The sequence below is a fragment of the Bombina bombina genome, chromosome 4, assembly GCF_027579735.1.
Source record: "Bombina bombina isolate aBomBom1 chromosome 4, aBomBom1.pri, whole genome shotgun sequence".
NCBI lineage: Eukaryota > Metazoa > Chordata > Amphibia > Anura > Bombinatoridae > Bombina > Bombina bombina.
In genome coordinates, this window is record NC_069502.1 from 226,761,090 (window position 1) to 226,833,178 (window position 72,089).

General features: G+C 37.4%; 2 protein-coding genes across 4 annotated transcripts; one reads left to right on the forward strand and one right to left on the reverse strand.

Annotated features, from left to right (window-relative positions):
• Positions 1 to 7,924: 7,924 nt before the first annotated feature.
• Positions 7,925 to 25,358, reverse strand: WDR53 (WD repeat domain 53). 2 transcript variants are annotated; one of them, XM_053708963.1, is made up of 3 exons: positions 25,141 to 25,358; positions 10,642 to 11,133; positions 7,925 to 8,733 (listed from the first exon to the last, which is right to left on the reverse strand). In XM_053708963.1, exons 2-3 carry the CDS (start codon positions 11,119 to 11,121, stop codon positions 8,137 to 8,139), a joined length of 1,077 nt encoding a protein of 358 aa, XP_053564938.1. In that variant the 5' UTR covers positions 11,122 to 11,133; positions 25,141 to 25,358; the 3' UTR covers positions 7,925 to 8,136. The 2 variants fall into 2 exon arrangements, with proteins under 2 accessions (XP_053564938.1, XP_053564939.1); XM_053708964.1 differs by lacking the exon at positions 25,141 to 25,358 and adding an exon at positions 14,158 to 14,305.
• Positions 25,359 to 25,487: 129 nt separating this feature from the next.
• Positions 25,488 to 46,223, forward strand: FBXO45 (F-box protein 45). Of its 2 annotated transcripts, none has more exons than XM_053709802.1 (3): positions 25,488 to 25,873; positions 29,082 to 29,438; positions 35,624 to 35,806. In XM_053709802.1, the coding sequence occupies exons 1-3, from the start codon at positions 25,592 to 25,594 to the stop codon at positions 35,696 to 35,698; spliced, it is 714 nt and encodes a 237-aa protein (XP_053565777.1). In that variant the 5' UTR covers positions 25,488 to 25,591; the 3' UTR covers positions 35,699 to 35,806. The 2 variants fall into 2 exon arrangements, with proteins under 2 accessions (XP_053565777.1, XP_053565776.1); XM_053709801.1 differs by lacking the exon at positions 35,624 to 35,806 and adding an exon at positions 38,943 to 46,223 and having other exon boundaries at positions 25,489 to 25,873.
• Positions 46,224 to 72,089: the final 25,866 nt, after the last annotated feature.

Sequence of the window (72,089 nt, forward strand, 5' to 3'; positions counted from 1 at the left end):
CAACCATATAGTGAAAATTAAATTCAAATTAATGCTTGATACATATGTATTCATGAGCACAGAACAGTTCCTTGTTACATATTGCAAATGCATTTGATAACATTTAAAAGGGACATTAATGTTTCTTTGTTGCTAGATGAAAAATTAAAATGTATTACTTTTTTGTGTAATACGGTTACTCCTGTACTAAGAAAATAAAATTGTAATTGCTCACATATAGAGTTGTGGAAGTTTTGCTCATAAACCATTAAGATTCTATTCCATGGACAAGTACTGGACAAATATGCACTTTCCCAAGTATTAATAGTTACAGCAAAGTCAAAATTTTTACTTTCATGGTTCAGATAGAACATACAATTTTTAAGAGGCTTTTTCAACCGACTTATTACCAAATTGACTTTGTTTTTCTTGATATCCTGTAAAGAAAAGCATACCTTGCACATTACCTGTTACTCCCAGGCACCTCATTTCTCTCTTATATGAAATATCAATCAGTTACAGATAATTTATCCCTTTCCATCATATTCACGTATGGCATAAAGACCTTGGGTTAGAGATAGAGCTTTTAAATTAACAAACGCTCTTCAGTTTCTGCGATTATACAGGAGATTCATATCAAGTTCCTGAGTAGGGTGGCATCTTACTCCTTCAAGACTTCACAGGATATTCCCCTCTTTGAGTGGTACCTGCTGGAGAGGAAGGGAACTCTTCTTATATTTGGGTGCTCTTGCCCAAAAAGGCAAAGCTTTTGGATGGATATTTTATACTGATCCCCAATAAACCAGAATGCCTTCTTTTTTGCTCCTTACCCAAAAATAAGGGGAAAATACCAGATTAGCGTTTCTTCTTATAATGCTAACAGGAGCTAAAAAACTAATTCCAAAAAAATGGAAGACACAAAAGATTCCATATGTGCAGGAGTGGAGACAACAAGTCTCTGATCTCCTCACCCTAGAAAGATATCCATTACCTTAAATATACATAAACTTGAAACCATGAATTAATGCTGGCAATGTGGAATAAAACAAACAATCTAAATCACTCGCCCACCCCCTCTCCCTCGTCTTCTTCTGTTCTTCTTTCTTCAATACCAATTGTCTTATTAAACAGATATGTACTGTTTTATACCAGGACTATATTATCACTTGTCCGATAAAGAAAACTTTAAAAAAAACATAATTTATGCTTACCTGATAAATTCCTTTCTTCTGTAGTGTGATCAGTCCACGGGTCATCATTACTTCTGGGATATTACTCCTCCCCAACAGGAAGTGCAAGAGGATTCACCCAGCAGAGCTGCATATAGCTCCTCCCCTCTACGTCACTCCCAGTCATTCGACCAAGGACCAACGAGAAAGGAAAAGCCAAGGGTGAAGTGGTGACTGGAGGTATAAATTAAAAAATATTTACCTGCCTTAAAAACAGGGCGGGGCCGTGGACTGATCACACTACAGAAGAAAGGAATTTATCAGGTAAGCATAAATTATGTTTTCTTTGTTAAGTGTGATCAGTCCACGGGTCATCATTACTTCTGGGATACCAATACCAAAGCAAAAGTACACGGATGACGGGGAGGGGATAGGCAGGCTCTTTATACAGAAGGAACCACTGCCTGAAGAACCTTTCTCCCCAAAAATAGCCTCCGATGAAGCAAAAGTGTCAAATTTGTAAAATTTGGAAAAAGTATGAAGCGAAGACCAAGTTGCAGCCTTGCAAATCTGTTCAATCAGAGGCCTCATTCTTGAAGGCCCAAGTGGAAGCCACAGCTCTAGTAGAATGAGCTGTAATTCTTTCAGGAGGCTGCTGTCCAGCAGTCTCATAAGCTAAACGAATTATGCTACGAAGCCAAAAAGAAAGAGAGGTAGCGAAGCTTTTTGACCTCTCCTCTGCCCAGAGTAAATGACAAACAGAGAAGACGTTTGTCGAAATTCCTTAGTTGCCTGTAAGTAAAATTTTAGAGCACTGGACTACATCCAGGTTGTGCAGTAGACGTTCCTTCTTTGAAGAAGGATTTGGGCATAAAGAAGGAACAACAATCTCTTGATTGATATTCCTGTTAGTAACTACCTTAGGTAAGAACCCAGGTTTAGTACGCAGGACTACCTTATCCGAATGAAAAATCAAATAAGGAGAATCACAATGTAAGGCTGATAATTCAGAGACTCTTCGAGCCGAGGAAATAGCCATTAAAAAATAGAACTTTCCAAGATAACAACTTTATATCAATGGAATGAAGGGGGTTCAAACGGAACGCCCTGTAAAACATTAAGAACAAGGTTTAAACTCCATGGTGGAGCAACAGTTTTAAACACAGGCTTAATTCTGGCCAAAGCCTGACAAAAAGCCTGGACGTCAGGAACTTCTGACAGACGTTTGTGTAACAGAATGGACAGAGCTGAGATCTGTCCCTTTAATGAACTAGCAGATAAACCCTTTTCTAAACCTTCTTGTAGAAAAGACAATATCCTAGGGAATCCTAACCTTACTCCAAGAGTAACCTTTGGATTCACACCAATATAGGTATTTACGCCATATCTTATGGTAAATCTTTCTGGTAACAGGTTTCCTAGCCTGTATTAAGGTATCAATAACTGACTCAGAAAATCCACGTCTTGATAAAATCAAGCGTTCAATTTCCAAGCATCAGCTTCAGAGAAGTTAGATTTTGATGTTTGAAGGGACCCTGTATCAGAAGGTCCTGTTTCAGAGGTAGAGACCAAGGTGGACAGGATGACATGTCCACCAGGTCTGCATACCAAGTCCTGCGTGGCCACGCAGGTGCTATTAGAATCACTGATGCTCTCTCTTGTTTGATTCTGGCAATCAATCGAGGAAGCAACGGGAAGGGTGGAAACACGTAAGCCATCCTGAAGTCCCAAGGTGCTGTCAGAGCATCTATCAGGACTGCTCCTGGATCCCTGGATCTGGACCCGTAAGCGAGGAAGCTTGGCGTTCTGTCGAGACGCCATGAGATCTATCTCTGGTTTGCCCCAACGTCGAAGTATTTGGGCAAAGACCTCCGGATGAAGTTCCCACTCCCCCGGATGAAAAGTCTGACGACTTAAGAAATCCGCCTCCCAGTTCTCCACTCCCCGGGATGTGGATTGCTGACAGGTGGCAAGAGTGAGACTCTGCCCAGCAAATTATCTTTGATACTTCCATCATAGCTAGGGAGCTTCTTGTCCCTCCCTGATGGTTGATGTAAGCTACAGTCGTGATGTTGTCCGACTGAAACCTGATGAACCCCCGAGTTGTCAACTGGGGCCAAGCCAGGAGGGGCATTGAGAACTGCTCTCAATTCCAGAATGTTTATTGGCAGGAGACTCTCCTCCTGACTCCATTGTCCCTGAGCCTTCAGAGAATTCCAGACGGCACCCCAACCTAGAAGGCTGGCGTCTGTTGTTACAATTGTCCAGTCTGGTCTGCTGAATGGCATCCCCCTGGACAGATGTGGCCGAGAAAGCCACCATAGAAGAGAATTTCTGGTCTCTTGATCCAGATTCAGAGAAGGGGGATAAGTCTGAGTAATCCCCATTCCACTGACTTAGCATGCACAGTTGCAGTGGTCTGAGGTGTAAGCGTGCAAAGGGTACTATGTCCATTGCCGCTACCATTAAGGCCGATTACCTCCATGCATTGAGCCACTGATGGGTGTTGAATGGAATGAAGGGGGTGCGGCAAGCACTTTGAAGTCTTGTTAGCCTGTCCTCTGTCAGGTAAATCTTCATTTCTACAGAATCTATAAGAGTCCCCAGGAAGGGAACTCTTGTGAGTGGAACGAGTGAACTTTTCTTTTCGTTCACCTTCCATCCATGTGACCTTAGAAAATGCCAGCACTAACTCTGTATGAGACTTGGCAGTTTGAAAGCTTGAAGCTTGTATCAGAATGTCGTCTAGGTATGGAGCTACCGAGATTCCCCGCGGTCTTAGTACCAGCCAGAAGAGCACCCAGAACCTTTGTGAAGATTCTTGGAGCTGTAGCCAATCCGAATGGAAGAGCCACAAACTGGTAATGCCTGTCTAGGAAGGCAAACCTTAGGTACCGATAATGATCTTTGTGAATCGGTATGTGAAGGTAAGCATCTTTTAAATCTACAGTGGTCATGTATTGACCCTCTTGGATCATAGGTAAAATTGTCCGAATAGTCTCCATCTTGAACGATGGAACTCTTAGGAATTTGTTTAGGATCTTTAAGTCCAGGATTGGTCTGAAAGTTCCCTCTTTTTGGGAACCACAAACAGATTTGAGTAAAACCCCTGTCCCTGTTCCGATCGTGGAACTGGATGGATTACTCCCATTAACAAGAGCTCTTGTACGCAGCGTAGAAACGCCTCTTTCTTTGTCTGGATTGTTGACAATCTTGACAGATGAAATCTCTCTCTTGGAGGAGAGTATTTGAAGTCCAGAAGGTATCCCTGAGATATTATCTCTAGCGCCCAGGGATCCTGAACATCTCTTGCCCAAGCCTGGGCGAAGAGAGAAAGTCTGGCCCCCCACTAGATCCGATCCCGGATCGGGGGCCCTCAATTCATGCTGTTTTAGGGGCAGCAGCAGGTTTCCTAGTCTGCTTGCCCTTGTTCCAGGACTGGTTAGGTTTCCAGCCTTGTCTGTAGCGAGCAACAGCTCCTTCCTGTTTTGGTGCAGAGGAAGTTGATGCTGCTCCTGCTTTGAAATTACGAAAGGAACGAAAATTAGACTGTCTAGTCTTGGCTTTGTCCTGAGGCAGGGCATGGCCTTTACCTCCTGTAATGTCAGCGATAATCTCTTTCAACCCGGGCCCGAATAAGGTCTGCCCTTTGAAAGGGTATATTAAGCAATTTAGACTTAGAAGTAACATCAGCTGACCAGGGATTTTAGCCACAGCGCCCTGCGTGCCTGAATGGCGAATCCTGAATTCTTCGCCGTAAGTTTAGTAAGATGTACTACGGCCTCCGAAATGAATGAATTAGCTAGTTTAAGGACTCTAAGCCTGTCCGTAATGTCGTCCAGAGTAGCTGAACCAATGTTCTCTTCCAGAGACTCAATCCAGAATGCCGCTGCAGCCGTGATCGGCGCAATGCATGCAAGGGGTTGCAATATAAAACCTTGTTGAACAAACATTTTCTTAAGGTAACCCTCTAACTTTTTATCCATTGGGATCTGAAAAAGCACAGCTATCCTCCACCGGGATAGTGGTACGCTTAGCTAAGGTAGAAACTGCTCCCTCCACCTTAGGGACCGTTTGCCATAAGTCCCTTGTGGTGGCGTCTATTGGAAACATTTTTCTAAATATCGGAGGGGGTGAGAACGGCACACCGGGTCTATCCCACTCCTTAGTAACAATTTCAGTAAGTCTCTTAGGTATAGGAAAAACCTCAGTACTCGTCGGTACCCGCAAAATATTTATCCAACCTACACATTTTCTCTGGTATTGCAACTGTGTTACAATCATTCAGAGCCGCTAACACCTCCCCTAGTAATACACGGAGGTTTTCCAGTTTAAATTTAAAATTTGAAATATCTGAATCCAGTCTGTTTGGATCAGAAACCGTCACCCACAGAATGAAGTTCTCCGTCCTCATGTTCTGCCACCTGTGACGCAGTGTCTGACATGGCCCTAATATTATCAGCGCACTCTGTTCTCAACCCCAGAGTGATCACGCTTACCTCTTAGTTCTGGTAATTTAGCCAAAACCTCAGTCATAACAGTAGCCATATCCTGTAATGTGATTTGTAATGGCCGCCCAGATGTACTCGGCGCTACAATATCACGCACCTCCCTCTGAGCGGGAGATGTAGGTACTGACACGTGAGGCGAGTTAGTCGGCATAACTCTCCCCTCGTTGTTTGGTGAAATTTGTTCAATTTGTACAGATTGACTTTATTTAAAGTAGCATCAATACAGTTAGTACATAAATTTCTATTGGGGCTCCACTTTGGCATTGCAACAAATGACACAGGTATCATCCTCTGAATCAGACATGTTTAACACACTAGCAAATAAACTTGCAACTTGGAAATACAATTCAATTAGAATAATATTAAAACGTACTGTGCCTTTAAGAAGCACAGGAAGATCTATGACAGTTGAAAATTAATAAATTGAAACAGTTATAGCCTCAATCCTTGTAAAACAACACAACTTTAGCAAAGGTTTAATCCCATTAGCAAAGATAACAAATTCTGAAAGCAGGAAACAAATTACAGAATAAACGTTTTTTATCTCAGTCAAACTATAATTCTCACAGCTCTGCTGAGAGAAATTACCTCCCTCAAAATAAGTTTTGAAGACCCCTGAGCTCTGTAGAGATGAACCGGATCATGCAGGGAATACAATGAGTTGCTGACTGAAATATTTGATGCATAGTAAAAGCGCCAAAAAAACGGCCCCTCCCCCTCACACACAGCAGTGAGGGAGAACAGAAACTGTCAGAAAAACAGATTAAGCAACTGCCAAGTGGAAAAATAGTGCCCAAACATTTATTCACACAGTACCTCAGCAAATGAAAACGATTTTACATTCCAGCAAAAACGTTAAACATAATCTCTAGTTATTAAACAGCTTTATGTATTTCTTACAGTGTAATTCTAGTGAAGTACCATTCCCCAGAATACTGAAGTGTAAAGTATACATACATGACATTATATCGGTATGGCAGGATTTTCTCATCAATTCCATTGTCAGAAAATAAAAACTGCTACATACCTCTATGCAGATTCATCTGCCCGCTGTCCCCTGATCTGAAGTTTACCTCACTCCTCAGATGGCCGAGAACAGCAATATGATCTTAACTACTCCGGCTAAAATCATAGCAAAACTCTGGTAGATTCTTCTTCAAACTCTGCCAGAGAGGTAATAACACACTCCGGTGCTATTTTAAAATAACAAACTTTTGATTGAAGATATAAAACTAAGTATAATCACCATAGTCCCTCTCACACATCCTATCTAGTCGTTGGGTGCAAGAGAATGACTGGGAGTGACGTAGAGGGGAGGAGCTATATGCAGCTCTGCTGGGTGAATCCTCTTGCACTTCCTGTTGGGGAGGAGTAATATCCCAGAAGTAATGATGACCCGTGGACTGATCACACTTAACAGAAGAAACATAATTTTTGGAAACAAGCTTTATATGGGAACGTTGAAGGAACCTTGCATCTCTCAATTGGAGAATTACCAATTCCCGAACTCCTGTTACTTAAAGCGACTTTGTAAAAACCATCTTGAATTTCATAATGTAACGCTGCACCTTCTATATGTAAATGTGATTTATAATCTATTTACGTTGTTACCAATATGACTGTCACCTGTGCTGAACAATTTAATAAAGCTTGTTTGAAACAAAAAAAAGAAGCATCCCTTGGTGCGAGCTAGTTGGTGATAAGTGGCTACAGACACAAGTCTGTTGTCATTGGCCCACAAGATACATTCAGCTAGGTCCAAGTAGTGCATTGCTGCACTGCAGCCGACTAACTTTTTAGTCCCTAAAAAAACAAAACTTTCCCATTGACTTCTGTTATCAAATATGCTTCAGGGTCTCTTGGTATCCTTAGTTGAAGGAGTAAACCTTCATAGGGTCATAGGACCTCAGGAGCGTGCATGTGTCTTTATGACAGGAATTTAGCAACAGAGTTTTGTAGCTATGTTATACACTGTTGCAAACAGAACTGAAGCAAATTTAATAATAGAAATAATAGTGTTTTGTTTTTTTAAATGGGTGGCATTTTCTATCTGGATCTTGAAAAGCTTAATTTGACTTTATTGTGTCTTAATACTTATGGAAAGTCCATAGAATAATGGCTTAATGGGTTGTGTGAGCAACACTTCCATAACCTATATATGTGAACAATGACAATTTTATTTACACAAAACCTAAAAGTATAAGTAAAAAGTAATACATTTTCACGCAAAAAAAAAAAGTCTTCTTCCACATGCAAGGGTTATAATTTTTCAATGTTCTTTTAAGGGTTACAGAAAGGATGCAGAGATATTTTCTTACACAGTGGCTTGTGGATCACTCATCCCACACTTGACTTCACAATTTTCACAGTGCTGCTAAGTGCACTTTTGCTTCCATCTATTTAACAAGTGGGAAATTGATTTCAGCTTTACATAAAAAGCTGCCGCATTTCAGGACGTTCGGTCCCTAGCAGTTTAGCTATATTTCCCCTAGCTGATAAACAGATATTGTGATGCTTGGATCTGCAATTAGAACCACTTGAGACCCCTGAAGCTCAGCTCCTACAATCCAGTTCACCTTTTCCCCGTGTTCAATAGAAAGCCTAGCTGTAACTCTTGAAGACGTGTCTTTTGTTTGATGGACTGCATTTTTGGTTTTGGAGTGAACATGCCCATTCTTCCTCACATGTTTTGGAGGTTGTGGTTTCTGTTGCGGTGCAGTTTCTTTCCCAATATCCCAAAGACACACCTTGCCATCATTCCCAGCAGAGATTAACCAAGGGAGTCCATCATTCTGATCTATAAAACTAACTTGAGACACTCCTTGAGTATGACCTTTAAAACACAAGTCAGACTCAAAACGTGAGCCTGTTACCCGGAAGATTCTGATTTTACCATCCTCTGCACCACAAGAGAAGATATTCCCGCAGGGAGCAACAGCAACTGAATGAGCCAAAGGAGGATTGAAGAGCTGTCCCGGGGACTTATGGTGATTCACATCATTTTCCTCTTCTGCTAACTGCTGAAGATTCGTGATCCACAAAGGTCGAGTTTTATGCATATTCCAGAGCATGACCTGACAAACAAAGTTTTTAAATTTGAGTTATTCATATATTAAGAAGCAGGTTGTAAAAAGTAGTCAAGACTGAGAAAATAAGTATAAAGTACAAAATACAAAAAAGGTCTAAGTGGTGGAACAAAAGTCATCGCTGTCTCTAATGTGTATCTCAAACAATCCAAACCACATAACACATTACTGCACAAAAAAATAATAATATCTTAAGAACCAAATTGAATACATCATCTTTAAAAATACATCAACCTAAAACCAGAAAGGTCATATGCATGGATAAATGCAATCATATAAATAACAGTCTCTACATACAATGTGCAGAAAAAAAAAAAAAAAAGTACTTTTCTGTCCTCAGCTGAAATGGACTGATTTGCTGCAAATTAGCAGCACTTGTAGGAACAAGCAATATAGACCTTGAATCCAAACATTCATTCTGCAAGTTTTTTAAGCACTTGAAAACTGTGGTTAACATGGAACAATCAGAAAAATAAATAGTAGTTTTAAAAAACAAGAAAAATATCGAATGTTGATGTGTTTCAAATATACAAAACATTAAAGGGACAGTCTACGCCTTGGTCATCTTAAAGGGACATTAAACACTTTGAAATCGTAATATAAAGTGATAAATTGTATATAATAAAACAACTCTGCAATATACTTTTATTATTTATTTTGTCCTCTTTACCAGTAATTCCATTCTGAAATTGTGAGCTTTTCAGTTCCTGTTAAAAATAAAAGTGCAGAACACTGTTAAATCCAGCACAACCATTGGCTGCACACTCTAGTGACCTATTTATAACTGACCCTAATTGGCCACAGCATAGAAGGTAACACAAGTTACAACATGGCAGCTCCCAGTGTTTTATAGACACTAAAACTTTACACTTATTTTGGCACTTTTTAAACAACTAATGAAACTTTAAAAAATACATCTACATGTTAGTCATGGACTAATCTTTTCTTTGAATGCATCATTCTATCTAGCATTTATTTAGTGTTTAATGTCCCTTTAAAGTCTTACCTAAGATTAAGCTGCAAACAGCCTCCTTCACCTTTTCTATATCATGCAGCAGGAATGGTAAAAAAGTTATTTGAAAATGAATGTTGTTTCTGGCCACTTAGAAATGGCTGCCAAACTCAGCCCACTAATGACATCATAATCTGGGCTGCACATGGCATCCAATCACAAAAGGCTCACTAGTTATATTCAACAGACTGTCAATGCTATTTAGCAGAGTACAAGATGCAGCCCAGATCGTGATGTCAGCAGTGGGCTAAGCTTGGCAGCCATTTCAAAGTGACCAGAAACAATAGTCATATTAAAATAACGTTTTACTGTTCCTGCTGCATGATATAGAAAGGGTGCAGAAGGCTATTTGCAGCTTAAGCTATAGTAAGACTTTAAGATGACCAAGGTCTAGACTGTCCCTTTAATGTACAGCACATTTGCATATTTCTCCACAGAAAATCTCCACTATCAGAATTTCCACAGAAGCAATAAATTCTTAGACAGGATACACAAATGATCTTCACAGCGCCTCACCTTATGGCTTTGAGTGTCTATTTTAAACACTGGTTCCTTCATGCTACTGCAGCGCTACTCTAAGCAGCTTTAAATAATAGCAGATTTCTGCTTGCTTCAAAAGAAGCGATTTATTTGTTAACTATAGATTAGATGATTCAAACTTTTTTTTTATGAGACATCAATGACAGAAAGATTTTATTAATGAAGTGAATACCATTCTTTAGAGACGATACTCAAATGACAAAATTAGTAGGAACCATAGGAAACTAGCGATTGTGGCAAGTAATTGGTGTAAGAAACATTACTATATTATGGTCATTTTAATTAAGCACAAGGAAAGTGAAAAGTAATGATGGTTGTCAATGCATATAGAAATACATACTCACCTGCATGTCAAGTCCACATGACACAAGACTCTGGGGCCGATGGGGCCGAAATGAAACTGCTGAACAGATATTAGTATGCCTCTGTAGTGTCCTGCAGACTTTCTTATTTTCCAGATCCAAGACTTTGATTGCTCCAGAGTCATCTGCTGCAGCAAGAAGATTGCCTGTTTCGTTGACCGAAATACAGTTGATTTCCTCTTTGTTGACACTGAAATTTTCAACTGGGTCTTTAAACGATCTAGTGTCAAGGACACTCAGAGTTTCTCCGTGTGAAACATATAATCTGGTAGAACAAACTGGGGAAAAGGTAATTCCAGTGACATCACCACCGCCATCAAGATGCAACGTATCCAAGTGAAGTCCTTGATAATTCCAAATAGCGAGCTCTCCAGCCTCTGCTCCAGATGCCACTACTTTGTCTGTGCTCACTGCCAAACTCAGCACACTGTTTGTATGACCACAAGACCACTGTGCAGCCATTTTAACACCAGTCTAAAAAAAAATTAAAATAAACAGTCATTTATTTATTGTTCTGTCCTTGTAAATCTGTTGCCTCCTAAACCCCACACCTACAACATTTTTAGCTCACTGTGGAAGATGAAGACAAACAGAAGCGTCACATGGCCTAGTATTGCACATATGTGTTGCTGTTTTTATTAATGTAAGCTTTGATCTTATCACTTGCTGCCAAACAATTATTTGCCTACTCTCCAGTACCTTCAATGGTTAAACATACGTTTTGGATACGTTTATCTGGATCCACCTCACTGCGGTTGGATTTTGCGGGAGGCCAGTCTACTGGATGACTCTGATTCTAGTCTGCCATACTTGCACCAAGAGGAGTGCTTTCTCACATGTGAGTGAAATACTTTTTGCACTTTACCACAAGAGTACATGCTATACTAGGCCATGTGGCGCATCTGTTTTTCTTCATCTTCCACCGATTACTGATTTTAGGATTCTGACCTACGATCCCCTCACAGATAGCAGCCTGGACCTGGACTGTTCCATTTGATTTTGTTGTTTTGGAACCCACCCTATATTGTCATATGGGACTTTATTTGCCATCATACATATTTATCAAATGTCTTGTTTTCACCTATATAGGGTTACACGATCCCCTACTGTTCATTGATATCAATTGTCTATACGTCATTTTCTATATTTATAGATTTTTTTATAATTGACTTAGGGCGCCCCCTATATTTTTAGCTCACATTTGCCTTATATATTTTTAAAAAAATGGACAACATGAAAGGGGTCATGCTCCTCCACCGGTGATTTCACGATTGGTAATAAAAAAAAACTATTTTAATTAAAACTATTTTAATTAAAGTTAAAATTAAACTTAAATGTATTTGTTAACTCATGAAGTTTTAAACAATTTTTAATTTACTATTATCAATTTTGCATAGTTCTCTTGCTGGGTGGATTTGATTTAAATCACTAATCAGTAAAAGTGATTTTAAATCTATTTAAATCATGGTTTTAATTTTTAGAATAACTTTCCAGATTATGTTCCAGTTATATCAAACCATTACGGATATATATCAATCGATATGCATAGATGGATTATTGAAATTAAGCTATCTCCAGTTTAATAGGTTAATCATTTATATTTTATCAACTTTTCAGCTGTACTTTATTGGAAGGAGAAACATAATGATTACCTTAATTAACAATTTAAATAGTTTTATTTAACTAATCTTATCACTCAAATGCTTCCCTTTCTTGTATAGGTTTCTATATAATCTAAATAATACTTAGAAAGAAAAAAAATGTAAATAAACATTTTAGAACTTGATCTCTCCCACTTTCCACTGGGAATGTAATTTCTTCTGCTGGCTGTATTTACATAGCTTGTCAATAGTCCATTTTACCTGCTGGAGTGTATTTATTTGTTTACAAGTAGCGCCTTTACCCCTATTTTGGCATTTGAAATAGCTGATTTAGCCTGTGGTATCCCCACCTATAGTAAAAGTTTGTATACTAGAGTCTCAGTTATTAAATAGCCTAAGTAAACACAGCCAGCAGAAGAAATTGCACTCTCAATGGGGTGCAGGATAGTCAAAGGGACAGTCTACACCAGAATTATTATTGTTTAAAAAGATAGATAACACCTTTACTACCCCAGCTTTGCACAACCAACATTGTTAGATTAATATACTTTTTATTTAAACCTCTTAATTTCTGCCTGTTTTTAAGCCACTAAATACAGCCTCTTATCACATGCTTTTTACAACAGGGGAGTGCTAGTTCATGTGAGCCATATAGATAACATTGTGCTAACGCCCGTGGCAGACAATGCACTAATTGGATACATAGATAATAAAAGTCATGTGATCAGGGGGCTGTCAGAAGATGCTTAGATACAAGGTAATCACAGAGGTAAAAAGTGTATTAATATAACTGTGTTGGTTATGCAAAACTGGGGAATGAAGCCATTACCTATCTTTTTAAACAACATTTTGGAGTAGACTGTTCCTTTAAGTAATAAAATTATAATTTTCCATTGTTCAGCCTAAGTATTGAGCTTTGGGTTTCCAGACAAATATAAGACAAGGAAGCAAGTGTGTGTACACAAAGTGATAACATAATGAGATATGATATTACCTGAAATTCAATCCATTGTAATAGGCTGTGGTTTAAAAGCACAAAACCAGCTACTTCAGATACACAAATAAAGCTGAAAATGCAATTTCTCCTACATTGTATTTTCTGTAGCTGGTATAACAAGTAATTGAAAATACATTAATATAAAAATACATTTTACAGTGTACTGTCCCTTTAAGTATTGAAACTTTCAGTACAAGTAGGGATACCACAGGCAAAATCTGCTATCTCAAAGGTGGATGTAAAGACAAATTAGATATTTGATAATACACTGTATGATTGGGAACAAATTAAAGGGGAGAACACTTTAGGGTAAACTGTTTTTTAAGGTTGATACGTTATGTGACACAGCCCTCTCGTGGTTCTCTTCCTACCTGTCAAACCATACCGTTAGTGTAGCCTTCTCTGGGTATCCTCTGCCCCGTCACCACTTTCAGTCGGGGTACTGCAAGGCTCTGTCCCCTTCTCAATCTACACGTCATCACTAGGTTCCCTAATTAAGTCCCATGGTTTCCAATATCATTTGTATGCCGACGACACCCAAATTTACTTCTCTGCACCAGACCTATCTGCTTCCTTGCTAACCCATGTCACTAACTGTCTTTCCCACATCTCTTCCTAAAAGTCCTCTAACTACCTCAAGCTACATCTCTCCAAAAGTGAGCTCCTTATTTTCCCCCTTCTTCCAAAATCTCCACCCCAATCTCTCTATAACTGTTGAGAACTCCATCATTACCCCTACCCGGCATGCCCAATGTTTTGAGGTCACATTTGACTCAGATCCTCACATTCAGTCCTTGGCTAAAGCTTGCCGCTTCCACCTTAAAAACCATCTCTAAAATAAGACAATTCCTTACACAAGACACAACTAAGATTTTAATCCACTCTCGCATGCTTTCCCACCTCGATTACTGCAACTGTGTCCTCTCTGGTCTCCCCAGCTGCCGCCTAGCTCCTTTACAATCTATAATGAATGCCTCTGCCAGGCTCAACTTCCTTACTTGTCGCTCTTCATCTGCTGCACCTCTCTGCCAATCTCTTCACTGGCTTCCTCTTGCCTCTAGGATTAAACACAAAATTCTCACTCTGACATACAAAGCCCTCAACTGCACTGTTCCACCTATATCTCAGACCTTGTCTCCAGATAGTCTCCCTTCCGTCCCCTTCGCTCTGCTCATAACCTCCTACTCTCCTCCTCTATTGTTACATCATCACACTCCCGTTTACAGGACTTCTCCAAACTGGCTCCCATCTTGTGGAACTCTCTACCTCACTCTACAAGACTCTCCCCTAGTTTTGAAAGCTTCAAGCGCTCCGTAAAGACTCTACTATTCAGGGATGCATAAAAACTACACTAACCTTTCTTTATACCAGTTCCTCTCCTCCATTGCAATCCCATGAACCACCTTAGCATGTAAGCCTAAGAGTCCAGCTGTTTGTAGATCACCTTCTTAAAGGACCAGTCAACACAGTAGATTTGCATAATCAACAAATGCAAGATAATAAGACAATACAATAGCATTTACTCTGAAATTCAAATAAGTAGTAGATTTTTTTCCTAACAAATTTCAAAGTTATTTATATTTACACTCCCCCTGTACCATGTGATAACAATCAGCCAATCACAAATGCATATACGTATAGTCAGTGAATTCTTGCACATGCTCAGTAGGAGCTGGTGACTCAAAAAGTGTACATTTTTTTAATTAAAGTAAATTGGAAAGTTGTTTAAAATTACATGATGTATCTGAGTGTCTCTTTAAGAGTTGACTACAACAGTGCGACTCTTACCCGTTTGATCCCTATAAATGTTTTGTTGTACTCCGCATTTGTTTATAGCGCTTCGGAAACTGTTGGCACTCTACAAATAACCAATAATAATAATAATAATAATGGCAGTTATTAAAGTGCCAGTAAACGTAAAAAAAAAAAAAAAAAAAAAGGGTTTTCAAGACCTGCCCTCTGTGCTCTACTGAGCGGGTCTGGTTTTCCCTCAGAGCGCATCGGGCCAGCTGTTTAGTCACAGCCCGGCCCTACTGCGCCATTACATTCAATGCAACTCGCTCCTGCTCTGTCTGACAGCGGAAACGAGCTGCACTGAGTGTAATGGCGCGGTCGGGCCGGGCTGTGATTTAACAGCTGGCCAGATGCGCTCTGAGGGAAAACCAGACCCGGTCAGTAGAGCACAGAGGGTCTGGAAAACCCTCTTATTTTTATAAAAAAATCACTGGAGATATTGTATAATAAAAAAATAGCACTAATTTAATGTTATATAATTCTGCACTATGTGCAGAATTATATAACATTATTTTTTACGCTTACTGGCCCTTTAAGGTTGTTTATTTTTAATTAGAAAAATTGTATTTTAAAGTTGTTGATTGTTTTTGTGTTTGCAAGATGGTGATGGTTTTTTTGAAGGGATAAATTTTGTGTTGGGCAGCACTGTGTCAAACACCAAGCCTGCTCAGAAGTAGGAAGAGGTTTGTATGATGGTAACTGAATCATCATGGACAAAGACATAACTGTTGTCTCTACGAGCAGGTCCAGTGTTTAAATGAGGGTGCACGAGCAGTAAATTTAAGTGTTCCCCCCAAGACATTTTTTATCAGGTACGCCACCCAGCTGATTTTACTGACCACAGGCTCACATTTTAGCCAATATTAAGCTAAAATTAGCTAATATTAAAAATGTTCAATTTATTTTGCAAAGATTATTATTTAATATGTCTATGTTAAATTATGTAATTATTGGGTGCTTTACATAGGAGAAAATAATTTGATATTAGAAAATATTACACTGCCCCCACTCAGCTTGCAACATTTTCTGTGGAGAACACAGAATGTGAATATGCCACTGAAACAGAAATAACTTACAAATTGAAATTTGTTCATCCATGCTTTAAATTGTGCTTATTTTGTCCCTTTAAGTTGAAGATAACATATTAGAATCACTTTTGATGTAAAAAGCTTGGCTCAAGCTAAATTTCTCTCTACGATATACAGGGGCACAAAGAGAAGTTACATGGTTTTAAGTCAAAGTGATATTGATACTTGAAACATGGTTACTGATTCAGAATTCTTCTAATGAAATGTAGCTCAGGCTAAGGGAAAGATTTATCAAAGTGAGAATAAGAAAATTCTCACATTTGTAGTAAAAAAAAAAAACACTCACAAATGATATCACCATATTTATAAAAGGTTATGCGCCAATAAAGTGGCAACTTTCCATATGTGCGAACAAATTGATTCATGACCATTCGCAAGTCTTAAATATATGCGAATGAGTTGTCTGGAAATGCCTAATTCTTGTATTAATCTCTATTGGCATTTTAAAATGCCCGTATATATTTGCAGTTCTCATATATTTATGAAAAGTGGTGCATGCAATATTCACTGTTTTTAATCTCGCCAATTTGTAGGCTGCGAGGAGTTAAAAATAAAGAGCAATCTTGTGGTTTGTCTGGAGGGAAAATGGAAATGGGTCTTTTTCTTGCTGTATCTAGGGTTAGAAATTGCCCACAACAAGGCGCAGAACCTGAATAATATTAATAATTAAATAACAAAAAAGGTATACACAAATTTATAAAAAAAGTAAAATAATTGGCTCCTAGAATTTTACCCCTGGCTCCTAACTTTTTGGGTTATTATCCATATATCTATATACAAATCCAACTGTCTGGCTCCTAAAAATATGCCTGGCTCCTAAATATTCTTTCTGGCTCCTAATTTTTGAACATATTTGTCAACCACTGCCTTAATGTGTTTTCAATTACTTTTATTTTTACCAGCTGCAGAGTATAAAATGTATGAGATTTGCTTTTTTAAGGGTTATTTGTGTAAATAAATTAGCTGATTTTGTGTTTTGAAGCCACAACCTAATAAAATGGGTTGAGCTTGTAGATATAATCAGATCTCATTACTTTATCACATTGTGTACATATACATGTATCGTTATCTTATATCTGTCTGTAAACCAATCACCAATACTTAGAGTACCAATACTTGTAGTCTATGACTACAGCCTGTTTGGCTGAAACCGGTCACACCTATTTTTGATACTTCCAACTGTTTTGTAAGGAGTCTGCCTATTTTTGTATGTGTTTTAACTTGTCCTAATAAAGTCTGCTTTTATTTACATAGCACTCTTGTTTCTCTGCTGGAACTATTTTGGATATTTTTTAATACTTAGAGAGAACAATGAAAAATTAACATTTTATTACCTTATCTCTTCTATAGCCCACTGGGAGTGTAATTTCTTGTACTGGCTGTGTTAACACAGCTTGGCCTCGAGGCCAAAAACTTTCAGGATGGGTGGGGATACCACAGGTTAAATAAACTAATTCAAATGCCAATATAAGAGTAATGGAAATACTTGTAAATAATATAATACACTCCAGCAGGTAAAGTGGATCATTGGGAAAAAATTAAAGGGGAAAACTGTCCCTTTAAAAGGTGACACATTTAACTCAGAAATGAGGGCTTTGTTTTGAATATATGGACCGGAGTTAAAATCAGGAATATCCAAATAAAGGGAAACTAAGAATAAATTTAAAATTGACTAAGAAGCTAAATTCTATATGAAATAAGCAGGTGACCCAAATAATTAGGCAAGCTAACTTCAGCATCAGTGTGTCACAGAATGAGGCTGGTCTCTCTGCCATGTTTACAGAATACTACGTCTCCTTTGTATTATCTATCCTGCATACATTGTGGTATTGTATTTATTTATTGTACCTGCAAATATGTCCCTTACTATATTCCTTATTATGTTACCAAAAGTGACAAATGTAAATATATCTATAATACTCAAATGTATATTGGTGTTGTCTCAGGTTTGACACATATATGACTTCTAGCAGGCAGTGAAACTGGTAATTTTGCCAATTGAAATTGAGGGCGTTATTTATTCTATTGTTTAGCCAATTAGACATAACTATAGGGCTTTTAAACGTCACTCCCACAACTACTCCTCATGCTATGACTACGGCCTGAGGGTCGAAACTTGTTAGCACTGGAGTAACGCTCCTGTTTCACCTATGGGGTGTTTTCCTGCTCGTTTTTATATTTTTCAAATAAAGCATTGGATTTTTTATATTTTTACTAAATTTCTTCATTTTCTGCATTGTTCTATGCCAGTCACGGATACCACTCTTCAACTCTGGACAACTGCAGCACCAGGCAGTGTCTTTAACCCCCACCATCACGTCATGTGTGACGTCACTGACATTGTCTAATTTCAGCAACTAGGACCCGGAAGCAAGTGGAGCAGCCCACGCTTGGGGAAATTGATGGTAATATACACTGAGTCATTTCTCAGTCCGTTAGGGAAACGGAACCATCCCCTTTGGCATACAGCAGCAATTTGGTAAGGCTATGGGAGTCCAGCTGATCAACACAGCTCATAAGTGAGCACAGGTACTCTTTCTCTAATAGGGGACATTTATTTACGGTACTTGCATGTGACACTACAGATGGATAACGGATAAGTGGGGGTTAAGGAGGCACGCACATAAGTCCTGGGGATATATATATATATATATATATATATATTAGCTCTGATTGGGTTTATTTAGCCATTTATTGCTATATATTGTACATATTGTGCACAGCTATACTACCGCATCATATTGTACCCACTTCCTTTTCTACTTTCTCTATTTGGATATCTACTGGCGATATCTGTACAACATTGCACGGTGATCTGCACTTTGTCTGGGACATTGCATCAATCATGGAAACTCCCATACCTCGGTTCTTTTCACTCAGGCCTGAGGCACGCACCAACCCTGGCTTTGACTGTGTTAAAATCTTTTCAGATGACAAAGGTCAATACTTTGTTTGACAGCATGGAGACTCTGCTATTCTAAGAGAACAAAGCGCAATGGGACATTTGATAGCTATATTAAAGCCAAGATGATCCCCACGGGACTAAGAATATACAAATTCCCTACTTTTGAGGTTGATCATAATGACCAGGAGTTTATTAACTCCTGGAATGAAGAGTTATCTGAATGTTCCTCTAACCTTATGTTGTTGCTTATACAATATAGAACGCAAGATCTTAACAAAATTAAATTAGAAATTGCATCTTTACAACTTGAATTAAATAAACACAGCCAAGAAGCGGACTTTGCCAAGTTTGATGCTATTCGCCATGATTCAGTAGTTTCTGGTAAGACTAAGCAGTATATCATGGAGAATAAACATCATACATTTATGAGAGACAAGACTGACTATCATTAAAACTCTGTTTATATATGGAATAGAAAGCAAAGGAACGACTAGACATAGTTTACCTAACAACAATAACAACAATAATAAAAAGAATAAAAAAGGGCAACCGTAATCGTAGACGCAGAAACAGACAGTCCAAATTGGTTTCCTTTTCTGAAAGGGACACTGACTGGTCTTCGGACGAAAGACAAATCAGATATAGAGAGTAATATGACTGGCAATGCAATTGTGAGAACTAACCCACCTGTCCAACAATAACCAGGGACACTTAAACAAACCCATATGAACATAGGTACAGGTGCTAGACCCAAGGAAAAACCCATTAACTATGAAGGGAATAAAATATCTAAATATTGTCCCATTAAAATGAATGGCACCCCCTTAGGGGGTAATGCTTTTGCTTTAAAAAATAATCAAAGTGTATTAGAACAGATTTTTCCCTTGGGCCAGGACCCTCCGGAGGGTGGGGGGAGCGGGTCAGCAAGTGATCAATCAAGAAAGATATCTGTTGAGGGGCAACTGCATACACACCAAATACAAAAACATAATGTTATAAATATATCCTCTACCCCACTCACAAAAGGCACAGATAGGAGGTATTAAGCTTTGGTCTAGGGTTTGCACCTACTACAAGCTTTGATTTGTTTCAAACTATGATCAATCTATACAGATTGGTAAGAAATATTACCCTTAAAAAACATTTCTCAAGTAGCACAGATAGTCCCACAGAATTTAGTACCAGTGCCTTAGCTGCCCCACAAGAATTCCATACTTTTGTGACATAAGTCTACAGCTTTTATCCGCAGAAACTGAGCCTCTTTCTGGTACAGTCAATACTGCGCAGAGATTAAAAGACAAGTCAAGTTTCTATCCCATACATAGGGGCCCCATTGATGAGACATTTTATAATCGAGTTGAAAAAGATCTTCAAGCTCTGAGAGACAATTTAAGTCCAGTGAAACACAATCTTACTAAAAATCAAAAGGTCAATCTCAAGTCCCTCCAAGACGATAAGTCTATAGTCATACGCCCTGAAGATAAGAGCGGGTCTATTGTGTTCATGAATAGATCAGACTATATCTCTGAAGCCCTGCACCAACTTGAGAACACACATGACTACCAAATTCTCACTCATAATCCCACTAATCAATACAAGAGGGAACTTGTGGACATCTTGGATGATGGTTTGGAACATGGGTTCCTGGACGAATCTACTGTCCAGTATCTAGATGCTACTTTTCCTAGAGTGTCAATGTTCCACCAACTTCCTAAAGTCCATAAGTCTCTGAGTGACATAAAAAGGAGACCGATCGTCAGTGGTATTGACTCTCTTCTAGAGCGCCTGTCCGAGTGGTTGGATGCCATACTCCAACCCCTGGTATTACCCTGCAATCATATACCAGAGATTATAAGCATAATCTGAAACTAGTTAACCAGGTGAAATGGCAAACACCCTTTTCATGGTTAACTATAGATGCAGTCTCTCTATACTACTTGATTCCCCATCACAAGGGTATAGAAGCCATACAGTTCTTTCTGGAGTATTATACCGAATATACTACTGAATTTCAAAATGTTGTTATTCGTAAACTTACTTTTTTACTTACACAATTTTTTTTCAATTTTGAAGGAATTTATTATCTCCAAAGATGTGGTACCGCCATGGGTGAAAAATTTGCACCCTATTATGCCAATTTATAGCTAGGGTGGTGGAAATTCAACCACATCTTTGGAGATAATAAACCATACAGGTCCCAAATATGTTTTAAGCAATTCATCAATGACCTGATGCTAATCTGGTCAGGACCCCCACAAGATATAGCTAATTTTGTGGATTATCTAAATGTAAAGGGTTGAGCTTCACTTTTGAATGTAATTCCACTTCCATTAACTTCTTTGACCGGTGTCTTGTAGTGGACCCAGATGGCAGGATGCACGTACAAAAAATGCTGCACTCTCGGCTCTATTCTTTCTCCCACCCAATTAAGTCAAACAAATAGAGTGGACAACTCATGGCTTGCTCACACGGGTATGCTCAGATGTGGACATAAGAAATGCAAATCATGTGATTATGTGTAGTTCACCAGAAATTTTACATCATCTGTCATTGGGAAAACCTATGACATAAAATCATGTCTAAGCTGTACATACGTGATATATTTGATCACTTGTGTTAGGTACAACATTCAATATGTTGGACTTACCTCAAGAGACATAAATGTACGTATGAAAGAACATATCTCCACTATTACCAAGGGTAGATCAACCACCCCCTTAGTACAGCACTTTGCTATCCATCACGACAGTAAACTAAACACTTTTAGATGGGTTGCTATTGAAAAGATAACTGTGCCTAAAAGGGGAGGGGATATAAATAGACTTCTTGCTAAACGTGAGGTGTTCTAGATTTTTCCTTTAAGAACCAGGACACCCCAAGGCTTAAATTCCCGATACGACCTCATTAATTACTGGGAATAAGTATTTCATGCTATATGATTTTCATTGTATAAATATATATACACCATTATATGCTTTATGTAAAGTTTTTTGGTATAGCTCTAAACGTTTGGCTTGCATTTATATGTCAACAAAATTAATATTTCCAGCCATTCTCTTACAGTCTATAAATATAGTAGCACCCTGATTTAGCAGTACTATCAGTAATTTATTCTTTGTGTGATTATACATGGTATTATCAATGTTATAAACATATGTTAACTGTGGTAATCATGGTTGTTCCATATATTCTAACTAGATGCTAAACAAGACTTAATGCAGCGAGTCTCCTTTGTATTATCTATCCTGCATACATTGTGGTATTGTATTTATTTCTTGTACCTGCAAATATGTCCCTTACTATATTCCTTATTATGTTACCAAAAGTGACAAATGTAAATGTATCTTTAATACTCAAATGTATATTGGTGTTGTCTCAGGTTTGACACATGTATGACTTCTATCAGGCAGTGAAACAGTTAATTTTGCCAATTTATATTGAGGGCGTTATTTATTCTATTGTTTAGCCAATTAGACATAACTATAGGGGTTTTAAACTTCACTCCCAAAACTACTCCTCATGCTATGACTACGGCCTGAGGGTCGAAACTTGTTAGCACTGGAGTAACGCTCCTGTTTCACCTATGGGGTGTTTTCCTGCTCGTTTTATATTTTTCAAATAAAGCATTTGATTTTTTATATTTTTACTACAGTGGTTCCATTTCTTAATTTTCTACATTACATAGCTACACACGACAAGGAAGTTGCTTTCTTATTCAAGCTGTTTCTTATTCGTGAAATTCTGTTTCTTATTCATGGAAGTTGGTTTCTTATTCATTTTTTTGTGAGACTGCTTTAAATTGACTTTAAAATAAAAATATAGGTTTTATTTATATAATAATATGATTCATATAATGTAGTTACACAGAGGTGGAATCCCTTTATACAACAATTGAATATACAAACTTGAAAAAAGAGCATACGTTGGCACCAATACAAATATTACTATCTTGAATAAGTAACAGATATTTTCAAAGGGTTATTAACCATTGGGCCACTGATTTCACTAAGAATATATACAGGGTAGATCCCCCTCCATGACATGCAATTGTTTTTAGCCTGGCCCAATGGTGTTTACACATGTTATTTTAATAATGGCCACTAGATGGCAATATTGTGCAAACAGGTATAAAAGACAAACCTGTATATATGATTAAGAACCAGTAAGTGGTTTGAAACGTTATTTGTTTATGGACCCTGCGAAAGAAAAATAAAAAGGTCTTTTTATTATACCCTAGAGGCTGGAATCCATTTTGTTCAAGAGTACACTGGGACCTGGCTAGTCCTTTTCCTTGCCACAGGACAGAAAAAACAAACATAGGTGCTGTTTCCCATACCTATAATTGTTAATAACCATTGGGCCACTGATTTCACTATGTATATATACAGGGAAGATACCCCTCCATGCCATGCAATTGTTTTTAGCCTGGCCCAATGGTGTTTTTGGCACATACATTGATGCCAACCCTGGCATAGGTGACATAATTTATCATTTTTGAACTAGTAGCAGATATTTTCAAAGGGTTAATAACCATTGGGCCACTGATTTCACTATAAGAATATTCAGGGTAGATCCCCCTCCATGCCATGCAATTGTTTTTAGACTGGCCCAATGGTGTTTTGGGCACAGAAATTGTTGCCAACACTGGCATGGGTGACATAATTCTCATTTTTGAATAAGTAACATATTTTCAAAGGGTTAATAAGCATTGGACCACTGATTTCACTATGAATATATACAGGGCAGATCCCCCTCTATGACATGCAATTTTTTTAGCCTGGCCCAATGGTGTTTTGGGCACAGAAATTGTTGCCAACACTGGCATAGGTGACATAATTCTCATTTTTTAATAAGTAACAGATATTTTCAAAGGGTTAATAACCATTGGGCCACTGATTTCACTATGAATATATACAGGGTAGATCCCCCTCCATGCCATGCAATTGTTTTTAGCCTGGCCCAATGGTGTTTTTGGCACAGAAATTGTTGCCAACCCTGGCATAGGTGACATAATGCTCATTTTTGAATAAGTAACAGATATTTTCAAAGGGTTAATAACCATTGGGACACTGATTTCACTATGAATAAATACCCTGTATATATTCATAGTGAAATCAGTGTCCCAATGGTTATTAACCCTTTGAAAATATCTGTTACTTATTCAAAAATGAGAATTAGAGCACTTATGCCAGGGTTGTCATCAATCTCTGTTCAAATAACAGCATTGGGCCAGGCTAAAAACAATTGCATGTCATGGAGGGGGATCTACCCTGTATATATTCATAGTGAAATCAGTGGCCCAATGGTTAATAACCCTTTGAAAATATCTGTTACTTATTCAAGATAGTAATATTTGCATTGGTGCCAACGTATGCTCTTTTTTCAAGTTTGTATATCAAAAATTGTTGTATAAAGGGATTCCACCTCTGTGAAACTACATTATATGAATCATATTATTATATAAATAAAACCTATATTTTTATTTTAAAGTCAATTTAAAGAAGTCTGGCAAAAAAAAAAATGTATAAGAAACCAACTTCCATGAATAAGAAACAGAATTTCACGAATAAGAAACAGCTTGAATAAGAAACCAACTTCCTTGTCGTTAACTACACACCAGGATTATTTTGATAGAAAAAAAAAACAACGTCCTTTTCCGGTATTTCTCATTGTATTACAATAAGGTTAATAACTTAGTTTAGTTTAAACGTACTTGTCTCATATAAAGTGTGGCCTGGAGTATACCAAACAAGTAAGACATGGTGGCCAATGTGATTTTATATTGGAAAACAAAATTCCCATTTCTTCTATTTTGAGTTAAAGGTGACACATTTAACTCAGAAATGAGGGCTTTGTTTTGAATATATGGACCCGAGTTAAAATCAGGGATATCCAAATAGAAGGAAATTAAGAATACATTTAAAATTGACTAAGAAGACAAATTCTATAGGAAATAAGCAGGTGACCCAAATAACAAGCTAACTTCAGCATCAGTGCGTCACAGAATGGGGCTGATCTCTCTGCAATGTTTACAGAATACTATTTCACGACCTCACTATGAGGCCATTTTATCACCAATAATAATTAAAACTTTACCTGTCTATAGCCAGTTTAACACGAGATGCTTTACTCATCGACAGGTCTGAATCCACCTTGGAGTTAGAATGTGCGTATTTACCACATTTACTATCCTACGTGTGATTTACTAGGAAGTTGCTCTCACATTACTGTCCATTAAACACAGATTAGTTGACATAGAACTTTCACATATCTAATGCGCTGACGCGGAAGTAAGCTAGACATCCTTTAGGTCAACAGAGAGTTATCTCTATTGTGATTGGCCAGAATGTCAGCCTCTACGTGAGGTCGTATTGAACGCACGCATGAGCAAGCTTCAGTGAACGCAAAGAGTGATTGGCCATGTTTTGGCTTTACGCCTTTTATTTGATTGGCCGGTTGTCATCTGATGTAGTAAGGTGATGGTTGCCCCCAGGTTGTGATGGTTTTGGTGGGTGTTTGAGGTGCCGGTATCGGGAACACGGAGGGAATGGCGGCCGCTGCTGCCGCCGTTCTCCCTCCGGCGGGTCCCGCTGCTCCCCCACCTCCGCCGCCGGGTTCGGGGAGGCTTCCTAGCAGGGTTTTGGAGCTGGTGTTCTCTTATCTGGGGCTATCGGACCTGCGCAGCTGTGGCCTTGTGTGTAAGCATTGGCACCGCTGTCTACACGGAGATGAAAACAGTGACGTATGGCGAAGCCTGTGTTGCCGAATCGTCAGCGAAGAGGCTCTCCGGACCGACATACTGTGTAACCTGCCTAGTTATAAAGCTAAGGTGAGGCGGTGGCCCCGAGCACAGATTAAGATAGCAGCACCTGGGAGGGGTACACGACTATACACAAGCTTCAGCAGAGAATCCATTCTGTTGACTAAATAAAAAAATATTTTGCAAAGAATAAAGCTGCATATTTATTTACTACTTGCAGGGTGAATACAACAACGCTTTATCTTTTAAACCCTGAGGTAGCAATAGGGGGTTATGACCAACATCCCAAAGTAACCTCTGTAAATGAAAATAAAGGAACTCTATTGTATGTTCAATATAAATGCTACATTCAACAACATGGAAAAAGAGTCTAAGCAGAGCACTGTCAGTCAGACGTGTTCCATATCTCTTAGGCACTTGCTGGACTATATTAAATCGTTTACAAATAGCTACTTTACCTATATATCATTTGAAATAGCTGATTTTGTCTGTGCTATCCCTACCTATACTGAAAGCTTCTATACGTAAAGTTGAATGAATGAGTGCCCGGTTTTTAAAAATACTATTAAAAACAGGGTCACTTTCATTCATGAAACTTTACATTGCAGCATTTTTTAATTTTTTTTTTTTTTTTTAAATAACTTACCTTTTTATTTAGCAAACCCAGACTGGCAATCCTCCGCCTGCAGCTCTTCTGTACCTAGCACTTCAATGATGAAACTGTCTTCCTCGTGGCCTCACGAGATGGACATTCTGAGGTGCACGCCATGATTGGAGGAAACTGGTTTTGTCATTGATGAGGTAAGTACACAGGAGCGGCAGGCAAGGGAAGTCCGGTCCGGGTTGGCTAAAGAAAAGGTAAGTATTTAAAGTGAAGGTCATTTTTGATGCTAAAGTGCCCGGTTTTTAAAAATTCGATTAAAAACACGGGCACTTTAATTCATCAAAATTTACATTTCACTCCTGTTGAGACAAAAAACATACCTTTTAATCTTCACAGCAGCTCCAGCTTCCTCCGGTCGTTGCAAGCCATTTCTGACGTCAGAAATGGATAGGTCATCCTCCAATCATGGCTTCCCCCGGGGGAATCAGTGTCTGATTCAACGCTGTGATTGGAGGAAGCCGGATTCCTCATTTTAGACCCAGGAAGCTGCTGTGAATATTAAAAGGTAAGTTTTTTTTTTGTTTTTTCTCAACAGGAGTGAAATGTAAATTTTGATGAATTAAAGTGCCCCTGTTTTCAATCAAATTTTTAAAAACCGGGCACTTTAGCATCAAAATTGACATTCACTTTACATTGCAGAATTTTTTATTTTTTTTAAAGTGAATGTCAATTTCGATGCTAAAGTGCCCTGTTTTTAAAAATTTGATTGAAAACAGGGGCGCTTTTATTCTTGAAACTTTACATTGCAGCATTTTTTTTTATTTTTTTTTTAAAGTTTCATGAATAAAAGTGCCACTGTTTTTAATAGTATTTTAAAAAACCGGGCAGTCATTCATTCAACTTTACATTCACGTTAAGTATAGGCTATTGACAAGCTATGTAAACACAGTTAGCAGAAGGAATTACATTCCCAGTGGGGTGTGACAGAGATAAAGGAATAACATATTCATTTTCTATTGTTCTTTCTAAGTATTGTATAGAGACAGGGATATAAATTAAAAAAAAGGAAGAAAAAAAGAAACCTAATGGGGCCATTTCTCATACATTTTTTTTACTTTGCAGCTGGTATAACAAGTCATTGGGAACACATTAAGGGGAAATCAATTTCAATGGCATATAAACACAGCTTATCAAACCTTCCTTTAATATATATATATATACCCATTAATCATTTAACCATACATCACTTCCACTGACTTTCAGTGCTACAATACTTCATAATATACAAATGTACATTCTTTTCTTTAATGTGTTAGGCTGTCTAGTACATAATCAAAAAGCCAAAATACTTCTCTAAGACCCATCAGGGACTCTCTGTTGCCTCTTTTGAGGGGTCTTTTCACATGGTCAATCCCTTGAAATTTAACTCTTTACTTTCTTATTATGGAACTCACTAAAATATTTAGCTACAGTTGTAGTGATCTCATGATTTCATTTCTTAAGAGGTCTTATTGTATGCCTTACAAACTCAATGTCTCACTGGGTGCATGTATTTGAGTAGCTGTTAGCCCCCCCCCCTTATCAATGGGTGTTTATAATTGATAGTGAAGTTGGAAGTCGCTGTATGCATGCTCAATGGTGTTCTTGTTGTGTTCTTGTTGTTGTGATCATGCACATACCCGGTGCAATCATTTACTAACGTCCCTTTGTGTATGATCACAAACTTGGACAATACTTGAGCATGCACAAGAGAACGCAGTGCACACTTTATAAGCTGATGCTTCAATGATCCCCTAGACATGAGTAGTTGGACCTTAGAAGTAACATGCCACTACCTACAGGAAAAAGGTAAATCAGAATCCCAATATATTGTAACATATTGGCGTGTTGTCCTAATACCTGATGCGCACTATTCGGTATCTGCAGAACTGTTTTCTACCAAATAGAAAATAATGCCTGACGCTTCCTTATAAGGAAAACGGTGTGGGTGGGGGTTAGTAACAACTCCACATGAAAATTGAAAGGGTATAATAAAACCTGATGACACGCACTGCAGGTACTCTACTTTTAAGATAAATTGCTTTATTCTATGTAAAACTGAAGTTTATGTCCCTTTTAATGGTATCACATAATATCCCCTTTATTCTAATCTCTCCACTAAGCATTCACTTGTTGCTTTGTACAATTTTACTTAATCCATAAGTTTACTTTTAGGTGTACTTTTAATCATATGTTTACAGTTGCAAGATGTTGCTCTAAAAATATTATCTCTTGCTGTTGGCTTACAAAAATTAGCTACATAGTGATAGGCACTCTCAATTTAAGGGATAATTTGCCAGGGTGTCCAGCTTAGTGTAAATATATAACTGATACTGCACTATCACAACAATGAAAAGTGGAAAGTGGCGCTCACTAGTCTTTCCAATATATGGCTGCAGGCCGTGGCACTTGTCTTTTTCCCGGATATATCGGTGTGAGTGCAGCACAAAAAGATCTGGTTTTGCACATTAAAGCTTTAGGGTTATATATCACGGTCCTTTTTAGTACTATTTAGTTTCTTTTATTTATACATTTACAATTGCACGCTTTCATTAGATTTTTTTTTAAATTTAAGTATATTTATGCTTTATTAAATCAGGGTTTACATTTTTTTGTATTTTTCTTGTATTCTAGGTTCGAGCCTTCCAGCATGGCTTTAGTTCCAATGACTGCTCTCGGAATGTCTACATTAAAAAGAATGGCTTCACACTTCATAGAAATCCAATAGCACAGAGCACTGATGGAGCTCGTACAAAAGTTGGCTTTAGTGAGGGGCGTCATGCATGGGAGGTTTGGTGGGAGGGCCCATTAGGCACTGTAGCAGTTATTGGAATTGCTACAAAACGGGCTCCTATGCAGTGCCAAGGTTATGTGGCTCTTTTGGGCAGTGACGATCAAAGCTGGGGCTGGAATCTGGTGGATAATAATCTTCTACATAATGGTGAAGTCAATGGGAGTTTCCCACAGTGCAACAATGCCCCCAAATACCAGGTGAGTGTTGGTTAAAGGGACACTGAACCCAAATTTTTTTTCTTTCGTGATTCAGATAGAGCATGCAATTTTAAGCAACTTTCTAATTTACTCCTATTATCAAATTGTCTTCATTCTCTTGGTATGTTTATTTGAGAAGCAAGAATGTAAGTTTAGATGCCGGCCCATTTTCCGTGAACCACCTGGGTTGTCCTTGCTGATTGGACAGCACCAATAAACAAGTGCTTTCCATGATTCTGAACCAAAAATATGCTTGCTCCTTAGCTTAGATGCCTTCTTTTTCAAATAAAGATAGCAAGGGAACAAAGAAAAATTGATAACAGAAGTAAATAAGAAAGTTGCTTAAAATTGCATTCTCTATCTGAATCATGAAATAAACATTTGGGTTCAGTGTCCCTTTAATGTCTCAGAATGGTTTTTTTTTTTTTTTTTTTTAAATTAGATGACAAAATGATATAGTTTAAGCAATCATAAGACTACAGAACACTATGTATAGATATAGCTGTTCTTAAAACTGTAAAACATATTTTAGAAAACCTAAACTAGCAACTCAAAATGCAGACTTAAAGGGCCAGTATACACACAAAAATTTGGGCTAATTTAATAAAACTCTTGATGTATACAAAGTTTGCAATTGACATGCATTATTTTTTTTACTTCTAAAGAGTTAAAATAGGGAAGAAACTTGCAGTGTTTTTACTGCATATGGAGACAATCATCCTACACACTATTTAGAGAGAGAGAGTTTTTACCTCAGTCCCTAACTAGTGTGTTTACTGACAGCCCTCCTGCTGGAGCTATCTGTGTAATGATTTATACACCCTTTCTTTACATACTTCCTAGGATTTCATTTTACAGTCTCATTCAGAAAAAATCCCTGAAAATGTTAATATTCATAATTCAGCCCACAGTTCTTTTCTAAATAAATCAATATTTATGTATAATATATGTAACCACTGTCCCATCAGACAATGTGCATTCGCTACTGTAAAACATTGTGATAGGTAGATGTTTTCCTGTCATCCTTGTGTATATTGAATATGGTGTAACACATATTGGTTTTCAGTTTTATATTCTAAATAATATACTGGATCATTTTACAGCATATAAGATGCAAGTGTCCATAAGATGCAGCTTTGATTGATAGAATATAGGGTATGGCTACCTGACCATCTTGATTTGGAATATCCAAAAGATTGTGTTGTCCACAGCACAAATATATTTTCAATATGCTTTATTCAGACATTAAAACAGCAACGTTTCGTGACCATATGTCACTTAATCATGCTATACTTAGCTTAACAGAAGACTATTTTTAAACATTCATTTTCGCGCCAGTCTCTCTGTGATTGTACTCTGGCACCATCTTGTGGTTCTCTTGAGGAATAACAGGACAATCTGTGAAGCAAGTAACAATTTAAAAACAATAATGTAGTAATAATGACTGACAGTACAAAAGGATTCCACCTATCCTATTTAGTTAAACAAAATCATTTACTATATACAACTGGACTTTAAACTATGTATTTTGTACACTATCATGTAATCTAGAAAATTGTATAGATTTATCAGAAATAGCAAGATAAATCATAATCCCTATTTAAACCTTTAGGAGCCAAAGTTTCCAGCTTGTGGATCCACCACATCTCCCTCCTTTTTTAGTAGAGTCTCTCTGTCCATGCCGTTCCTGGGCACTTTAATCTGTTCGATTACCTGCCATCTTAGCTGGCTAATCCCATGTCCTTTTTCCAGGAAGTGCCTGGACAGAGGGGCTTCCATGTTCTTTCGCCTAATGTTGGATCTATGTTGTGTCATACGATCTCTCACTTTCTGAGTAGTCTCGCCTAAATAGATAAGAGAACATGGACACTTGATTAGGTATATGACATGTGTTGTTTCACAGGTGTAATAACCATTAATGTCAAATTTTCTCCCACTATGTGGGTGAAAAAAATTTGGGCCTTTGATTATAGAATTACAACTCATGCAATTTAAACAAGGAAAACTCCCCTTCTGTTTAGTACCTATTAGTGTTTGTCTCCACATCTTTTCTAGTCCTATGTCTGTCCTAACTAGCTGATCTTTTATGTTCCTCACCCTCCTATAGGCCATAAGTGGTGGTTCATTGAAGTGAGGGATATGCTGGTTACATTCCCTTAACACATGCCAATCTTTGCGTATTATTTTTGACACTTCTCCACTCAGGGGGCTGTATTGAGACACAAACATTATTTTGTGGTCCTGATTTACTTTTTTCCTAATAGGTTTGGGATTTCTTATTTCTTCAATTTTTTGTTTAATTAGATTGGGGGGGTACCGCCTATCCAAAAACGTTTTGGCCATTTCCTTCATCCTAATCTCACTATCCTCTTCTCTACTTACGATTCTCTTAACCCTAAGAAGCTGACTTTTGGGGAGGGAATTAATCAGATTTTTTGGATGAAAGCTATTGTACTGTAATAACGTGTTCTTGTCAGTATCTTTAGTGTACAGGTCAAAGCGTAAGGTATTGCCATCTTTATGGACTCTGGTGTCCAGAAAAGTTACTGTTTCTTCGCTATAGGTCACGGTGAACTGTAAACCCCTTACCATGGAATTCAAATCATTCACAAAACTGATAAGGGTTCCAATGCTGCCCCACCACACGCCAAACACGTCATCAATGTAGCGCCACCACACCGATCCGTGTTGTTTAAATGTCTCATGTTCATATATATTCTTCTCTTCAAATTCATTCATGAACAAATTGGCGTATGATGGGGCAACATTGGAACCCATCGCAGTACCTTTTACCTGCACAAACCATTCATCTTGGAATAAAAAATAATTCCAGTACAATATCAACCTGAGTAACTGTTCAATAAACTCACTTTCTCTGTCAGTGTACCCACTGTTCACCATGAGCGTCTTTTTTATAATAGCTATTCCTGTCTCATGCTTAATAGATGTATAGAGACTTTTGACGTCCATGGTGAACAGTAGGTACCTGTCAGAATGCAACTCCAACTCTCTTGCTTTACTTAAGAAATGATTTGTATCTTTCAAATAGCTGGACATTCGGACTACCTCTGGTTGCAAGATTTTATCTATAAATTTAGAGATATTCGTGTATGCAGACTCCACACTGGAGACAATGGGTCTCCCTGGTGGTTTACCCAGATCTTTATGGACCTTAGGGACCGTATAAAATATTGGATTACGTGGTGAGTCTACATATAGGTAATCTGCCAACTTTTTATCAATAATTTCCATATCCATAGCCCTTTTCAATATGGATTGTATTTCTTTCTGTATTTTAGCCAGAGGATTGGCATTAATTTTAATGTAGGTCTCCTGATCACTCAGTTGTGTCTTAATTTCATCTACATAGTATGATTTATCCATAATGATGGTAGCCCCTCCCTTGTCCGCTCCTTTAACCCCTTAATGACAACTGACGTACCAGGTACGTCATGCATTAACAAGCAGTTAATGACAATAGACGTACCTGGTACGTCAGTTGTCTAACAGAGTGCTGGAAGTGATCACAACCACTTCCAGCAGCTCTGAGGGTATTGCAGTGATGCCTCGATATGGAGGCATCCTGCAATACCCCTTTACAAGCTTCCGATGCAGAGAGAGCCACTCTGTGGCCCTCTCTGCACTGGTAGCGATGGTGCCATTTGGGAGGAGGGAGCGCGTGCACGAGGGCGTGCACGTGGACGCACGTGCACGCATTAGCCACACTGACACCAATGAAGTTAGGAAGGGGGAAAAAAAAGTTAAAAAAATGTTTTTCTCCATATAAAAGGATCTGGGAGGGGGTGGGGGTATTGTGGGGGGGCTGCTACACTACAGAAATAATTAAAAATAAAAATAAAAGTTAAAAATAAAATTAAAATACTTTGGTTTGTGGGGCCAAACTGGGTACTGGCAGACAGCTGCCAGTACCCAAGATGGCGGTAATTAGGTAGGGGAGAGGGTTAGAGAGCTGGAGGGGGGGATCAGGGAGGTTGGTGCTAAGGAAGGGGTTCATCACAACTAAAATATTTTATTTTTATTTATAAAAAAAAAAAAAAACTCTTATTTAGTACTGGCAGACTTTCTGCCAGTACTTAAGATGGCGGGAACAATTGTGGGGTGGGGGAGGGAAGAGAGCTGTTTGGGAGGGATCAGGGGGTGGGATGTGTCAGGTGGGAGGCTGATCTCTAAAATTAACCCTGCAAGCTCCTTACAAGCTACCTAATTTAACCCCTTCACTGCTGGGCATAATTCACGTGTGGTGCGCAGCAGCATTTAGCGGCCTTCTAATTACCAAAAAGCAACGCCAAAGCCATATAAGTCTGCTATTTCTGAACAAAGGGGATCCCAGAGAAGCTTTTGCAACAATTTCTGCCATAATAACACAAGCTGTTTGTAAATAATTTCAGTGAGAAACCTAAAATTGTGAAAAATGTAAAGTTTTTTTTTGTTTTTTTTTTTATTTGCTCGCATTTGGCGGTGAAATGGTGGCATAAAATATACCAAAATGGGCCTAGATCAATACTTGGGGTTGTCTACTACACTACACTAAAGCTAAAATTAACACTACAAGCTCCCTAATTAACCCCTTCACTCCTGGACATAAAACACGTGTGGTGCGCAGCGGCATTTAGCGGCCTTCTAATTACCAAAACGCAACCACAAAGCCATATAAGTCTGTTATTTCTGAAAAAGGGGATCCCAGAGAAGAATTTACAACCATTTGTGCCATAATTTCAGAAGCTGTTTATAAATAATTTCAGTGGGAAACCTAAAGTTTGTGACAAAATTTGTGAAAAAGTGAACTTTTTTTTTTTTTTTTATCGAATTTGGCGGTTAAATGGTGGCATGAAATATACCAAAATGGGCCTAGATCAATACTTTGGGATGTCTTCTAAAACAAAATATATACATGTCAAGGGATATTCAGGTATTCCTGACAGATATCAGGGTTCCAAAGTAACTAGCGCTAATTTTGAAAAAAAGTGGTTTGGAAATAGTAAAGTGCTACTTGTATTTATTGCCCCATAAATTGCAAAAAAATCAAAAAGAACATGTAACCATTGGGTATTTCTAAACTCAGGACAAAATTTATAAACTATTTAGCATCAGTGTTTTTTGGTGATTGTAGATGTGTAACAGATTTTGGGGGTCAAAGTTAGAAAAAGTGTGTTTTTTTCCATTTTTTCCTCATATTTTATCATATTTTTTTTTAGTAAATTATAAGATATGATGAAAATAATGGTATCTTTAGAAAGTCCATTTAATGGCGAGAAAAACTGTATATAATATGTGTGGGTACAGTAAAAGAGTAAGAGGAAAATTACAGCTAAACGCAAACACTGCAGAAATGTAAAAATAGCCATTGTCATTAAGGGTAAGAAAATTGAAAAATGGTCCGGTCATTAAGGGGTTAATTACAATTGTGTCATTCTTTTTTAGACTATTCAATGCTGCCTTATCTTGTTTGTTATAATTCATCATATTGACCAATTTCCCCCCTTCCCATTTGAGGGCCTGATCTTTTCTATTTTTATTAACAGCTCTAAGTTGTTTCACAGCATTGTCCACTAGATTAATAAAAGTATTAACACTGTTGTTGTTAATGTTAGGATTAAAGGTACTCTTTTTTCCTCAGACCTAATGTTTGCAATGACCATTTACCAATATTCCTATTGTCGATTATATCAGAGTCTCTCTTATCGTTACAGAACCATACTTTGAGCTTGATGTTTCTATATAGTCTCTGTAGGTCTTTCTCTAGCTCAAAAAAGTCAGTATCCTGAAACATACAAAATGACAGTCCTTTCCTGAGCCCCTCTGTCCAGGCACTTCCTGGAAAAAGGACATGGGATTAGCCAGCTAAAATGGCAGGTAATCGAACAGATTAAAGTGCCCAGGAACGGCATGGACAGAGAGACTCTACTAAAAAGGAGGGAGATGTGGTGGATCCACAAGCTGGAAACTTTGGCTCCTAAAGGTTTAAATAGGGATTATGATTTATCTTGCTATTTCTGATAAATCTATACAATTTTCTAGATTACATGATAGTGTACAAAATACATAGTTTAAAGTCCAGTTGTATATAGTAAATGATTTTGTTTAACTAAATAGGATAGGTGGAATCCTTTTGTACTGTCAGTCATTATTACTACATTATTGTTTTTAAATTACTTGCTTCACAGATTGTCCTGTTATTCCTCAAGAGAACCACAAGATGGTGCCAGAGTACAATCACAGAGAGACTGGCGCGAAAATGAATGTTTAAAAATAGAGTCTTCTGTTAAGCTAAGTATAGCATGATTAAGTGACATATGGTCACGAAATGTTGCTGTTTTAATGTCTGAATAAAGCATATTGAAAATATATTTGTGCTGTGGACAACACAATCTTTTGGATCATTGGTGGGGTTTGGCAGTTTCACCCCAGTCTTCACGTGCACTGGTTACAGGAGTGCTGGCCCTTATTGGGATATTTTGATTTGGAATATGACACACAATATTTTACAGGCAGTTTAAAGTGTACTTTGTGTATGCTTTAAAAAAAGTTATGCATCCCATCCTGTATTTAAGGAACTGCTTTATGATTATTTTTTAACACAGTCCCCTAGCTTGCTATTGTAATCTAAGACTGTACTTTTTTCCAGTCACTTTTTTTGGAAAAAGGTCAAACTCCAGTATGCAGCTGCGCACCTGGGCATTTTTATTTATTTGTTTTTATTTTTTTTTAAAGGAAAAAAAGCATTTTCAGAAATTCAGCAGTTTTAGATCTCCATTATTTTTCTTCATTAAGTAAACTTGTGTTTTATATAAAAAAAAATTTTTTGTACATCATCAAAATCTGACAGCCAGAGAGGGTTAAGAATATCAATTCTCCTCTCTGCCTTCCGTTGTGTCTCTGCAGGAATTCCACCCCCCTTCCTCCCTCCAGTTCAGCAGCGTTAGAGTTAGTGTGTCAGGATAACATAGTTAAATGCCGTGGTAACCGGGAGGGGGGAAGGGGGGGGGATTCCTGCAGAAATACAACAGAAGGCAGAGGATGCAGAGATACAGAGAAGCAGTTAAACTCACAGCATATTCTCCTCTCTGCCTTCCGTTGTTTCTCTGCAGGAATTCCAACCCCCTCCCGGTTCAGCAGTGGGTGAAGTCAAACTTTGCAAAGAAGCTGTCAAACGATTGGCTGCATTGTGCTGAGCTGCTGACAACAAACGGACAAAGAATAAAAATGTTTACATATTTTTAAAAAAAAAATATGCAACAGCCTGTACATTGCTATAAAGTAACACGGCTTACAGATAGATCTTCGGAAATTGACATGTATTAGCTGCTCCAGCATGGGGGCTGGCTGTAAGGACAATAGTGAGAGAGGAGAAAAGTCTTGCTTTGTAGCTAGTGTGTCCTACGAACGTGTTCTTAGGTAATGACACTTTATCATCAATTTTAGAAGCTTTAGCAGCAAAATTGCTAATACATGTCAATTACAAACTTTATCTTCTTTGAATTCTTTATTTAAACAGGCCATAATTTTTTGGGTGTATAATGTCCCTTTAAAGGGCCACTGTAAGTAAATATTTTCTATGCCTGTTGCTAACTAACTACCCCAAATACGCTTTTTATCAATAGCATTTCATTAACATATCTCTACCGTATATCAGAAATCTTGTCTGCAAATTTAATTGTTTTTCAAACCCACTCCGTGGGTATCCTTTGCTCTGTACCAATCCATTTACAATACCTAGGTTTCAAAATGGCGCTTTAAACACAAAGTTATTGGTTTAAGTATTTTGAACACTCAGTGCTGAAAATAGTGGGCAGGATAACGTGACATCATCGGCGAATAAAAGATATAACTTTTAGAACGTTATGAAACTTCGTTTTGGAGAAAATATAGGTCTGAAGGTTTTAATTAATGTTTATTAACTTTAATATGTTAGTTGTTTAGCTTAAAAATTATAACAGAAAGTAACCCTTTAACTTTGTGGAGACAGCCATTGTTAAAAGGAGGCTTATACGATTAATGGCCAGTTCATGTAGAACATTCAATTAAAAAAAAAAAGTAGCATGTTTATGGCTGCTAAAGTACTAGCAATGATTTGACAGTAAGTAACTTATGTTTGCCACTATGTAAGCATGACAAAAAAAGCTATTGGTGAGTTAGGTTAGTTCTTAAGCTGTACATTCCGTTATACAGATAATTTTGATTTTGTTTGCAATTACTGTCAGTTCCGAACTCTGCCCTTTGCCTTGCAATATAGCCTTGTTTTCAACAACAAATGAATGTGGACATCTGCACACTATACATTGCTTTAAGTAGACTGAAGAAGCCAAGCTCCCACTCACAATACAAAAGGTTGCTTGGAAAATAGAAATATTTTTATAGTTTAAGATAAAGATTTATAAAAAGGATTCATAGATCATTCATGAATTTTTTATTTTTTATTTTTTTTTGTTCCTTTTAAACTGGTACTATCTTGTGATGAAGTGAATCAGCAGACACAAAGCATTGAACACTATTGTTTAAGTATAAGATTAAGTAATAAAGCATTATAAATGGAAGGAGTAGGTGCAATAAGTAGTTCAGACCCAGAGGGTGAGTTAATGTAGCATTAAAGTGAATGTAAGTTTTTGATGCAAAAGTGCCCGGTTTTTAAAAAATTGATTAAAAACAAGGGCACTCTAATTCATCAAAATTTACATTTCACCCGTTGTGAAAAAATACTTACCTTTTTAAAATTTTCAGTCGCTCCAGCTTCCCCCGGTCGTCGAAAGCCATTTCTGATGTCAAATGATGGATCAGTCATCCTCCAATCACGGCTTTCCCCCCGGGGGAATCGGTGTCTGATTCAACGCAGTGATTGGAGGAAGTCAGATTCCTCATTTTAGATCCAGGAAGAGGCTTTGCGACGGGCGGAGGAAGCTGGAGCGGCTGTCAAGATGAAAAGTGAAGTATATTTTCACAACACAAGTGAAATGAAAATTTTGATGAATTAAAGTGCCCCTGTTTTTAATTGAATTTTTAAAGACCGGCACTTTTGCATCAAAATTTACATTTACTTTAAATCCCTGAGCTCAGTGACATGGACCTAGTAAACAGAGCACAACTAGCAGTACTCTTACAATGTGCACTGCTGAATAACTGAAACTCTCACAGTGTGGAAGAGATATTTTTTTTTTTTTAAGGTGTCATGTTGTGTGCGTTTGTCAAACACTGGTCTAATTTAGTGTTTTATAATTTACATTTTACTATATTCTCAGTTCAATGTTCTTCTAGTGAAATCTGCTGAACAGGCCAACATAAATACTGAATTCCCCTCCCTATAAATGAGAATAATAATAAAGTGATGGAAGACTCATGCAAAAAGGCTTTAGTGAAGGTCTCTCACTGAGTTCTGTTATGTTGGTAGCAAAAGTTGTTCTGTTTATTTAAAAAAAAAAAGAAATAGAAAAATTTTACCTGCTTTTAAAATATATTTCTAAATTTAACTTTTTGTCATCTTATTTCCAGATAGGGGAAAGAATCAGAGTCATCTTGGATATGGAGGACAAGACTTTAGCCTTTGAACGGGGCTATGAGTTCTTGGGAGTAGCTTTCCGGGGACTACCAAAAGCCTGTTTATACCCAGCAGTGTCTGCTGTTTATGGCAACACTGAAGTGACTTTGGTCTACCTAGGAAAACCTTTAGATGGATGAGTTTCTACTAGAAGCAATAGTGGATGAGCCCGAGATGGCACTGTGCATGTGAGGGTGCAGAAAGCATGACTCACTCTGGGTTAAAGGACAGAAGTACAACAAGGTTCAGGGGACCTTTTTCCTTTCAACCAGCCTGGAAGAGTCTTCATCCATCCTCCTAAAGGAATTGTCCAGATCTACCAGTTAGGTTGTTAAAAGATGTGAATGGAGCTTAAGGGTCTTATTTTGTCCTAGTGATGTATATTTTTGTGTTGATTTGGTGGTTGTGAGAAACAAGTGTTACACTGCTGGAGCCAATGTAGTTTTATAATTGGGAATTCTTCACACAAGGGTTGGTACTCTGGATTTTGTTTTTCCCTTTAACATACTTTATTTATTTATTTTCAATTATTCATGCAGCAGGTTTTTAAACATGGTTTAAGTGATCTTTATGTAAACCTTTTTAAGCTGAGTGTATTTGCTTTTTTAGAAAGAGACAATCTCATTGGGGGCAAATTAAGCAGTTTGGTAGTTCCACTGTTTACATTTTCTTACAAATGTTTTTGCCCAAAACCCAGTACTTGCTGTGCTAGTTCCTCTATTTAACAAAGGAAGGCTAGATGTTTTCATAATATAGCATTGTTGCCCAATTATAACCTTTTAGAGATGTTCATGTAAGGTGGAGATTTATGCAACCTAATTAGAGAAGCCTCCACCAGTCCACCAATACTTACAGAACCACAAAAGACAAGTGGCTTGATTGTCCATGCCTAGTGCTTGCCACTAAGTGTGTACAACGTAATCTCTATGTGAACTATAAGTTACAGTTTGTTTGTTTTTCCCCCTGCTGGGCATCATTTAATTTATTCACTTTTTTTATTTTATTTTTATTATTAATATTTGTGCTTTTTAAGTTCCACCTTTTTCTTCTTTTAAACTTTTGTTAATATATTTTCTCATGGGATTAACCTTTATTTTGAGTTATTTGGGGATTTAGATTTCTAGCTTCTGCCACTAATTTGTAAGGACTATTCAATTAATAGTTTTTTTTGTTCTGGTTTTTTTAAAGCTCAGTTTAGTTTTACATTTAGCATGGAGTTGGAAGTCTCTAAACTGTAGCTATACAGTGACATTAAAATTCAGGCAGACTTTTTTTTTTTTTTTTTTATGCAATAGAATAAGTGTCTGCTTAGCACATCAGACATATAAAACATGCATTTAATACGATTTTAAAATATTTATTTGAGCAGCACTTTAATGGTAGCAAAATAAGAAAACAACGTGATAATACCAAATGTGTTTTTAAGGTGAATATTTCACTTTTTATTACATTTTGCATCATGATTATGAGCCATAAAACTTTACTTAAATGCTTGATACATTTTATTGCACTGACTGCCATGCTCAGGGCATGGCTAATATGAAATTATTAAACTGACATAAATTCATTAGTTGGCTCATTCTGCCTGAAATGGCTTATAGCCGTAAGGATTGCTAGATTTGGTCTTCTGCAGTTTCTTCTCTAAATCTTTCTAGGAAAATCTAATGAGTTTGACAACATTCTCTACCTACATTAATTTGCAAGTATTTGTACTAATAATCAGTAGCTTTGGTGTATAGTTAAAGGGACAATTTACCCCCAAAAAAATGTTCTCCCATTTTAATTTATTCCCAATGATCCATTTTAGATTTAAAGATGAAACTTTTATGATTCCAATAGAGCATGCAATTTTTTAAAAAAATAACTTTCCATTTTAATTCCTTTAACAAATTGTGCAGTCTTTTTATATTTACACTTTTTGAGTCACCAGTTCCTACTGAGCATGTGCAAGAATTCACATAATATACATATATGCATTTGTGATTGGTTGATGGCAGTCACATGATAAAGGGGGAATGGAAATAGATATAACTGAAATTTGTCAGAAAAAAATCTCATTTGAAGTAAAGACTAAGTGATATTGCTTTGATTTTTATCATTTACTTGTTGATTATGCAACTCTACTGTATTTACTGGTTGTAAATACATTTAGAAGTAGCTACTTATAAATTATTTATAAGTAGCTCCTTTACCCTTATTTCGGCATCTGAAATAGCGGATTTAGCCTGTGGCATCCCCACCTATAATAGTCCAGCAGAATAAATTTATACTCCTGGTGGGGTTTAGAAGAGATAACTAATGAAACGATCATTTTTCATTATTCTCTCTTAGGCCACAATTCTAAAAAGATCACTGGACTGTTAAGATTCTATAAGAATGCTCGCCATCCCTTCTGTTTTCCTGGTGTCATTCTATAAAGCCACTTTTTACCCTGAAAACAGTGTGTCTCAATAAGGGGCGTATACTGCATTTTTGTAGGGGAAGGAGATGCATACATTACAAAAGTCCACAATAAAATTCATAATTTTAAAATCTTGTAAAATGTATAATTGAACCATTCACACAAAAAATACAGGAAAAAAAATTAGTTTTTAAGGTGCATCAAAATGCTTAACTAAATTGTTCACCAAAAATCATATTTTATAAAAAAAAACTTTATTTTTTTTAGGTAAATTACACAGGAATAAATCGTAATTTAAGTACACTGGATGTGCAAAAAAAGAGCAAAAAATATGTACTTATAACTACAATATAGATAGTGTTATTGTTGTTTTTTTCGTAAAATGGGCTGAATATGGATGTCCCATAGGCATATATGACACTTTCTTTCAAATCCCAGAGTAATTCTATAAACCTTTTCACTATTTTTTTCTTGCAAGTTAAAAGTTGGCAAATTTTCACCAAAATAAAACACTAATTTCTCAGAAAGGACAACGTATGTATACAGAAAAATGCAGCACATGTATACTGTAGTAGGACAGAGGAGCTATGCTCTTTTCTTAAGGTGGTTTATCACAAATTCTGCTCAATTACTTATTAATGAAACAGACCCAAATGAAGTTCTAATGTCTTTAACTAAATATATATTAAAGGGATAGTAAACACCAAAAATATTATTTAAAACGATAGATAATCCCTTTATTTATCATTCCCCAGTTTTCCATAACAAACACTGTTACAGAAATATACTTTTTACCTCTGTAATTACCTTGTATCTAAGCTTCTGCCTCCTAATCTCAGATCTTTTGACATACTTGCATTTCAGGCAATTAGTGCTGACTCTTAAATAACTCCACGTGCATGAGCACAATCCTATTTATATGAAACACATGAACTAACGCCCTCTAGCTGTGAAAAATGTCAAATGCATTCAGATAAGAGGCAGCCTTCAAGGGCTTAGAAATTAGCATATGAGACAACCTAGGTTCAGCTTTAAAATAAGAATACCAAGAGAACAAAGCAAAATTGATGATGAAATTAATTAGAAAGTTGTTTAAAATGACATGCCCTAGCTGAATCATGAAAGTTTAATTTGAACTTTACTATCTCTTTATTAAATACACGTATTCTTCAGGCTTACTATCCATTGATGATAAAAGGCAGCCTAGTACCTGTGAGATGATTTCTAGCAAAGCGTTTTAATTTCCTGTTATTGCTTGTCATTAATAGCAACATTAGCATTTGATCTATCTTAACAAAACACAAGCCTGGAGAGACTGTGTGAAATATATTTGCCGGGTTTTTTTCTCATGAGAATGTGGGATACAAGGGGGTACACAGCTGTATTCCATACCTGGTAGGCCTTGCCCAGCTCCAGAAAGCATTTTTACTGCAGAAAATGCTGCTCTGAATGTATTTATATTAAACTGCAGCATTCATTTGGCGTAATTTTTTTGGGGGGTATTTATTAATAAGCATGCTGGAGAGATGTCCCAGCTTGACATTTACTTGTATAAATTGCTGCTTTTCTGAGGCTTGTGTCATCATACTAGAGCATAGCATATGCTGCAGTTGGGCTATACCCACAGAACACACTCTAATATAGATTTAGAAAAAAACATTTCTAAAGAACAGAATATTCATCCGTATTGTATCAGTTGTAAGGCAATTCTTGACTTCTGAAAAGATGCAACCTTATTCCATTCATTTATTAACTATAATTCTTTGAGAGTGCATCTTAACCCAGGTGCAATCTGTAAACATGATTAAATTCTATATTTTCTGGTTATTGTTGTAGACTAGTTGCTTAGCTGATGATGGAAGTTTTCTTCTAACACTTTTATTCCATGACCTAGTGCAGTAACATACACACAACCCAAATGTTTTGTTTATTAATAAAACCTCAGACCTGCAGTAGAAAACAAATGTGCAAGTAGGATAATTTTAAAGCTTTGACTAATTAGCCATAAATGCTGTATTTGTCTTACAAGATTATTTATGGTTAATTAAATATGACCCCCTAGCTCCATAATTATGCTTGATAAAGATGCATACACTGACATGTTAAAATGCCAAATTACTAAACTTTTCATTTAGATACCCCAAAAACTGTATTCTTATAAACCGACCCCTCCCAGGGTTCTTTCTTAAAGGGACAGTCTAGGCCAAAATAAACTTTCAGGATTCAGATAGAGCATGTAATTTTAAACAATTTTTCCAATTTACTTTTATCACCAATTTTGCTTTGTTCTCTTGGTATTCTTAGTTGAAAGCTTAACCTATGAGGTTCATATGCTAATTTCTTAGACCTTGAAGCCCACCTCTTTTCAGATTGCATTTTAACAGTTTTTCACCACTAGAGGGTGTTAGTTCACGTATTTCATATAGATAACTTCTCGTGCACGAGCACAGTGCTATCTGGGAGTAAGCACTGATTTGCTAGACTGCAAGTCTATCAAAAGAACTGAAAAAAGGGGCAGTTTGCAGAGGCTTAGATACAAGATAATCACAGAGGTTAAAAGTGTATTAATATAACTGTGTTGGTTATGCAAAACTGGGGAATGGGTAATAAAGGGATAATCTATCTTTTAAAACAATAAAAATTCTGGTGTAGACTGTCCCTTTAACCTAGGAGGTTCATATGCTAATTTCTTAGACCTTGAAGCCCACCTCTTTCAGATTGCATTTTAACAGTTTTTCACCACTAGAGGGTGTTAGTTCATATATTTCATATAGATAACACTGTGCTCGTGCACGTGAAGTAATCTGGAGCAGGCACTGATTGGCTAGACTGCAAGTCTGTCAAAAGAACTGAAAAAAGGGGCAGTTTGCAGAGGCTTAGATACAAGATAATCACAGAGGTTAAAAGTATATTATTATAACTGTGGTTATGCAAAACTGGGAAATGGGTAATAAAGGGATTATCTATATTTTAAAACAATAAAAATTCTGGTGTAGACTGTCCCTTTAATATTCACACAAATGTACATATACTTGTATTCTTGGTACTTGCATTCATTAGTTTAATGTCAAATCCTCTTAAGTGCCAAATAATTACTATAGTCCACTCAATGACCATATATCATTTAAATGTGTGTGGTTATACAAAAACCCACAGCCCTAGGTCTTGAGAAATCAATATTTTTAATTTTTTTTTTTTTTTTAATTACAAACCATTCATTGATCTTCATTCACTATATTTAGCATCTAAGGATTTCTAGCCCCACCCCATAATTGTTAAATGATTAATAATTTACAGTTCGGTAAACATTCACAGTTATTACAATAGACCTATGAAGTATGATGTTTGAATCATGTTCCCTTAATACCTTGTGCATGTTTGTATTTTCTTAATGTAGTAAAATAGCCATAACTATTATTTGTTCACCCAGAGCTATTAACTATAAAGTCTGGGCTATATAAAATGATTCATTGTGTGGTCATTATTACCACATTTTGACCTTGGCATTGCTTGGCTGAGCAATGACAACTATAAATGTTAAAATGCACGTTTATCTACTTATTTGTATTATTGAAATTCCTATGAGCAATGCATTCAGCATCTGGACATTACCTCAAGCTAAACCTTCATTGATCATGCTTTGTTATTACAGAAATAGAGTATAAACTAAACTACTATTAAGATGAAAGACCCATATATAGGAAACTGAGAAAATATACCCAAATCAATTGCTGCTTTAATCAGAGATTGTACGTACATCAATATTTGTGTATGATGTATTAGTGTTATCCACTCTACAAAACTTCATAGCTTTATTATACTTAAAAAAAGATTGTCTGCCCTTGCTAGCTGAGAAATGATTGTGTATTTATGCATTGTCTTGTGGCATTCTCTCCTAGCGCATGCTTTGTGTTTAACCCTTTTGTGCACAGTGACCTGTAATGCTTTACAACAGGAGCATGATAATGTAATCTCGATGCCTACACTTCCCTTTGGCATTATCTCAGCCTTGTATATAACCATGTTGTTTTTTCTGCGTAATGCTGCTTCCAATTATTTAACATGCATATCATGAACTGTGTATTTTACTCCAAGGTCATTCATTGATTGCTGAATTTAAAAGGACAAAGATCACCCTGTTCTACATTTCTCACGGTTACATTAGTATACAACTAATTTTAACTGGATACTTTTTTTTTTGTCCTTTCCTTCTAGTAGCCCTTAAGTCTTGGATGCATATTAGAAATATAGTTACTGTGACCTCTGGGAATGTTTCATCTAAGGATTACACAGTACTGATGCATAACCCATATCTATCTTCTAAAGTTTGTATGTTAATTTTCTGTGTTCCTTCTAAAAGACATCGGTTTACATAGATTGGATACAAATATTCTATTTGTAAATTAGTTGGGGGTCTTGTTTTTTTTCTTGTGTTTTTTTTTTTTTTTTTTTTTCTCTCTCTCTCATGGAAAATAAAGGGACACGTAAAGGGAATTAAAAGTATACGTTTTGCTATCCAGAAGCCTTCCGTACTGGAGAAACTCTATACTCTGCAATGTTAAACACTTGGCTCCTGGTAATGGAATGGTTTAATATAACCAAATAAAGCAGCGCACATTTAGAAGGACTTGCTGTTTAACTCTCTTTTAACCATCCATAAATAACCTCAGGTCCCTTTCTGGCAATTTGTGTATTGACTGTATTTTTTACAGGTAAAAGTAAAATCTTAAGGCCTGTGGTTTACCTTCTGCACAGCCACCTGTTAAATCTTGTAATTATTGAGGAAGCTGCAATTGCTGTTAAATTATCTAATAAACTTTTATTGGAAATGAAATTGAATTGCTACTTTTAACAACTCTGTGTGAATCATGTTTTAATCAATTTTGCCTAGCTTTTAGAATTGTGTGATTGTCAAGTTTTATATAAAGTTTTTAGTAGTCAAGGACTTTTGTTTATATAGATATGTCCTGAATAGTTATTAGCAAGAAGTAAACTTTTAATCTATTTTAACTGGACCCCTGGGACTGGTAATGTGCTCTAACCCAAACGTTGTTGTACATGGGACTGTTGATATCCCATTGCATTCTGACAAAATGGAACACATTTATGACCCTTATTTTTAGTTGTAGGTCAGATGCATCTGACGATGGAGACAAGGATATGCAGCTATGACTAAAGACCACTTCTTTTGGTGAAAACAAGAATCTAAGGGCATTAATGGTAAACAATGCTGCTCATTTTATTTCTTCACTTTTTTTAAGATCAATTTGGAAAATGTTTCCTGTTAAGCTAAGGCCAAAGTTGTGCCTAAAATAGCAGGGCAGAACAGAATGCAACATGGTATTGAAAAGAAAAAAAATTGTTAAAACTTATTCAGAGTAAATTATGTATACTGTGACATATATTTATCATATATAGCATCATCATATAAATCATGTATACTGTGATATTGATAAAGATTTATTTATTTATTTATATATATATATATATATACACACACATACATACATACATACATACATCTTGTTGCATTTTTACAAACCTTAATCTTTGGGACCAGGGTACAGCAGAAGCAAATACAATCCAATTTGAAGGCAAATGCACTCTCTGGGTTTAAACAAAAGTGGCTTTATTGCGTGTAAATGTTTTCGGGGTGTTCACCACTTGCTCAGACACACAGTAGTGTTAAACTGTGTACCTATAACGGTCTCCCCATGACCGTGCATACCCAATGATCAGACAGTACTAAAAATCATTAAATAATCTCAGTAGGACCCAATCATGTGATAGGGAATAAGTGCACAAAAATATAAACAATGAATCAAATAGCAGCTGTAATCATACTTTATACAATACAATATTGCAGTAGTGAAATTCTATGCAAAAGTGTTACGAAAACAGATTGTGAGACCCACCCAGTGCTATATCAGTAACTATTATGCACACTTTTCTTATCATGTTATATTTATATTGCAGCCACTAGGGCTGCAACTAACTATTTTCATAATCGATTAATCGGCCGATTATTTTTTCGACTAATCGGATAAAAAGAGAATCAATAATAGTTTTCTATGTTTTAAATAAAATCCACATAATGAGTGTTACAAATATAAACTTCAGACTAAAACTTTACATTAACACAACTGTTTCTTCAATTTTTAAGCAGCAGAGCACAGTTTTATAATTATACTAAACAAAACCACAAACTGTTTGAAAAGAGGTAGAACTAGAAAGAGTTAGACTATCACTGTTAATAACATTCTGTTATTCACTCTTTCAGAAACTTTGCATTGAAATGCAAAAATCTCAACATGTCCACATGCTTCTGGCTAAGGCTGGTTCTCTGTTTGCAGCTATATTTCCTGCAGCAGAGAAAAGGCTGTTGATGTGTATAAGTAGGGTTTTGCCAATTTCACCAAAGTGAGATATTTATCTTTGTTAGCTCTTCACCAATGCTAAGTGATTTCTACCTTGGCAAGGGACCTCTTAATAAAGTAACCCTTGACTTCATTCTAACATAAAAATATCTTGAATATCTATATGCAATGGTAAATAACCAGCTATAAGGTTAGGGGAAATATCTAGTCCGCTCTAAAAATAACGAATTATTGAGGTTGAATCTGGTACATATTATCACAATTTATTAAAAATATAACAAAACAATAAAAAAACAAGATCAAAAGCGCTAGGGACTGTATATCATTAACAGCACAAAGCCTTACACATTTATTTATACAGTACATATAATCAGCAATAGCAAGCAATACGCTAATAATTGTGCAAACAGATAATAGTGCACATCAATTTAAATATCTCCCATCAATCTAGGGGCAAGGTGTAAACGACAAGCTTGGCACTATATCATGAAAAGCATAGTTCCAAATCACCAGATTTAATATAAACAATCCAAATGATGACTATTATATCTGGGTTGCACATAAGCAAGGGGTAGTTGTAAACGTATACTGTCCTGAAAAAGTGAAAAGTAGACGTCCTTTAGGCTAAGGACATAACCATAAAACACAATACCATATGCAGGAGTTCATTGGAGTGAAGCAGCTGGTGTTGTGCACAGACCAACTAATTGCAAACCGATTATGAGATTCGTTGACAACTATTTTCATAATCGATTATTATCGATTATGCCGATTAGTTGTTGCAGCTCTAGCAGCCACTAATGTCATCAATCCTATTGAAATTGGATTGCTTCATTGCATACAGCAGGTTAGCCCACAGTACCATTCATATACCTCCTAGTACTCATCATTTTATGTGTAATAGGCAGGTCACGGATAAAAGCCTTAGCGTGATCAGCTCAACTTAAACTGCATTTTATGTTATGAAGATCCAGGCATATAGAGACTGCTTGAAATAGGCTGTATAAATACCACATACCTCTGTTACATAATAAAGTGGTAGGATTCGCCTCACCATGGATAGATCTAGTGACCTCAATCGTTAGTCTGTAATGTAGCAACCGTCAGCGTCATGTAGGGCGCCAGCTGATGACGTCATGTAGAGGGGGAATAATATTGTAAGTGTTTTATAGTGCCTCAAACATTAGATACGGTTGTCAAAAGATTATGCCTATTGCTAATATTACATCAGCAACAACGTCTACATAGCTACTGCTATCTTAACACATCGGACGAAAGCATTCTGGATGCAAGACTACTGTTGGGAAGCAGTCATATTGGCCAATCGTATGTCTTCCCATCAAATTAGAATAAATGCAGATATACCCCGCTCATACGGCGGGTTAGGGACCGGAGCCTCGCTGTAAAGAGAAAACTGCCTTAAAGTGAAACAAGGCAGTTTTAGCTTTCTTTTCACTTGCCAGTGTGTTTAAAGACTTGAGAACATGTTTGAACTAACATATATTAGGGGTGCAATAGTGCTACGTTTATTTTAACACTCGCACAGCACAGTATTCAATAGAAACTGTACCTGTAAAATAGTGACAATTACTGTAGTAAAATTTGCCAGACTATAACACTGAGACACAGATTGCCCTGTAATGCTGTAAAAAGAGTGAATTGCGCATAGCAAAATGGTGCCAGTCACTTTTCTCGCAATCTAACGAAGATTACAGTGCTGTTTCAAAATTCTTGGAAGTTGAACTTCAGCTCCACAAAGCGCTGTATTAGTGAATCGCTGTAAAGTGAGGTATACCTGTGTATATAGCACATATAGCATGTCTGTGTAAAATGAGAAAACATAATAATCTGGTTTGATAAACCCTAGTGACCCCAAAATGAAACTAATCTCAACCAATCCCATAGTATCTCCTATACCTCTCAAAAAATAAAATAAGATTCCCCCAGAAAAAAATAAAAAACAGAAAAACTATATTACGTGCTAAAAAATGTCAGGACATATCAAAAACAAAAAAGGCGGGGGGGGAGGGAAAAGTGTGAAAACCAGAAAATCTTATCAAGATGTAGAGGGAAATCAAAAATACTAAATAAACATAAAAAAAATCATATAGCAAAAATTCATATATTTAACAGAAGGGGGTCCTGTATATCTGAGTTGACCCTATCCAATATGACAGAAAACTACACATGTTATAAAGACAACAAAAGCTAAGGTGTCCTACTTCTATCTCTAGGGCAACCCTCGGTGGACTAATGCACATATAATGGTTCATTCATATAAAATTCTCTGAACTATAAACAAAATGATGAATGGGAGCAAGGTAATAGATACCGGGTGCCATAAATAAGGATTATATTGCACTCATAAATAACAGTGCCAGTATAGATTAGTATTTAGGCCCTTTGGTTGGATTGTATCCAACTGAAAAATCCATTTGGATTCAAGCTGTAGTAGTTTCTTCCTTCTATCACCACCTCTTTTGAGGGGTGGGACATGATCAATTAACATGAAGGGAAGATCCTTCACTGTATGTTGATGTCGTAGGAAACATGCCACTGGTTGGTCGGCCTGTTGTTTTTTCAGGGCTGTCGAATTAAACTTCTGTGGTTCCCCATTCGTTTTTTGGTCTCGTCATCCGTTTGGCCAACGTAAAATAAACCACATATGCAATTCAAATACAAATCGATCACATATTTGGTATTGCTTGTAAGATGGTGTGGATCTCAAATTTTTTGTTTGTGTGTGGATGTCTAAAACTAGCCCCTGGAATTATGGAATTACACGTCACACAACTCAAGAACCTAAAGGATCCCTTTTTCTTGCCACCTACAGTATGTTGGTAAGATGCTGGTAGCAGTGTTTTGGATCTGTCTGCATGAGGAGATCTCATAGGCTTCTGGCAGAACGGTATCCCATCCTGGGGAGTTCCATATCAACAAATGGTAATGCTGAATCTTATTGTATCACTTCCCAATGGTCCTGGAGAGCTCTCATGATGTGATATTTACAGAGTGTTACGAAAGTCATACGATTGGTTTTACTCTCAACCTTGATAGTGGTGGTTAACATTTCTTTTTTAATAACCCATCTCCACTGATGTTAATGACTCCTTTAAAAGGCAGTGAGGGTATCCTCTCCTTGAGAATCTCTCTGTCATGAGTTCAATTTGTTTCATGGCTTTGGACACATCGGTATTGTTCTGTAGAACTCTCTTGTACTAGGCTTTGGGGATAGCCCTGATGAGTGCCTGTGGGTGGCAGCTGGTGTCCAATAGAAGAGAGCTCCGGTCTGTGGGCTTCTGAAAGAGGGTAGTCTCCAAATGACTGTTTTTATGCTCCGTAGATCTAAGAATTCGACTGAAGTCGTGTTCGCCGTGGCTTTAAATTTTACCGGGGTTTCCATCTCATTAACCCCTTCAATCCATTATTTTCAAGCTATCTTCAGAGCCTCGCCAAATAAGGAATACATCAACGATGTACCTTCTGTATATCAATACGTTTGGATGATCATGTATCTTAAGGATCTCTTCTTCAAATGCTTGCATGTAAAAGTTTGCAAAAGATGGGGTCACATTCGACCCCCATCGCGGTTCCCTTGATTTGTTGGTTGGAAGTGTTCTCAAATTTGAAGTAATTATTGGAGAGGCAGAAATCTAGTGTCTCCATTATCACATCCACTGCGGGTCCCACATTTGGATATCTGCATAGAGCCTTATAGATAGCTGTTAAGCCCTCTGTATGGGGAATGATGGTATAAAAACTGGTGACATCCATCATGACTAACCAGTTATCAATTGTGATCACCAATCTCAACATATCTGTGGAATCTTTAATGTAGGATCTTATGTGCCCCACTAGCAGTTGTAGTAGAGAGTCCAACCAAATTGCTAGATTCTGTAGCATCGAAACTATCAGGCGTCCCGGGGGTTTGCTCAGTTTTGTGTGCATTTTGGGCAGTGTATACAGGATAGGATAGATAGGATATTTCACCTTGAGCCATTCGGTCGTTGCTGAGGTTAGCCAGTCCTGTGCATAAGCTGTATCAATAGTCAAGTATAGTGATTTCAGGAATTTGTGTGATGGATCACTTGTTAGTTCCTTATATGTATCATGGTCACTCAATTGTAGCATTATATTCTCCTTGTAATCGGTATAATTCATGACTACTGTCGCTCCGCCCTTATCAGCCGCACATAGCACTATAGTTGGATCCGTAGATAAGATCTTAATAATCTTAAAAAAGATAAGCCTCTACTCAAAACCCGTAGCTCTGTCACTTAAGTTGGTAACTATATCCTCCTTGTTTGTCCAGATGGTGGAGGTTTTGTATTGATACCCACCCCTCCTTGGATGGGGGCATTGCCCCTTCGTCGATAGTTGGCCCTTGTAGTCACCCCTAAAAAAAGCTTATATGTTTCTAATTGGTGTCTTGTCAGAGCTTCTGTACTCTGGCCAGTGTACCTAGAGGTGTCCAAATCAGATCCGGAGCTACTATCAACTGTAGGGAGTTGTCTCAGTGTGAAGTTTCTCTGTCACCTAGGTCTTCTAGGGGCAAAGGTTTGCCTCTCCTCAGGGCTCAGGATCCACCTCTAGACTTTCTTCTCCTTATAGTCCTCGGTGACTTGGTATAACTTCTTGTTCTTAAATGCAGTAAGAGCATCCCTCTACTCTTTGAGCTGTTTAGTGAGCTTGTTTTGCCAATCTTCAGAAGTATCCTGTGTCATGGTGGTCATTTTCAGGGTCACTAAGGTGACAATTTCATCTTTAATCTTTTGTAGGAGGGTTCTTGCTTCCTCTACCACAAGGAGTAATAGATCCAGTGAACATTTATTACGGACCGCACACCATTTCTTCCAAAACCCAGTATCGTTTCTTCCAATGGTTGGTACATTGTGGATCCGGACCCTTTTGGTATTATTCTTTTCTTATAGAATTCAGAAAGGGAAAAACACCATGGAGATTTAAATCAACTTCCCTCTGTTTAAGTTTCAGTGACAGGTAAATAGCCTGAGCTCTATCAGTTCCAGTTTCACTGATGTTTGTTTCAAAAAGGATTTGTGCTGCATCTTTCTCTGATAAAGTCAAGGTTTCTGCCCCTTCAACTTCTATGGGAATAGTGGCCTGTGTCATATAAGTAGATATAGTAACGGGCTTGGTTCCATATTGGATCTGAGAGTGATGTGATATCACCACCAAGTGCAAGTGAAAAGGTGCCATGTGGATGGAAAGAGGAGTTTACCAGCAGTCAGATTAGCGGGATGGGTGCAAGATCAATCAATAAATATTCAACTTGTTGCACTCTCACAAACCTTAATCTTTGAGACCAGGGTGCAGCAGAAGCAAATACAATCCAATTTGAAGGCAAATGCACTCTCTGGGTGTAAACAAAAGTGTCTTTATTGCGTGTAAACTTTTTCGGGGTGTTCACCCCTTCCTCAGACAAACAATATTGTTAAACAGTGTACCAATAAAGGAAGTTAAAAAGCCGTATGCTTACGGTGAAACGTTCGTCGGAACGTAACAGCCACGCCCTTATGAGTAGTCACCAGGACAGGTATTGAGTGTATCACTAACCCGGCCATTGTGAGTATAGCCATTCGGCACTCCATCCGCCTCCACCCGAGAAGGGTGTTGTGATCTCACTTCCACTTTCCATTGCATGTGGACAGATACCTGAGTGATTTTAAGTAAGAGGGTTCATTTGTGGCTTTTTTATACTTTTTATATTTTTTAAAATAAATGTTATTTACCTAAAGCAGCGGCCTGTGATTGGTGTTATACTGGGTACCTGGCAGTATAACACCAGGTGTGCGTCTACTCCAGAGCCTGGGTGGCTCTGAAAAGTGTGAGAATCCCCTTGGCGGGATCACCTGTTTGAAATCACCATTTGTCTAAAATTTATTACACTCTATTTTCTTGTCTTTGTTTTATTTGAGGTAAGAAACCACTTGAATCACCAATATTGATACAAAAAACACAAATCATATATATCCTTACATTTTACATTTGTTTTGTTTTTTATTTTACTATTGCACCAAGTGAATTTGTACTTATTTGTTTAAGTATTCATTAGCATCAGATTAGCAAAATAGAAAAAAATATTTTTATGGGTTAATACTGAGGTCAAGGATAATGCCAAACAATGGACCTTATGGAGAATTCTGCTATACGTGAGTAGACCGTGATCTTGGGTGAAATTTCTTAGTTGTAATTAAGGATGCCCGATGTCTTGAGGGGTTTGTGTGTAATCGTTGGGGACATGGTGAGTTTGTGATAGACAAGATTTAGTTGAAAGGCATTGTTTTAAATGTGAGGTGTTTGGAAAGGTATTGTGCAAACACAGAAAAAATATAGAACAGGAGCGCTCAACACTGGAGCAATAAAGGACAGGAGAATATCACAAATAATATATTACAAACAAATAATTTTAAACCGTTTTATGGATTCTAATAGTTAGCAAACAAGATAAAATAATAGATGACCTGTAATTAAAATATAAAATACTTAAATATTTAAAAAATTGGACGTCTCCCTTAGAAAATGAGCATAACGATCGCTCTCCTATAGACCAATTCAAAAGATGAAATGCACATGCTCTAAATAACTCTCACAATAGCAAACATAAATATATACATATATGCCTGATTGCAAATACAAAAGATATATGATACAGTCTATAATAGTGTTGGAATTTCCTAATATAAGTGTATAAGATTCAGTGCAAAATTATGGTCAGTGAGGTATAATTATAACCTCATAGAGAAAATTATATTAAATTTATAAAATGTATAATGTGATAAGTGTATAAAAAGTGCATTGAAGTTCTAAAGGATAAAAGCTCATAAAGTGCTAAATAACGTCAGTCCTCTAATGAGTGACTTATTACCATAAACAAAACTAATTAACGCGTGTAAAGGGATATATAATGTTATGTCTAATTAAATGGACATATTACTCTTGTCAAAGGTGTTTCAAATTCAAATTGTCTCAAACATGTAGAAACAAATTTATACTGGTAAAAAAACAACTTATTTCAAAAGCAACAACTAAATTCAGAGGCAACAGAGACAGATTTATACAGTATCTATTAAAACAATATAAATGATTATTGTGCCTGATGTAATCGTTCTGGTGCCTTAGTAATGACCATATGTTAAAGCCTTGATTGTGATTTTTTTTTACAACAGCAGGAGTACAGCTATTTTTGGGGTTAAAAAGATTTTACAGCAGCAAGAATACAGTCTTTAGATGAATATTTATAAAGTGCAACTTCTTCTGTAAAGAGCAGGTACAGGAGACTCCTCGCTACCTTGGCAGATTTACCCGGGTGCTCTCTCTTAGTAGAAAATAACTTTTGGATGTTAAACAAACAAGTCTTAGGATGTCCAGAGAGAAAAACAGAGACTACTTACGGACCCTAAGCCACAATCACGGTGTTACTTGGCGTCCTTACTCCGACTGTTAATCCCAACACAGGTGTTACTGTGATGTCTGACGTTTGACTTTCCGTTCCGTCTATTGGTAGTCCCGTGGCACGCTATTGATGTCAGCGTGTGCAAAAGAAATTGAACGGCCGTTCAAAAAAATAGACTTCTATCCTTCTTGTCTGTGTCCTTACATACAGACTCTTCAGGTTGGGGAATAGTATGTAGATATGTCAAAGCAGCGGTCAGAATGTTAACGCGTTTCGCCCTTAAGACAGGGCTTTATCATAACATGTTGTAGGTATTCATAACTGCTTTTTAAATACCCCTCTCTATGGGTTCATTGGTCAGTGGCTTATTGAATTTTAAGGAGGCTTTCCTTATTGAGGTTACGTCTTCCTTAAGGTGGATTACTTGGGCTGCAGTGTTTTCATTATATTTAGCTAAAATCCATATCAAACGGCACTCCGTTTTCAGGTTACATTGGCTACACAATTCATTATAGTGAAATAAAGTAAAAAAATATATACAAAAAATAATATATAAGAAGGAATAAAAAATATTAAACTATGAACTTAATGTATTTACTAAAATTCAGACTACTAAGATAAAACCCTGTTATGTTTTTTATCATAACTTCCTATCTTTTCAGGGGGTATATATGTAAAAAATGAACACTGTAGGGGCAAGATACTGGATAACGTATCACTTATACTCTACATTGATTCTTAGAAAGCTTATGGAAGGAGGTTTAAATTGAGGTAGAATATTATATAATCACTAGATGTTGATAGTGGGTCCCTATGTTTAGAACCTTTAGTAATGACACTAGAAGGCTACACAAAGAGATATCTTATTGCGGGAACAAAATGTATATATTAAATACTTTGCAACTGTCATTGCGAAACAAGGAAAGGGGATATGTCTAGTTCAGAGTTTAATCCAAAGGGATGTAGGGTTTTCATATTATAAATGAACTCAGCTTCTTTTCTCAATAGTTTCTGCTCAAAGTTTACCCCCTCTCCAATCTGCAGTTATTTTTGATATTCCCCAAAACGTAAAATCTCTCGTTGTTTTTGTGAACCTCACGAAAATGGGTGTACAGGTGTGTATCTAGTTTGCCTTTCTCAGTGCAGTGTAAATGTTCATGTATTTGCTCTCTGAGGGTCCTGGTGGTCTTCCCAATATATTGTTTATGGCAAGAGCACAAAATCATATAGACTTAACCCTTGACTTGACATCTTATTGTCTCTTTGATTTTATATATAAATTAATTCTGTCTTGATTTAATTTCTTTGCACTTCTTACTGTATTTACAAGACCTACAACCAAAACAAGGGGAAAAAAACATGCAGTAAATTCCCTTGTAGGTCAATGTCTTTTTTTATTTGTTTTTTATTTTAAACTCACTTGGAGCCAGTATGTTTTTCTTGTTTTTCTATATACAATTTTGGGGCAATTGGATATCTTGTCACCTATAATTGGATCTGTTTGTATCAGATGCCAATGCTTCTTCATACTTTTCTGTAACAGATGGTTATCACAGTTAAAATCAGTCACTAGAAGTGCATTAATTTCACTGGCATTCCCCATTTGTCTTTCTTGTTTTATCTTTCTATGAAAATAGAAATAGAGATCACGGAGGCTATGAACAAAGAAGAGATTATGGGTTTATAGATGATAGATATTCAGGATATAGGAATAACAATTATTCCAGATTTAATTTGTACAAAAATTATAACTACAGAGGTAGGAATGACACAAATGACAGATACTATGACTCTTTCAGAGAAAGGGAATTTATAGGAGGGAGGCATTATAACACAGATCGGAGACAGGAGTGGGGTCTAAATCTCTCAAATAGATTCGAAAAAACTACCAGTTGAAACAAATACCCCAAGAATAGATAAACTTTTTTTAGAAGAGAACCCAACCCTACAAGGAACATCCAAAAACTCACACACTGCAAATGGCCCACCCTCAAGAAAAAGAAACAGAGAGGGTCAAGAGGAGGAAGAAAAGGCAAGAGAGCTGAAGAAAACAAAATAGATTCAAAATCAGGTGTCTTTAATTTAATCAGTAGGAGATTAACCACTGAAGTGGAAAAAATATTGAATTTAGGCTTAAATTTTGCACCCACTACAAGATTAAATAAATTCAACACCCACATACACATTAGTCAGTATATAAGAAAGTTAACCCTCAAAAGATTTTATTTGAAAAATCCTATAGAGAGAAGTTTAACTCAAAGACAAACTAATCCCATTGTAACAAATACAAGTCCTGAAATAAAACATACCAATTTGAAACCAAAGTCTCACTTTTATCCTACGAATGAAAAAGGAAAAAATTTGGAACTTTTTAAAAGCTAGTACAAAAAGATATAGCCAATGCCAAATTACACAAATATTCAGTTAATAATTTAACAAGAAAAGAAAGAAATACGCTAGAGATCCTTAAAAAAGATAAACAACCATTAAGCCGGTGGATAAAAGCGGGGGCGTTGTACTTTTAGGTACTTTCAAATATATAGAAGAGGCGAATAGATTACTAAATGACAAAGGCACATACCAAGAGTTGAAATTAGATCCCACCAGAAAATTAGTGGGAAAGCTGACAGAAATTCTAAATGATGCTAAAGAGAAAGGGATAATCCTAAATAGGCAATATCATTTTCTAAATCCTAAATTTCCAAAAATCCCCATTTTTTTTATTACCTACCTAAGGTACATAAAGATTTGGTTAACCCACCTGGGAGACCGATTATATTGGGTATTCAATTACAGCAAACTTATCTCACTATATAGACACATTTCTTTAGAACTATGTGAAACTATTGCCCTCATATTTAAAAGATACTACAGATATATTACAGTGTTTAAATAGAATTAAATGGAAAGAAGGCTTAATAATGGGAACTTGCAACGTTTCTTCCTTATACACAAGTATAAAACATGATTTGGGAATAGAAGCTGCTAATTTATGTCCAGAGATACATCCTTAAGGGTAGAACAAAAATAGTTTATTCTAACAGGTATAAAATTTATATTGAACCAAAACTAGTTCTCCTTTAATAATACATTTTATTTACAAATAAGAGGGACCACTATGGGCACGAGATTCTCCCCCAGCTATGCTAATTTATTCCTAGGCAAATGGGAAGAGGAGTTTATTCAAATGCATAGAATGGGGGCGAGTATTGTGCTCTATAGGAGGTACATTGATGATATACTTATCTGGAATGGACCTGTCTTAGATCTGGAGATTTTTCTGGCAGAAATGAACGAGAACAATAGGTGTCAGCTTTACCTATACATTCAGTCAAAGTAAAATTACATTCCTGGATCTAGATATTGAAATAATGGAGAATAATATTATTACCAAGACACATTTCAAAAAAGTTGACGCTAATAATTTTATACACTCAAAGAGTTGTCATCTTGGCCAATGGAAGACCATATTCCTAAAGGCCAGTGTTTGAGAATTAAGCGCAACTGCTCCAAACTCTCAGATTATGAAGACCAGGTTGAAATACTTGAAAGGAAATTCCTTGAAAGGGGGTACGATCCAAAACTAATAGAAAAGGCAAAAGAACAAGCTGATATGAAGGATAGGAATAGTTTACTTTCTTATACTAAAAAGATAAAACAAGAAAGACAAATGGGGAATACCAGTGAAATTAATGCACGTCTATTGACTGATTTTAACTGTGATAACCATCTGTTACAGAAAAGTATGAAGAAGCATTGGCATCTGATACAAACCGATCCAATTATAGGTGACAAGATATCCAATTGCCCCAAAATTGTATATAGAAAAACAAGAAACATGAAAAACATACTGGCTCCAAGTGAGTTTAAAAATAAAAAATAAATAAAAGACATTGACCTACAAGGGAATTTACTGCATGTTTTTTTCCCCTTGTTTTGGGTGTAGGTCTTGTAAATACATTAAGAAATGCAAAGAAATCAAATCAAAAAGACAGAATGAATTTATATATAAAATCAAAGAGACCGTAAGATGTGAAGACAAGGGTTTAGTCTATATGATTGAGTTCTCTTGCCATAAACAATATCTTGGGGAGACCATCAGAGAGCGAATACATGAACATTTACACTGCATTGAGAAAGGCAAACTAGATACACACCTGTACACCCATTTTCGTGAGGTTCACAAAAACAACTTGAGAGATTTTACGTTTTGGGGAATATCAAAAATAAGTGCAGATTGGAGAGGGGGTAAACTTTGAGCAGAAACTATTGAGAAAAGAAGCTCAGTTCATTTATAATATGAAAACCCTACATCCCTTTGGCTTAAACTTTGAACTAGACATATCCCCTTTCCTTGTTTCGCAATGACAGTTGCAAAGTATTTAATATATAAATTTTGTTCCCGCAATAAGATATCTCTTTGTGTAGCCTTCTAGTGTCATTACTAAAGGTTCTAAACATAGGGACCCACTATCAACATCTAGTGATTATATAATATTCTACCTCAATTTAAACCTCCTTCCATAAGTTTTCTAAGAATCAAAGTAGAGTATAAGTGATATGTTATCCAGTATCTTGCCCCTACGGTGTTAATTTTTTACATATATATACCCCCTGAATAGATAGGAAGTTATGATAAAAAACATAACAGGGTTTTACCTTAGTAGTATGAATTTTAGTAAATTCATTAAGTTCATAGTTTATTTTATTCCTTCTTATATATTATTTTTTATAGTTTATTTAATATTTTTTTATTCCTTCTTATATATTATTTGTTATATATATTTTTTACTTTATTTCACTATAATGAATTGTGTAGCCAATGTAACCTGAAAATGGAGTGCCGTTTGATATGGATTTTAGCAAAATATAATGAAAACACTGCAGCCCAAGTAATCCACCTTAAGGAAGACGTAACCACAATAAGGAAAATCCTCCTTAAAATTCAATAAGCCATTGACCAATGAACCCATAGAAAGCAGTTATGAATACCTACAACATGTTTTGATAAAGCCCTGTCTTAAAGGGACATTAAACACTTTGAGATAATATAAAATGATAAATTGTATATAATAAAACAGCTCTGCAATATACTTTCATTATTTATTTTGTCCTCTTTGCCTGTAATTCCATTCTGAAATTGTGAGCTTTTCAGTTCCTGTTAGAAATGGAAGTGCAGAACAATGTTAAATCCAGCACAACCATTGGCTGCACACTCTAATGACCTATGTATAACTGTCCTAATTGGCCACAGCAGAGAAGGTAACACAAGTTACAACATGGCAGCTCCCAGTGTTTTATAGACACTAAAACTTTACACTCATTTTGTCACTTTTTCAACAACTAATGAAACTTTAAAAAATACATCTACATGTTAGTCATGGACTAATCTTTTCTTTGAATGCATCATTCTGGCTAGCATGTATTTAGTGTTTAATGTCCCTTTAAGGGCGAAACGCGTTAACATTCTGACCGCTGCTTTGACATATCTACATACTATTCCCCAACCTGAAGAGTCTGTATGTAAGGAAACAGACAAGAAGGATAGAAGAAAGTCTATTTTTTGAACGGCCGTTCAATTTCTTTTGCACACGCTGACATCAATAGTATGCCACAGGACTACCAATTGACGGAAAGGAAAGTCAGACGTCACAGCAACACCTGTGTTGGGATTAACAGTCGGAGTAAGGATGCCAAGTAACGCCGCGATTGTGGCTGAGGGTCCGTAAGTAGTCTCTGTTTTTTTCCCTGGACATCCTAAGACTTGTTTTACATTCAAAAGTTATTTTCTACTAAGAGAGAGCACCATGGTAAAGCTGCAAAGGTAGCAAGGGGTATCCTGTACCTGCTCTTTAGGGAAGAAGTTGCACTTTATAAATATTCGTCTGACTGTATTCTTGCTGCTGTAAAATCTTTTTAACCACAGAAATAACTACTCCCTGCTGTTGTAAAAACTTCACAATCAAGGCTTTAACATATGGTCATTACTAAGGCACTGTTAGGCACCAGAAAGGTTACATCGGGCACAATAATGTTTTATATTGTTTCAATAGATACTGTATAAGTCTGTCTCTGTTGCCTCTGAATTTAGTTGTTGCTTTTGAAATAAGTTGTTTTTTACCAGTATAATGTGTTGCTACATGTTTGAGACAATTTGAAACACATTTGACAAGAGCAATATTTCCATTTAATTAGGCATAACTTTAAATATCCCTTTACACACGTTAATTGTTTTTTTTTTATGGTAATGTCACTCATTAGAGGACTGACGTTATTTAGCACTTTATGAGCTTTTATCCTCTAGCACTTCAATACACTTTATATAAACCTATCACATTATACATTTTATATATTTAATATAATTTTCTCTATGAGGTTATAATTATATCTCACTGACCATAATTTTGCACTGAATCGTATACACTTATATTTGGAAATTCCAACACTATTATAAATGTATCATATATCATTTGTATTTGCAACCAGGCATATATGTATATCTTTATGTTTGCTATTGTGAGAGTTATTTAGAGCATGTGCATCTCGTCTTTTGAATTGGTCTAGAGGAGAGCGATTGTTATGCTCTTTTTCTAAGGGAGACGTCGCATTTTTTTATATTTAAGTATTTTATATTTTAATTACAGGTCATCTATTATTTTATCTTGTTTGCTAACTATTAGAATCAATAAAACTGTTTAAAATTATTTGTTTGTAATATATTATTTGTGATATCATTCTCCAGTCCTTTATTGCTCTAGTGTTGAGCGCTCTTGTTCTATAATTTTTTTGTGTTTGCACTTTTGTGTTTACCTTACCTAGGGAAGGGTAGGTTTCGATAGGAGCTTATAAAGGACAAGTCCGAGCGCCTCTGATTCGTTTTGTGAATTCTTGGAAAGGTATTGTGGTCATGGTGTGATGTGCTGGGTCACTGGAATTTAAAGCATAGCCACAAGATGTGGATGGAAAATGCTGAGTGCAAAATGTCAGAAAACATGTTCTGTGGTAGTTGTGGTTACAATAAAAAGAGGGGTTCGTGAGATGGAATTAAAGTGGTTGATAATCCAATATCCTAAAGTTGGGAAAATACTTGAGAGGCTGCAGTTTATTCCACATGTTGTTATGGTTTGTTAGCACCCCCACATTATAAGCTGGTATTATTTATGTGAAGTGTAATGGAAGCTTTAGGGTAAGTAAGGTAAAACAAGCAAGGCACTCAATTAGAAACAAACCTAGTTCAATAGAGTGTTTAGGTAAAACCTTACTAGTGTGCAGTTTCAGCCCACTTGTACATTTGATAGGAGAGAGCATTTGAAGTATATCCCATCCAAAAAGACAATTGTTAATATACAGCAATATGTATAAATCTAGAAATTGCTATTCACTTTGGAATATTCATGTTGAAAACTAGAATTGCATAATTTACCAATAGGTGGCACTCGTGTTATATTTAATAATAGAATACTACTGTCAAAATCACTGAAATGGGATCATCTGACATTGTGCAAGTGAAAAATATGAAATGTTTTTTTAAAATAAACAATTATTTTAAAGGGGTCGGGATGATCTTAAATGTAACCTCTCTCCCTCTAATATGTTGTGAATTTCTTGAGGCAGCAGTTCTAATGGATTGGAATTTAATATACCCATATGTGTCTCACTTGTATAACCATGTTGCCTTTTACTAATTAAACATTTTTATGACAGGAAATTGAGCTATGAGGTGGTGACAAAATAATATATATGACTTTGTACAAACTAAAATCTGACTATTTTAGTATAGATTACAACAGCATTCTACAATAATAAGAAAAGTATGTTGTTACTACTGAGCATATATTGATACACATAATATTAATACATGTATTTATTTGTAAAACTGCACATTTGATTTGGAGTATAATAAAATCAAGTAATTCAAGTCATTGTGGGGGAAAAAAGTATTCTATATTATCACTATAATGGCACCCTAATGTAATTGTTATATGCTCTATAATATTTATTTGGAAAAATATTTAGCAGTAGTGGAAAAATGATCTGTTTTTTTTTTTTTAAGCTATTGCTACATATTGTTGGATTTTACCATTTACTTTTTTACACAATACTTTATATGTACACAGTTTTTTAAATATTAACAGGGGCGAAACAACCATTGGTGCAGCAGGTGCAGTTCTGCACCTGGGCCCATAGCAGCCAATCTATACATTGCCATGTGCCTATGTGCTCATTATATGTGTATAGATACTCATCATAATTATACTGTGCAGTATACTCAACAGGGTATAGTGTATTATTATTATTATCATTTATTTGTATAGCGCCCCCAAATTCTGTAGCGCTGGGTACAGTGATAAAGTTATACAATATTAAGGATATGTGATAAAATATAACAAAACTAAACAAATCTAGTACAGGAGGAAGAGGGCCCTGCTCTGGAGAGCTCACAGTGTATAGAAATTTACCATAAATACTCACATCATTGTAAAGTACAGCATGCTCATTATCAGTGTGTGTGTATATGTATATATATATATATATATATACTCAAAAATTCCACTCGCCAACTCGCATTTGGCGAGTGAAGTTTATGCAGTGGCGAGTACGTTTTCAGCAGGGAGCAGCACTAATTAAAGTTATTTCCTAGGCAGTAGCGGCTCTGAAGCAGCCGCCTAATTAGAGAGCCGCCACTGAGTCTGATAGTCTCCAGACCGTCTCCTACCCCTTGCCATCCTCGCATCACCGCCATGCATGTTGATTAGGTCGGGCCGGGTCACGCCTACTTCACTGTCAGGTCAGGATGCAGCGCTGAACGCACGCAATTCAATTTGGGATTTTGTCAACTAGCTAGTGGAGTTTGGACCGGACCTGTGGCGGGTGTCGCATCCAGGAGACTGATCAACAGGTGAGAAGAGCAGTTCCGGGCACCGGGCAGGTAGATTTTCCTCACTCTTAGCCCAGCTAGTGCACAGGACCCAGTCAGCAAGTCACAGACCGAGAGAGTTAACACCGTATTGAAACAAATATGTCTTGGGCTGCAGTCTCATTTTATTATTATTTTACTGTAATAATAAAATTAGACTGCAGCCCAAGACATTTGTTTCAATACAGTGTTAACTCTGTAGACTAGGGTGACCGGATTGCCCCGCATGTTGCACCGGAATGGTAACGAGCATATTGGCTGCGCTCCTGCACATGTAGCAGAGACTTGAATTTAACAGAGGTATTGAAACAAATATGTCTTGGGCTGCAGTCTCATTTTATTATTACTTTACTATAATAATAAAATGAGACTGCAGCCCAAGACATATACATTTCAATACCGTGTTAATTCTGTAGACTAGGGTAACCGGATTGGCTGCACTCCTGCACATGTAGCAGAGACTTGTTAGCTCATTTGATGCTTTATAAAAGCACATTTACGTCTGTGTTGCTTTATATTAAAATAACTTTGTGGTGCAAATTTTAATACCTAATTTGGGCAAAGCTAAAAACTCCATTGCATGCTAAAACATTACCACAATATTTATCATAAAGATCTCAAAATAACTTAAAAATAACTATTTTCTTCTACAAGATATGAGTCCGTCCACGGATTTCATCCTTGTGGGATATTAACCTCCTGCTAACAGGAAGTGGCAAAGAGCACCACAGCAGAGCTGTATATATAGCTCCTCCCATCCCTCCACCCCCAGTCATTCTCTTTGCCTGTGTTAGTAATAGGAAGAGGTAAAGTGAGGTGTTAGTTTAGATTCTTCAATCAAGAAGTTTTTTATTTTAAAATAGTGCCAGAGAGTGCTATTTTTCTCAAGGGGAAATCGTCAGTCTATTGCTTCCCAGGAGGAGTGGAGACATATTATTTTCTGCCCTGATGTTAATGATCTTAGCAAACATTATCTAAGATCCATAATGGTTCCCACAACGCAGCTGAAGGTATTTGTGGGAAAATCTTCAGTGTGGAGAACGGTGTCTTGCTACAAGCAACATTGAGGTATGTGCAGTCTTTTGTTTCTGGGGAGATTGAATCAGAACAGACTGTCATTATCCCCTATATGGGGGAGGGTAAGCAGTATGCACTAATGAGAGAATGGTGTACCTGAAATCCCTTTATTTTATTTATGGTATTTGCTAAAGTATGTAAAGACCTTTGGGGCTGGATGCTGGGAGATGCGTTTTTTTTTTTTCTTGATGCATTGTTAACTTTATTACTGATGCAAGGACTGCAGGATTACGATTTAGCCTGCATATCAAGGGGGCACATGGCATGTATTTTTTCTTGTATACTGCGACCCATGCGGGTCTTAGTCAGATTGGGCGGGGCCTAATTTTGCGCGCTCAAACGCGCAGTGTTCCTCCGGACATAGCAGCAGAGACTTGGGCTGTGAGTGGCCTGATTTGTCTTCTAAACCTATCGAAAAGTACTTTCACGATATAGCAGCTTCAACAACTTCATTCCGGGGGCAGGTAGGCGCCACAGCAGAGCTGTGGCGTGGTGCAGGGGCCATATTTATATAAATATTAAAATCTTGTTATAAGCAATATATTTAGCATTTTGCATATATAGGCAAGTGGATGCAATATTAACAGTATTTGGGCACTTAAAAAAGTTTTTTTATGGTCAAAAGACGTTTTTTGCTGTTTTCAAAAAAATAGTTGCGCTTTTAAAATTTAAAGGCGCAGTACAGTTTTTTTGGCATTAATTTTTTTCTCATTTAATTTAATTCAGAGATCAATATTTAAGCAAGTACGACTATTAATAGTATTGCTAGCCTGTTTAACATGTCTGACACTGAGGAGGAAACTCCTTGCTCTATGTATTTAGATGCCACTGTGGAACCCCCTCTGACTTTTTGCCCCTCGTGTACTGAGACGGCCTTACAATGTAAAGCAAAATTTTTTTCTAAAGATGATTCTCAGTCTGAGGAAAATCAAGGTATACCGCTAACTTCTCCCCAAGTGTCACAACCTTTAACGCCCACCCAAGCGACGCCTGGTTCTTCAACAGCGTCTAATTCATTTACAAGTCAACTATCCTTACAGATGTATTATCTAAGTTGCCAGTGTTACAGGGTAAACGCAGTAGGACAGAGGTCAATTTGAATGCTGAGCCTTCTGATGCGTTGTTAGCCATTTCCGATGTACCCTCACAGGGATCTGAATTGGGCGTCAGGGAACTTCTGTCTGAGGGGGAACTTTTTGATTCGGGAAGTGCTTTACCTCAGACAGACTCGGACGTCATGTCCTTTAAATTTATGCTTTAGCACCTCCGTCTGTTACTTAGGGAGGTTTTAGAGACTCTGGATGACTGTGATCCTATTGTGGTCCCACCAGAGAAATTGTGTAAGATGGACAAACACTTAGCGGTACCTGCTAACACTGACGTTTTTCCGGTTCCTAAGAGAATCTCTGAGATTATTAAGAGGCAATGGGACAGACCGGGTATCCTGTTTTCACCCTCTCCAAATTTCAAAAAAGATGTTTCCTATAGCTGACACTGTTTGGGACTCTTGGCAAACAGTCCCTAAGGTGGAAGGTGCTATATCTACCCTGGCTAAGCGTACAACTATTCCTATTGAGGACAGCTATGCTTTCAAAGACCCTATGGATAAGAAATTGGAGGGTCTTCTAAAGAAAATGTTTATTCATCGGGTTTCCTCTTACAGCCAACGGTCTGCATTGTGCCAGTTACCACTGCGGCAGCCTTCTGGTTTGAGGCCTTGGAAGAGTCCCTCAAAACTGAGACTCCTTTAGAGGAGAGTCTAGACAGAATTAAGGCTCTTAAGCTGGCCAAATCTTTTATTACAGATACTGCCTTTCAGATTGCCAAATTGGCGGCTAAGAATGCCGGATTTGCCATTTTAGTGCGTAGAGTGTTATGGTTAAAATCTTGGTCTGCCGACGTGTCATCTAAGTCAAAGCTTTTGGCTATTCCTTTCAAAGGAAAGACCCTATTTGGGCCTGACTTGAAAGAAATAATTTCTGACATTACGGGAGGTAAGGGTCATTTTCTACCTCAGGATAAAACAACTAAACTGAGGAGTAAACAAAATCATTTCTCCAACATTGGTGTGTCCGGTCCACGGCGTCATCCTTACTTGTGGGAATATCTCTTCCCCAACAGGAAATGGCAAAGAGTCCCAGCAAAGCTGGCCATATAGTCCCTCCTAGGCTCCGCCCACCCCAGTCATTCTCTTTGCCGTTGCACAGGCAACATCTCCACGGAGATGGTTAAGAGTTTTTTGGTGTTTAAATGTAGTTTTTATTCTTCTATCAAGTGTTTGTTATTTTAAAATAGTGCTGGTATGTACTATTTACTCTGAAACAGAAAAAGGATGAAGATTTCTATTTGTGAGAGGAAGATGATTTTAGCAGACAGTAACTAAAATCGATTGCTGTTTCCACATAGGACTGTTGAGATGAAGTAACTTCAGTTGGGGGAAGCAGTTAGCAGATTTTTCTACTTAAGGTATGACTAGCCATATTTCTAACAAGACTGTGTAATGCTGGAAGGCTGTCATTTCTCTCATGGAGCCATTTTCTTAGTCAAACAAACAGAATAAAGGGCTTATTATGGGCTAAAAAACTGGTAGACATTTTTATGGGCTAAATCGATTGCTTTATTTGGACATTTTATTCATATTTATGCTGACAATTTGCATTTATAAACTTGGGGAACGTTTATTAAACGGCAGGCACTGTGTTAGACACCTTTTCCAGTCAGGGGGCCTTCCTAGTTGTAGACTGAGCCTCATTTTCGCGCCATTACTGCGCAGTTGTTTTTTTGAGAGCAGGGCATGCAGATGCATGTGTGAGGATCTAAAAATTGCTGGAAAAGCTTCTAGAAGGCGTCAATTGGTATCGTATTCCCCTCTGGGCTTGGTTGGGTCTCAGCAAAGACTATAGCTGGGACTGTATAGGAGTTAAATTTATTAACGGCTCCGGTTCCGTTATTTTAAGGGTTAAAGCTCTGAAATTTGGTGTGCAATACTATTAATGCTTTTAGACACTGTGGTGAAATTTTGGTAATTTTTGAACAATTCCTTCATACTTTTTCACATATTCAGTAATAAAGTGTTTTCTGTTTAAAATTTAAAGAGACAGTAACGGTTTTGTTTTAAAACGTTTTTTGTGCTTTGTTGACAAGTTTAAGCCTGATTAACATGTCTGTACCTTCAGATAAGCTATGTTCTATATGTATGAAAGCCAATGTGTCTCCCCATTTAAATTTATGTGATAATTGTGCCATAGCGTCCAAACAAAGTAAGGACAGTACTGCCACAGATAATGAAATTGCCCAAGATGATTCCTCAGATGAGGGGAGTTAACATGATACTACATCATCTCCTACTATGTCTACACCAGTTTTGCCCACGCAGGAGGCCCCTAGTACATCTAGTGCGCCAATGTTTATTACCATGCAACAATTAACGGCTGTAATGGATAACTCCATAGCAAATATTTTATCCAAAATGCCTACTTATCAGAGAAAGCGCGATTGCTCTGTTTTAAACACTGAAGAGCAGGAAGGCGCTGATGATAATTGTTCTGTCATACCCTCACACCAATCTGAAGGGGCCATGAGGGAGGTTTTGTCAGATGGAGAAATTTCAGATTCAGGAAAAATTTCTCAACAAGCTGAACCTGATGTTGTGACATTTAAATTTAAATTAGAACATCTCCGCGCACTGCTTAAGGAGGTGTTATCTACTCTGGATGATTGTGACAACTTGGTCATTCCAGAGAAATTATGCAAGATGGACAAGTTCCTAGAGGTTCCGGTGCACCCCGACTCTTTTCCTATACCCAAGCGGGTGGCGGACATAGTAAATAAGGAGTGGGAAAAGCCCGGCATACCTTTTTGTTCCCCCCCCTATATTTAAGAAATTATTTCCTATGGTCGACCCCAGAAAGGACTTATGGCAGACAATCCCTAAGGTCGAGGGGGCAGTTTCTACTCTAAACAAACGCACTACTATTCCTATCGAAGATAGTTGTGCTTTCAAAGATCCTATGGATAAAAAATTGGAAGGTTTGCTTAAAAAGATTTTTGTACAGCAAGGTTACCTTCTACAACCAATTTCGTGCATTGTTCCTGTCACTACAGCAGCGTGGTTCTGGTTCGAGGAACTAGAAAAGTCGCTCAGTAGAGAGACTCCATATGAGGACGTTATGGACAGAGTTCACGCACTTAAATTGGCTAACTCTTTTATTTTAGATGCCGCTTTGCAATTAGCTAGATTAGCGGCGAAAAATTCAGGGTTTGCTATCGTGGCGCGCAGAGCGCTTTGGCTAAAGTCTTGGTCAGCGGATGTGTCATCCAAGACAAAATTGCTTAACATCCCTTTCAAAGGTAAAACTCTATTTGGACCAGAATTGAAAGAGATTATTTCAGACATCACTGGGGGAAAGGGCCACGCCCTTCCACAAGATAGGTCTTTCAAGGCTAAAAATAAGTAATTTTCGTTCCTTTCGCAATTTCAGGAACGGACCGGCCTCTAATTCTGCATCCTCTAAGCAAGAGGGTAATGCCTCACAACCCAAACCAGCCTGGAAACCGATGCAAGGCTGGAACAAGGGTAAGCAGGCCAAGAAGCCTGCCGCTGCTAACAAAACAGCATGAAGGAGTAGCCCCCGATCCGGGACCGGATCTAGTGGGGGGCAGACTCTCTCTCTTTGCTCAGGCTTGGGCAAGAGATGTTCAGGATCCCTGGGCGCTAGAAATAGTTTCTCAAGGTTATCTCCTGGAATTCAAGGAACTACCCCCAAGGGGAAGGTTCCACATGTCTCACTTATCCTCAAACCAAATAAAGAGACAGGCATTCTTACATTGTGTAGAAGACCTGTTAAAGATGGGAGTGATACACCCAGTTCCAATAAAAGAACAAGGAATGGGATTTTATTCCAATCTGTTCGTAGTTCCCAAAAAAGAGGGAACTTTCAGACCAATTTTGGATTTGAAGATCCTAAACAAATTTCTCAGGGTACCATCGTTCAAGATGGAAACCATTCGAACGATTCTACCCACTATCCAGGAAAGTCAATTTATGACTACCGTGGATCTAAAGGATGCATACCTACATATTCCTATCCACAAAGAACATCATCAGTTCCTAAGGTTTGCTTTTCTGGACAAGCATTACCAGTTTGTGGCCCTCCCATTCGGGTTAGCCACTGCTCCAAGGATTTTCACAAAGGTGCTAGGGTCCCTTCTAGCGGTTCTAAGACCGAGGGGCATTGCAGTAGTACCTTACTTGGACGACATTCTAATACAAGCGTCGTCCCTGTCAAAAGCAAAGGCTCATACAGACATCGTTCTAGCCTTTCTCAGATCACACGGATGGAAGGTGAACATAGAAAAAAGTTCTCTGTCTCCGTCGACAAGAGTTACCTTCTTGGGAACAATAATAGATTCCTTAGAAATTATGATTTTTCTGACAGAGGTCAGAAAATCAAAACTTCTAAGCTCTTGTCAAGTGCTTCATTCTGTTCCTCGTCCTTCCATAGCGCAGTGCATGGAAGTAGTAGGGTTGATGGTTGCAACAATGGACATAGTTCCTTTTGCACGAATTCATCTAAGACCATTACAACTGTGCATGCTCAAACAGTGGAATGGGGACTATACAGACTTGTCTCCAATGATTCAAGTAGATCAGAAGACCAGAGATTCACTCCGTTGGTGGCTGACCCTGGACCATCTGTCCCAGGGAATGAGCTTCCGCAGACCAGAGTGGGTCATTGTCACGACCGACGCCAGTCTAGTGGGCTGGGGCGCGGTCTGGGAATCCCTGAAAGTTCAGGGTCTATGGTCTCGGGAAGAGTCTCTTCTCCCGATAAACATTCTGGAACTGAGAGCGATATTCAATGCTCTCAGGGCTTGGCCTCAGCTAGCAAAGGCCAGATTCATAAGGTTCCAATCAGACAACATGACGACCGTTGCGTATATCAATCATCAGGGGGGAACAAGGAGTTCCCTGGCGATGAAAGAAGTGACCAAAATAATTCAATGGGCGGAGGATAACTCCTGCCACCTGTCTGCGATCCACATCCCAGGTGTGGAAAACTGGGAGGCGGATTTTCTGAGTCGTCAGACATTCCATCCGGGGGAGTGGGAACTCCATCCGGAGATCTTTGCCCAAATAACTCAATTATGGGGCATTCCAGACATGGATCTGATGGCGTCTCGTCAGAACTTCAAGGTTCCTTGCTACGGGTCCAGATCCAGGGATCCCAAGGCGACTCTAGTAGATGCACTAGTAGCACCTTGGACCTTCAACCTAGCTTATGTATTCCCACCGTTTCCTCTCATCCCCAGGCTGGTAGCCAGGATCAATCAGGAGAGGGCCTCGGTGATCTTGATAGCTCCTGCGTGGCCACGCAGGACTTGGTATGCAGACCTGGTGAATATGTCATCGGCTCCACCATGGAAGCTACCTTTGAGACAGGACCTTCTTGTTCAGGGTCCATTCGAACATCCAAATCTGGTCTCCCTCCAGCTGACGGCTTGGAGATTGAACGCTTGATTCTATCGAAGCGTGGGTTTTCAGATTCTGTGGTAGAAACTCTGGTTCAAGCCAGAAAACCGGTAACTAGAAAGATTTACCATAAAATATGGAAAAGATATATCTGTTGGTGTGAATCCAAAGGATTCCCATGGAATAAGATAAAAATTCCTAAGATTCTCTCCTTTCTACAAGAAGGTTTGGAGAAAGGATTATCTGCAAGTTCTCTAAAGGGACAGATCTCTGCTTTATCTGTCTTACTACACAAAAGACTGGCAGCTGTGCCAGATGTTCAAGCATTTGTTCAGGCTCTGGTTAGGATCAAGCCTGTTTACAGACCTTTGACTCCCCCCTGGAGTCTAAATCTAGTTCTTTCAGTTCTTCAAGGGGTTCCGTTTGAACCTTTACATTCCATA

Coding starts and splice junctions, on each gene's coding strand:
- WDR53 (XM_053708963.1), bottom strand. CDS start 11,121: ATGGCTGCACAGTGGTCTTGTGGTCATACAAACAGTGTGCTGAGTTTG. Junction 8,734..10,641: donor CATGTGGACTTGACATGCAG/GTGAGTATGTAT, acceptor TTTGTTTGTCAG/GTCATGCTCTGGAATATGCA.
- FBXO45 (XM_053709801.1), top strand. CDS start 25,592: ATGGCGGCCGCTGCTGCCGCCGTTCTCCCTCCGGCGGGTCCCGCTGCT. Junction 25,874..29,081: donor TGCCTAGTTATAAAGCTAAG/GTGAGGCGGTGG, acceptor CTTGTATTCTAG/GTTCGAGCCTTCCAGCATGG. Junction 29,439..38,942: donor ACAATGCCCCCAAATACCAG/GTGAGTGTTGGT, acceptor TCTTATTTCCAG/ATAGGGGAAAGAATCAGAGT.